Here is a 72,089-nt window from a genome sequence, read left to right as displayed (position 1 = left end):
ATAAGAGATAAATCTGGAAAATAATTTTATTTATGTTAGGAATTGGGACACAATAAATTTCTGTTGCTATTGTCTGAAATCTGTAATAGGCAATAAATGAATGGGAATGGACTCATTCCAAATCTGTTTATTACTGGAATAGTGGCAGGGTGATTGCCTACTATGAGTGTGCAAGAAAGTCCCTGAGATTGATGCCTAGCAGCTATAAAATAACAAAAAATAGTCGAGAAGATGCCTTTATTTACACATATGACCATGCTGTGGATTGTTCTACAGGCATGAATTTGATGATCTTCATGCAATATCCAACTTTTTGCTAATGTAGCAAATCACTTTAAAGGTACTTTATGTAACTCTCTTGCTCCTTTGTAAGAATATCTCAACTTGTGTCGCACAATATTTTTTATGTTACTATGTAAAATTTTCAAAAATTCAGATTTCTAAATGACATTACTTAAAATTTTTCTCCTCTTTTATTTCTGTTTTTGAATTCAATTAATCCATATGACCAATTTGTATATTTGAATAGTACAAAATATCCTGGAATAAGCTAATTTGTGTCTACAAAGAAATATTATCTTTGAAATATTTATTCTTCATGGAGCTTTTATGTGCACATATGAACAAAATGTTAAAATTAGCTTTTATAATATATTACTAAGAAATATTCAAGGGGTCTTTTAGTTAATTTATATCTGTTTGAATTTATTATTAACTACCTTGGTCTAATGTGGTTTCTGGGCCACATGCATGTAATGTTAAAAAAAATAGTGACTGGGTTTAACGGTGCAGGCCTGAAATCCCAGTAATGAGAGAATAAATCAGGAGGATCACAAAATCAAAGCCAGCCTCAGCAACTCATTAAGAACATCAGAAACTTAGACCCTGTTTCAAAATAAGAATAAATAAATAGACTGGGGGTACAGCTCAGAAGTAATGCAATCTTGGGTTCAGTCCCTAGTAGCACCCAGAAAAAATGCTATATATACACTACACTATAATTGTTATAATTGAAACATATAATCAAACAATAACAAAATGAGATCTGTCCTCATTATGACATTTTGCTATGTATTTAAAAGAAAGCCTTGTTGTCAATCTTTAGCAGTGAAAACAAATATAATATGACTCATCAATAATATGCTGAAGAGACTATAAAATGGGTACATTATATTTAATGAATAATAAAATAATGTATATTTTATGAGCTAGTTAATATAGGGGTGGGCTTAAGCAAGCAGGAAATCACTCAATAAAAGAGAGAAAAAAACCAAAAAGGAATATTTCTGAGTATTGCCTGAGTATTAAAACATAAAAAATAAATGTGAAATGGTATTATTTTATTTATATATTTATCTACTTATTTATTTCTTACATACATGACAATAGTGGAATTCATTACATTCATATTTATCCATTCACAGAACAATTTTTCATAACTCTGTATATAAAGTATATTCATGCCAAATTATGCCATTATACATGAACTCTCTTTTTTTTGCATTACAATTCTTAATACATCTTTATAACACAAATCATCATATCTCTGTTTATATATAAGATATGTTGACACCAAATTCACATCTTCATACATGTATTTTGTATAATGATGTCTGTCTCTTCCACCATCCATGTTATTCTCCTTCTTGGCAGCTGGAATAAGAACATTAATACTAATATTTGAGAATACAGAGGTTTCTTAGACCTGGAAAGGAAAAGAAGGCAAGGTGAGGCTTCCTTCTGACAGCCCAGGGAAGTGAAAGCAAAGCAGCATGGGTCAAGGGGAGCTCAGCTTCCCCTCTACAGACAAGTCTTTAAAAGACAAAGCAGCAAGGATGGCAAAGGCTTGGCTTCCTCTTCATAGCAAAGCTAAGGGCAAGGACAGGAACAGTGAGACAAATTTAGCTTCCCAATGACAGCCATCTCAAGGCAATGCATGACAAAATGCAGAAAGGCCAGGCTTGTTTCCCCCTCAGTAGCCAAGCCATAGCAATGCAAGAAAAGAAAGGTAAGGTGAGGAAGAAAAGCAAACAAGAGTTGGCTTTCCTGATACAGAAGGCAAGGTCAGGCCAGGCAAAGCCTGGCTTCCCTCATGACCAAGATTTGGCTTTTCTTAGATAGCTCAATCACAGCAAGGGACATCAAAGGAAAAAAAAATAATAAGGCAAGGCAAGTCTGGTTTTCCCCTTCATTGCTAAACCATGGTCGGTCAATGAAGCAAGCCATCAATTCAAGTTAGGGCAAGCTTTGACTTCCCCTGATGAACAAGCCATGACAAGGCTGGAAGGACAAGTCAAGGTCATGCTAGGCAAGGCCAAGCAAGTCTTAACTTCTCAGCAGTCATGCCACGAAGAGGCAAGGCAAGGCCAGATAAGGCAAGGCCAGGCAAGAGTTAGCTTCCCCCAATAATCAAATCATGGCAAGAAAGTCAAGACCAGACAATACAAGTGTCAAAGTTAAAAAAAAAAAAAAAAAACATCAGACTGTGTCTCACAACTGATTCCTCAGCTGGGTCTATCAGTGAGATCACCTAATATGACTCATTAATATGGTCTCAGCTACCTTCAGCATGTGGTATTTGGGTAGCCAGACTTTTTTATGATGGCTTGGGGTATCTCAGGATAGAAGGCAGAGGTGTGTCTATTGTCTCATTTGATTTATTCTTGGAAGTCACAAAGCTTCTTTAACACTGATGCAATTGGTCATGGTCCTGCCCATATTCAATACAGAAAACACACTACCTAATTTTTAGTGGGCAGGTAAGAAGTGGTCAAACAGACTGCTCACTCTGCTCAAAGTTGTTTTACCAGGACAAAAAGCCCTGTGACTCCACTCTTCATTACACTTTGATGTCTTCAACTATTACTATAATGTTTAAGTTTCCTGTGTATTCAAAAAGAATGAAGTTATGCATGATCCACTAATGGTCTTAAAATATCTTGGAATAAGATGTAAAATTTGTACTTTATGTATCTGCCAGAATACTTAGTTGCAGGAATTAAACATTTATTGAAGGGCAGTAGGTAGCTTACAGATTTTCTAAAGGGGTCTGAGAATCTGGGTTGGAAATTATATGGTTGGGAGAAACCATAAAGTTATACTGCATATTGCTTAGGGAAGTTTCTGATGCCACTGATACTGGGCAGACATTGCCTCTCACCCAGCACAATGTTCCAGAACCTCTGGCCATTGCCATCTCTGAAATCTCATGTCCCATGCCTTTATTCTAGCCAAGGTGGATCTGTGCAGAACCTACTTCTGAATGTTATTTGCATCCCAAGAGGTGTCTTATGCATATGTACTCAAAAGGCTGATGTTAGCCGTTTTTCTTTGTGTGAGATGCAGCCATGGGAAGAGAAACTGTGTCCCATCGTCCCAGATGTGGAACACGTATGAAAGCCTAAATACAGTATATGACATATAATTCTGTGATATGTAATGGTTATAAGACTATAAGTACATTAAAATAAATATAATATTGATTAATAGCAACATGATAATATATAAGTTCTCGATGATAAGTTCAAACCTATTTTAATGCACCTGTATTGATTTCATTGAAATAGTCATAGAATTGAGTTCTTGGGAATTTAATAGGTTAAGCCTGAAAATCTACTCCAGGTCTACAAGGGATGCATAAGGTTTTACTAGACAGAACAGAGCAGTAGGGCATTCATTTAAAAGTCATTACAGAGAAGTAGGAGGCCAAGAGAGGTCAAGAGCAAGTATTGCAGCATATAATAAAGGCCTTTGCACTGAAATTATGCAGAACATGTGTATAGTGATGGTCAAGATAGGAGGTTAGTATTGTTTTTTCATTCACTAGTGTACTTTTCACCCTTTACAATTTGTATTTTCCTTTTAACTATTTGAAGGTAGTGTATGCCATGGCAAATAAACATGCATTACTGATTTTGTTACAAGAAACAATTCCAGGTACTCAAGAGACACTAGCATAAAGGTTCAGATAAACAGGCCTTAGTTCTAAGGAAGTCTTTATAGATTTTTAGTTTCAGTTTTTGTTGCAGGACCTGACCTTGGAACTACATGAAGGAATGCTTATCTTACTCATTGTTCAACAGGGAAGTCCTAACATAGAACACTATATTTGGGGACAAAGTTCTGTCAGAACACTGCCAAGTGCAATTTCCTTGCACCTTTGACAAGGAGTCATTCCCCTGTTGGGGCAAGGTCAGCCTACATGTCAGTTTCTGGACTCTTGATGTCTGCACACCCATATGTTGTGAATCACCTCTGGCATATCATGACTGTCATATGTAAATTGGCACATACTCACTGTTAAAGCTATTTTTGCTGTGAAATAAAACATATGCTGTTCTATGAAACAATCTCTGGAGAGGTTTCTCCATGCCCTCAAGCTTCAACAGTAGATGTTGGAAGGGCAGGCCCTTCAGCATTCTGGTGCTCAAACATTGGATAATCAGGTGATTTTGCTTGAGGGATCCCTGGCATTAAGGAAACCTCAAAGCTCAAAACATAAGCAGTCAGGGCAATGGGTAATTTACCTGGTTCACATAAACATACTCATCTACTAATTACAAAACAGGTTTTAAACCTCCAGGGTATAAAAGTGAACTATGAGGAATTAGAGACTTTTTGGCAAGAATTTTTAGCTACAAATCTATGGTTTCCTTTTGAAAGAATATTCAATACCATATCTGGCAACCAGCTGGCTCTGAAAAATGCTCTTCAGCAGGAGTGGCAAATACATACACAAGCCTCAAACTTCTTTTATGCTATTTTGCTAGCTGTTATTGGCTCACTCCTGGGTGGAGAAGAGATTGCCCACTGCTGTTTTGGAGAGACAGCTATCGCAAGGGAAGATCAGAAGGAAAATGGGGGAAGCTAACAAGAAGAAAAGATAGTGAGCAAGAGGAGGGTAACACAGATATAGAAGAAAATGGGTATATTATGTGAGTTGTTGAGATTTAAGTAGAAATGGAGAAAGAAGAGGAGAAAGAATGTAGAAAGAGCAAGGAGTCTCCTCTTTGTCTATTAGCTCCTATATCCTTCTTTTTCACAGATGTTGCAACAGTGCCATCTAGAGGAGTCAACTCCTTCTGCATACATTAAATCAAGCTGTACCATGTCAGAGATGGCAATGTTAGGCTTAACATAAGGCATGAAAACCAGTTCTATTATTTGTCAATATTATATATTCCAAGCCTTGGAGCCTTTATTCAAGGTACCAGACCTCATGATTATACATTATATGGATGACATTATTTTAGCCCACCCCTCTGCCCAAGACCTTATTAACACTTAAAGAAATTGATTTAAATAGAGCTCCAGGAAATGTTCAAAAATTAGCCCATTTTCACTTTTTGTGAATCATTTATTAACTCTTGCAGAGATCTTAATACAGGCTCCCAACATTTACATAAAATCTCCCATTACATTAAATGAGTTACAAAAGATTTTAGGAAACAGAAATTGGCTTACATCATTTCAACAGGTTCTTTGAAGGGCTCTACCTCCCCTGTTCCAATGTTTGGAGAATGATCCATACGCTTTGTCTTTAAGAAGATTACCTCCTGAAGCTTACAAAGACTTATAAGAGGTTAATAATCAGCTTGCTGATTTGCATCGTACCCAATGGGATCCTGACAAGGACATTATTACTATAGTTTAGACACCTCACCTATTTCCACTGGTCTTCTTTTCCAGGAATAAAGTAGAATTTAGAATCAGTGCATCTTTCTGCAGCTTTTTCTTCCAAAATTACTCACAAATTAGTATGTTTTGTCCAATGGTATTACAACTACAAACTAGGACTCTTCAATTATTTGGGTTAAAACCTGATAAATTTGTCATGCCATTAATTAAACAGGAAGTAAACCTCAATTTGATAATAATATCCTGTTTCAGGATTCAATTATGACTTTTCCATTGGTTAATCATTTACCTCATTGTAAATCAATCCAAGATTTAATTGATAAAACAGTTTATTTTTAAAGATAATTTGTGATGAACAAATTCCTGGAGCTGACCTTATCTTTACTGATGCCAGGTATTCTGGTGGCCTATTAATTTTTGTTTATCATCTTACCAGGGATGAATATAAAAGCTGAACTTACAAGGAGCTACCTGCCTCACCCTAATTATTAGAGTTACAGGCCACAACTTGGGCCACTGAAGGTAAGTCACAATCTATATGTATCTTTACTGATAGTGTTTATCGTGCCCAACTTATAGCCAGGTTTCTCTGTTCCTTTATTAAAGGAAAAGCAAAATCAGCTTTAGATATACTCCTTTATTCTTCTCCAAGAGTGCTCCAAAAATTTACTAACTCACTGTTCATCACTCATATCAGAGCTCATATGATGAACCTAGAATGAAAAGCAAAGACCACTGACTTCAATTTTAAACCAAATTAAAGCAAGCTTATATTGTGTTCACAAGAGAGCTGATCAGTGAACTGCCTCACCCAAGGGTAGGATCAGAGTACAGTGCCTGGTCTAAGATCAGGGAAGTTTTTATAACATAAAAAGTTACAAAGGTAAATGTATTGGCAGCTTACAGCTGACAGCATCCTGGGAAGCATAATACAAAGGCAGATAGCAGGTTAATGATCTACATGTTTTAACATCTCAAGGTAAGGTGTAAACTCAGATTCCACCATCATAATTAATGAGAAGCAGCTGAGATTTTTAGGAAGGGTTGTTATCTGGTCAGGGAGAGCCAGGCATAAGTAAGTTCAAAGCTTTGGCAGGAGTTTCAAGCAAGTTTAAAACACCAAAGTGTGATCAGGCCAAATAGAAATATTAGTATTTTACATTAAAACATTAATGAAATTTTCATGACCTTGTGACAAATGGCTGCCAATCTTAAGATGGAATTAGGCTGGATTCATCACATACTGTTCTTCCTGGATTTCTCTCAAAGTTTAATAATTTAACAGATCAAGCTATGTGAAATGCATATGGCACTGATTGGGAATCTGCAAGAGTTACATGCTCAATTCCATCATTCAGTTCACTCCCTCAAACAGTTGTTTTCTACACTCAGTATCCTACAAACTAAACAGATAGTGAAAACTTGTAAAAGTTATGCTTCTTTTTTTTGGGGGGGGACCCTTACAACTTCAAAGAGTCATTTTATGGGATTTAAAGGCATACCCTTGTTTGGTAAATTAAACACAATTGACACATATTCTGGAATACTTACAGCTACTCTTATTGCTGGAGAAAAAACTAACAATGTCATTCAACATATGCTCAAATGCATTGTGAAAAAATATTTTCCACATAATGTCACAACACAGAATGGTTCAGCTTATACTTTCAAAATGTTTGCTCTATTCTTTGTACAATGGAACATCAAATATTTTCCTGGAATTCCTTATAACCCCCAAGGACAAGCCATTGTTGAGACAGCCCATCAAAATTTTATGGCTCAAATCACAAAAATTAGAGATGGAATCCCTTGCTAACTGATGCAATTCCTCATGTGTTAACCAATATAAGTTTATTTACCTTATTTTTTTGAAATTTAATGATGATATCCATAACCCAATACAGAAATATTAGCCATTAACAAGCCCCTCAAGTTTCAATAAGTGGTCTTGAAATATCCTCACAAACAACAATGGCAACCATCAGCCCCTTTATTAACCCTAGTGAAAGCTTTTGCTTGTGTTTTTCCAGAATATGTAGACAAATCTGGATCCCAGCAAGACTTGTGCAACACTTGATGGCTGATTCCATGGAATGCAGCAACTGACTCTCAAGATGAGAAAGCATCATCAATGACAATGAACCACAACATCCAAAACCCTGTGGTCGTGTCAAAGGGTTGGTCAAACAATCTGAACAGATGGGAGAAATTCACATCAAAATGTCTCCCAGGCTTTTATATTCTTAATATGTTCTTTAACTACTTTAATCATTAATAGCACACAGACTATTTCTTTGTGGACCTTCATGGCTCATGCTCCTTTCCTTATAGGTATAGAAAGGGATGGACAATTTCCTCAAATTTTTAGCAATAGTTCTCAACTGTTTGAAGATATTGCTCATCTAATAGTTTTCTCCAAAGTACCCTTGAACTTCTCCATTCCCTTACCATAAAGAGCTCCTTTTGTTGCTGTTTTTGTTGTTGTTGTTTGTTTGTTTAAATTGCTTTAAAATAAAAGATGACAGCAGAATGCATTACAATTCTTATTACACATACATACCACAATTTTTCATATCTCTGTTCTTACATATAGTATGGTGAAAACAAATTTGTGTCTTCATACATGTATTTTGGATAATGATGTCTATCACATTCCATCATCCTTGCTAATTCCCTGTCCTCTCCCCTTCCCTCTCACCCGCCTGCCCTATTTAGAATTCATCTGTTCCTCCCATGCTCCCCCTCCCTACCCCACTATGAGTCAGCCTCCTTATATCAGAGAAAACACTCACCATTTGTTTTTTGGAAATTGGCTAAATTCACTTAGCATTATCTTCTCAAATGCCATCCATTTACCTGCCAATGCCATGATTTTATTGACTTTTATTGCTGAATAAAATTCCATTGTGTATATATGCCACGTTGTTTTTAACCATTCATCCACTGATGGACATCTAGGTTGGCTCCACAGTTTAGCTATTGTGAATTGTGCTGCTATAAACATCAATGTGGCTGTGTCCCTGTAGTATACTGATTTTAAGTCCTTTGGATATAGACTGAGGAGAGGGAGAGGTGGGTAAAATGGTGGTTTCATTCCCACCTTCCCAAGGAATCTCCATACTCTTTGCCATATTGGCTGCACTGATTTGCAGTCCTACCAGGAATGGATGAGTGTACCTTTTCCACCCACATTCTCATCAACACTTATTGTTGTTTGTCTTCATAATAGTTGCCATCTGACTAAAGTGAGATGATATCTTAGAGTAGTTTTGATTTGCATTTCTTGAATTGCTAGAGATGATGAGCATTTTTTCATATATTTGTTGATTGATTGTATATCCTCTTCTTATATGTACCTGTTCCAGGCCTTAGCCCATGTGTTGATTGGGTTATTTGATTTTTGGTGCTCAGCATTTTGATTTCTTTATAAACCCTAGAGATTAGTGCTCTATCTGATGTGTGAGGGGTAAAAAGGTGTAGGCTTTCTGTTCACTTCACAGATTATTTCTTTTGCTGAGAAGAAATTTTTTAGTTTGATTTCATCCCATTTATTAATTCTTGGTTTAAATTCTTGAGCTATAAGAAAGTTGTGGACTAATCCCACATGAAGAAGATCAGAACCTACTTTTTCTTTAATTAGACACAGAGTCTCTGGTTTAATTCCTGGGTCCTTGTTACATTTTGAGTTAAGTTCGGCCCATGGTGAGAGATAGCTCTTTATTTTTATTTACTTTTTGCTGATAACAACATAACACAACAAATAAGAACTGATTTTGAAATTCAAAAAGAATCAATAAAAAATTACATGCTGCTATCTTGGTTCTCCTGCAACAAAATAACCTTCAAGAAGAACAAATCAACACTGGCCTGGTGGTTCCAGGCTCACAGCAGTCCCATTCCACCCTACCCTGGTGGGGCATACACCCAGCAGAGCCTAGCTTCTGGTGCAGGACCACCCCTTCTGCCCAGCAGAGTACTGTGGAAGCCAAATTTCAGCCCAGACCACCCACAGCCACCTGACTGCAAAGAGAGGTCAAGCCCAGTGACCCAGATTCACCTGTCATGTTTCTCATGATAAACACACTAAGGGTAACTCCAGAACAACCAGGCTGCATGAAATAAAAACACAAGAGACAGAGATACCTTTTTTGGGGGGCAGGGGGGGTTTCCTGTGATGCCTCCTTTGACTTTAAGTGTCTTCAGAGAGAGAGAGTGAGTGCATACTGAACCTTTTTGTTGAGAAGAAGACATTCAAATGAGGTAAGAGATCTGGTTTCAGGGATTGAGACTATCTTTCTGAACTCTGCTGTCAGCAGGTTGGCTGACATCTAAGAAGGCCACACCCAAAACCAGGGCAAGAGAAATGGACACACAAAGGGCATTTCCATGGAACTTCTATCCCAAATAGAGCAAAGGGGTAATATCACAAAAGAACAGGTGAGCATAGCTCAATCCATGGGGCAACATGCCTACCTCTGAAGATGCATCCTCAACCCCCAGGACTGGGGCAATGTCCAGGTCACATCATAATGTAGTGATGGTGAGAACCTCTCTGTTCCAGGGAGAAGAATGTGAAACATTCAAACTGGCTGCTCACATTTACCCATTCCAACTTATGCAGGACCCAGATTCAGTATGCAGAAGCATTCATTGAAGGACACCAGTAGAGTCTGGGAGCCCAACATCGAGTCAAGGTACAGACAATATGCACAGGTACTCAAGAATATAGGGAAAAAATGTAATATCTCAGATCCAGACTGCAATAAAGGAAGACACAAACACAACTTGAAAAAAATAATGGAAAAAAGTGTCCCAAACAAATAAGGATGCTATAATAGCAGAACCCATGGACAGTGAAGTTGATGAAATCTCAGAGAAGTAGTTCAAAATGTTATAATTAAAATGATCTGTAAATTTATAAATTACCTGAAGGAGCAAACACAGGCAGAAATTGATCACTTCAACAATAAGATAAGAGAGAAAATACAGGTAGCACAAGATTACTTTAAGAGAGAGATAGAGACTCTAGAAAAAAAAGTCAGAAATCCTTGAAAGGAAGGATACAATAAAGCAAATAAAAATTTCAACAGAGAGCATAACCAATAGACTATATCACTTGGAAGAAAGAATGTCAGATAATGAGGACAAAGTATACAATCTAGAGAATAAATTTGATCACACAGTGAAGATAGTTAGACATCATGAACAGAACATCCAAGAATAATGGGACAGCATCAAACGACCAGATTAAAGAGTTATAGGAATAGAGGAAGGCACAGAGTTTCAAACCAATGGAATGCACAATCTCTTCAATGAGACAATATTAGGTAATTTTTCAAGCATGAAGAATGAATTGGAAAACCAAATATGAGAGGCTTCCAGGATACCAAATGTACAAAATTACAACAGATCTACACCAAGGCACATTATAATAAAAATGCCCAGCATACCAAATAAAAATATAATTTTTAAAGTCACAAAAGAGAGAAATCAGATCACATATAGGGGGAGATCAATTCATATCTCAGCAGATTTTCCAACCCAAGCCCTCAAAACTAGGAAACTGTAGATCAACATATACCAAACTCTGAAAGAAAATGAATGCCAATGAAGAATCTTACATCCACCAAAACTAAGCTTTAGGTTTGATGATGAAATAAAAACCTTCCATGCAAACAAAAGGTAAAAGAATTTACAGTTAGAAAGCCTGTACTACACAACATCCTCAGAAAAATATTCTAAGAAGAGAAAATGAAAAACAATGATGAAAATCATCAGAGGGAGGGATTACACCAAAGAAAAATCTAATCAGAGGAGAAACCAAGTCACATTAAATATCAAAAGTAAACAAAAATGCCTGGAAACACAAATCATGTCTCAATAATAATCCTGAATGTTAATGGCCTAAACTCACCAATCAAAAGACATAGACTAGCAGATTGGATTAAGAAAAAAGACCAACAATCAGCAGCCTCCAAAAGACTCATCTCCTAGAAAAAGATATCCACAGACTGAAGGTGAAGAGTGGGGGGAAATTGTACCCTTCACGTGGACTGTGGAAGCAAGCAGAAGTTTCCATCTTCATATCAAATAAACTAGACTTCAAACTAAAGTCAATCAAAAAGGATAAAGAAGGACACTACCTTCTACTCAAGGGAACCATAGACCAATAATTAAGACTAAACAATTATAAATATATATATATACCCAAAACAATGAAGCATCTACATTCATCAAACAAACTCTTCTCAAGTTCAAGAGTCAAATAGACCACAACACAATAATTTTGGGTTACTTTGACACACCTCTTTCTTCACTAGACAGACCTTCCAAACAGAAGCCAAGCAAAGAAACTATAGAACTCAATAATATAATAAATAACTTACACTTAACTGACACATATAGAATAATTTATCCTTCAATGATAGAATATACTTTCTTCTCAACAGCATATGGATCCTTCCTAAAATAGACCATATACTATGCCACAAAGCAATCCTTAGCAAATATAAAAAAGTAGAGATATTACCCTGCATTATATCATATCATAATGGAATGAAATTAGAAATCAATGATAAAATTACAAAAAAAAAAATCCATTCCAACCCCTGGAGACTAAATAACACTCTAATAAATGTACAAAGGGTTGCCAAAGACATCAAGGAGATAATTTTTAAAAAATAGAGGTAAATTAGAATATGGACACAATATATCTAAATTTTTGGGGCACTATGAAAGCAATCCTAAGAGGAAAGTTCATTGCATGGAGGAGTTTAATCTTTAAAAGAAAAAAAAAAGTCAAGAATTAAATGACTTAACATTACATCTCAAAGCCCTAGGAAAACAAGAGCAAATTAACACCAAGAGCTGCAGAAGGCAGAAAATATTTAAAATTAAAGCTGAAATTAATAAATTTGAAACAAAAGAAATAATTGAAAAAATTGACAAAACAAAAAATTAGTTGTTTGAAAAAATAAATAAAATTGGCAGACCTTTAGTCATGCTCATGAAGAGAAGAAAAGAGAATACCCAAATCACTAACATAAGTGATGAAAATAAAAATATCACAACAGACATTATGGAAATACAGAAGATAATAAAAAAATATTTTAAAAACTTCAATTCCAAAAAATAGAAAATATTGAAGGCATCAAAAATTTTCTAGAATCATATAATTTGCCCAAACTGAATCAGGATGATATAAACAATTTAAACATATCAGTTTTGAGTGAAAAAATAGCAGATGCCTTCAAAAGTCTACTAACCAAGAAAAGTCCAGGACCAAATGGATACACAGCCAACTTCTAAAAGACCTTTAAATAAGAACTAGTCTCAATACCCTTCGGTCCATCTCAGGAAATACAAAAAGAGGCAGAACTTTCAAACTCATTCTATGAGGCCAATATCATCCTTATTTTAAAACTAGGCCAAGATGCATTAAAAAAAGAAAAAAAGAAAAAAAAAACTTCAGACCAATATCTCTTAATGAACATAGATGCAAAAATTCTCAATAAATTCTGGCAAATCAAATAAAAAACATATCAAAAAGATTGTGCATCATGATCAAGTGGGATTTATCCCAGATATGCAAAGATGATTTAACATATACAAATCAATATATGTAATTCATTACATCAATAAGCTTAAAGATAAAAATCATATGAACATCTCAATAGATGCAGAAAGGGCATTTGACAAAATACAGTGCTTCTTTATATTCAAAACACTAGAACAAATAGGGATAACAGAAATATATCTCAAAATCATAAAGACTATCTATGCTAAGCCCCAGGCCAATATCATTCTAAATGGAAAAAAAAAATTGAAGGCATTCCCTCTAAAAACTGGAACAGGTCAGGGATGCCCTTTTTCACCACTTCTATTTAACATAGTTCTTAAAACACTGGCCAGAGCAATCAGACAGATGAAATGCACATAGTAAAGAAGAAATCCAATTGGCACTATTTGCTGATGATATGATTCTATACTTAGAAGACCCTCAAAGTTCTTCCAGAAAATTTCTAGAACTAGCAAATAAATTCAGCAAAGTAGCATGATATAAAATCAACACCCATATATCAAAGGTATTTTTGAATAACAGTGATAAATACTCAGAAATCTGAAACGAGGAAAACTACCCCATTTACATTAGGCTCATAAAACATAAAATACTTGAGAATAAACTTAAAAGAAGGTGAGAAATCTATGTAATGAAAATTACAGAACCCCACAGAAGGAAGTCAAAGAAGACCTTAGAAAATTGAAAGTTCTATCTTGCTCTTGGATGGGCAGAATTAATATTATCAAAATGGCCATACTTCCAAAAGCAATATACATATTTGATGCAATTACAGTCAAAATTCCAATAGTATTTCTCATAGAAATATAAAAAGCAATCATTAAATTCATCTGGAAAAATAAGAGACCCAGAATAACTAAATAAATCCTTAGCAGAAAAAGGTGAAGCAGGTGGCATCACTATACCAGACCTTCAACTATATTATAGAGCAATAGTAACAAAAACAACATGGTATTGGCACCAAAGCAGACTGGTAGACCAATGGTACAGAATAGAGGACACAGAGTCTAGCCCACAAAATTACAATTATCTTATATTAGACAAAGGTGCCAAAAACATGCATTGGAGAAAAGATAGCCTTTTTAACAAATGATGCTGGGAAAACTGGAAATCCATATGCAACAAAATAAAATTAAATCCCTATCTTCACTATGCACAGAACTCAACTCAAAATGGATCAAGAACTTAGGAATAAAACCAGAGGTCCTGCAACTAATAGAAGAAAAAGTAGGCCCTAATCTTCATATGTGGGATTAGGCCTCAACTTCCTTAATAAAACTCCTGTGGCACAAGAAATAAAATCACGAATCAATAAATAGGATGAACTCAAATTTAAAAAAAAATTCTTCTCCACAAAAGAAACAATCTGTGAGGTGAATAGAGAGTCCACATCTTGGGAGAAAGTCTTTACTCCTCTCATATCAGATATAGCACCCTTCTCTAGAGTAAATAAAGAACTCAAAAAGCTAAACACCAAAAAAAAAAAAAAAACACAAGTAATACAATCAATAAATGGGTGAAGGACCTGGAGAGACACTTCTCAGAAGATTATGTACAATCAATCAATCCATAAAAAATGTTCATCATCACTAGCAATTAGAGAAATGCAAATGAAAACCATTCTAAGATTTCATCTCACTTCAGTCAGAATGGCAGCTATTATAAAGACAAACAACAATAAGTGTTGGCGTGAATATGGGGGGAAAAGGTACATTCATATACTGCTGGTGGGACTTAAAATTGATGTAGCCGATCTGGAAGTCAGAATGGAAAGCAGTATGGAGATTTCTTGAAAAATTGGGAAGGGATCCACCATTTGATCCAGCTATATTCTCCTTGATATATACCCAAAGGACTTAAACACAGCATACTACAGGGACACAACCACATCAATGTTTATAGCAACACAATTCAAAATAGCTAAATTTTGGAACCAACCTAGATGTCCTTCAATAGATGAATGGATAAAAAAAAATGGCATATATACACAATGGAATTTTACTCAGCAATAAAAGAGAATAAAATCAGCATTTGCAGGTAAATGGATGGAGTGAAAGAAGATAATGCTAAATGACGTTAGTCAATCCAAAATAAGCAAATGCTGAAGGTTTTCTTTGATATAAGGAGGCTGATTCATAGTGGGGTAGGGACAGGAAGCATGAGAGGAATAGTTGGACTCTAGATAGGGCAGAGGGGTTGGAGGATAATGAAGGGGGCATGGGACTATAAATGATGGTGGAATGTGATGATCATTAATATCCAAAGCACATGTATGAAGACAAAAATTGGTGTGAATATACTTTGTATACAACCAGAGATATGAAAAATTGTGCTATATATGTGTAGTAAGAATTATAATGCTTTCTGCTGTCATATATAAATAAAAAAATCAAAGCTCTACATCAAACTTAAAGACTGCTTTGTGATGTGTATTGTGTTCACATTTATTGAACTCAATTTTCCTGAAATGATTCTCTATAAAATTATACTATTTTGTCAAATTATATTCATGGACCTTGGGACAATCAATTCCAACAAAATCTCTTTAAACTAACTGCCCAAATTGTAAAAACTAATTCTATTCAAATAAACATGCCTATGGTTTTCACTTTCTTTTAAGGGTGGGCTACACACTTACTTGACCAATGACAAAAGTTAATTTCATGGTTTAATCACTACAGTCTGTTAACATATGGCATATTAGATATACTTCTCTTGTTAACCTTGTTTGTTTTCAAAAGTCTTATTAATTGTATACCTGAAGCTGAACAAAAAAAAAATTGTCTTAATAACTCAGATTGTTCAAGACTTAGAGTTGGGAACTGTTTCAGGCCCTGATCTTGGACCTACCTGGGGAGTCTTGCTTATTGTGCAGCAGGGAAATCCTAAAATAGAATGCTATGTTTTGGGACAAAATGTTGTCACAATATTGGCAAGTCCAATTTTGTTGCCTCATTGACAAGGAGTATTTTCTCTGTAGGTGTAAGTTCATCAATTTCTAGACTCTTGGTGTCTGGATTCCCATAAGATGGTATGTTATGTATCACCTCTGGTCTATTGTGACTGTTTTATGTAAATTGGCATATATCCACTATAAAAGCTATTTTTACTGTACAATAAAGCAGATGTTATTCTCTGAAACCTTCTTTGAAGGAGTTTCTCCATGCCCTCAAGTATCCACAGTCGATGCTGGACAATGGCAGGTCCCTCAGCAATTTTTTTTTTTGAATTTTTTGTTATTTTTTTATGTTTGTTTTTACTCTGTCAGACTCTCTGTATAGGTCTCTGTTTTCAAAGCCTGCCTAATCTTTAGGGAGACTACCAAGAGTTTAGCAAGATAGCTTCAAGTAGAAGTAGCACTTTCTATTTTTATGACAAACCAAGAAGCAAGTTTTATCCTAGCCATGTACTAGTATGTGATTTTGAAAATAATGTTTAACTCTCTTTGTTATGTATGGCCTCGTCCAAAAAGGAGGTCCACAGGAAAGGGTCGAGGAGAATGTGGCTTCAGAGTCACTAATCAAGACCTCCAGAGACCAAACAGAAAACAGGTCTGATTTTATTGCAGAGTTACCATGTATTTATACTCAGGCAGAGCTAAGCAGATTACAGGCAGCCACCAATGCAATGTCTGCTAACTTTTCTTGCAGCAACCAATCAATAAGTGGGCCATGGAGCAAGCACACAAACTGCAGTGTATGGCCCGGGGCTGTGCCTCTCACAAGCCAAGCCTAGCATGAGGGGAGTGGCCTGCCACTCAGAGGCTGTTAACATATGCCATGTATGCAGTAATCCATGCACTTTTTCCCACAACTCCCCACTCTGACTCTGCTGCAAAGATTTCAGCCAGCATTGCTGTTTTTCATTGGGTGGTCTTCACATGGTTACATAACCATCTCACAACAAAAGAAAATATTATCACTGTTATGAACAGTAGGGCCAGGGTAATAGCTTTATAAGGATTATTTAATTCAGCTATCAGGTTTTCCAATGTTCTGTGAATTCATGGAATCAAAAAAAGGTTTTCAAGATAGACACCTTTGTCTCATTGATTTTGACAATTGCCTTGGTAAAGTTATGCATAGTCATAAAATATTTAGCATCCCAAGCATCCTTAATATACTAAGAAAAATTGGAGAAGTGAAAGGTTACATTTGCATATTGGGTGACACAAATACTCTAAAATTTAGGGTCACAAGTGAGCCTTTGCAACATAAACAGAATATCTAGTTTTTCCTGATAGAGGTCTAGTTCTTGCTGAATGACTAAGATAGCAGCTTGGGACAGTATATTTAGTCATTTAGAATGGCATAGTCTTTTGCAATTGTAGTAGACAAATTGTTTACAGTCTGAGCAGTCTAGATGCTCTGAGTGAGTAAAGCAGCAGCAGTGGTTGTGGCATCAATGGTGGCTACCAGAGCAATAATCCCAGTGATGAAAAGGCTAATTGCCTACCTTGTCCAGTGTAGTATCTCATTCAGAAGATTCTTCATCTCCATGTCCCATGAACTCCTCCACTGGAAGGTTCACTGGAAGCCAGACTCCTGGGGACAGTTTGTTCTGAGAATAAATATACATTTAGCTTTTATAGCATGGGTTAGACAATTTGTTAGCCAATAGGATATATTGACTGCATAAGGGATCTCTGTCTTAGTGATATTTAGGCCATCAGTATCATTGATTATTAGCATGGCAAAGGGTGGTGTAGCACAAGCTTTTGCATAGTGGGTATAAGCATAATTTGGCACAAAGACAAATCCATGTACATATAATATATATAGTATATTAAGGGTGCTTGGGATGCTAACTATTTTATGACTATACATAACTTTACCAAGGCAATTGTCAAAATCCATGGTCAGTGTATGGACTCAATAGAGCTGGATGCTGCCCATTTTATGAGTCTAGCAGCTAGCAATATTGGTTTGATATCCATCATGCCACACTGATTTCCTGCATACCCATTGGTAATGGCTTGTTCTGTATAGCAGTTACTGCAGTAGCTCATGTGGTTTTTGGGCACATTAGTTACATTCCAGGGGGCTGCACCTGCCCAGGCACATAGATGTTGTTTTTCCCTAGAGAAGGTATGGCAGTAACACATTAATTCCATGGGATGTTATCATTATCAGAGAGGGACATTCCAAAAAGCATTGTTGGGTACATTGGTAGCAAGGGTTTTTTGCATTTTCCATGGGGCAGTCTATGGTTATAGGTAGAATTAACTGTAACTCTAATGTCAGTGAGAGATAACCCAGCATATGACTTCTTATAGTTATCTACAAGAGTTTCATTTGCAAGAGCAAAACAGAGAAGACTGCCTGGAATGTTGTAGGAACAGATAAAGCAAGGCCCTGAAGATATTAGGAAGCAGTTTTATTTGGCTGCAGCCAAGTTCAGAGAGCACAGCTTTTCTGTAATCAATCAATTCCGTGAACCCTGAGTTCAGGTAGTTTCAAAGTTTTATACCCAGCATGTAAGGGGAGAGGCTTACAAATTTACAGTCTACAGAAGTTCACATAAAAGCAGCATTTTCTCTCAGTGTTTTGGGCAAGTTATCCCTTCAAGTACAACACCTGAACAGTGGAGAGATTCTTTATCTCCCCTTTCTTTCCTCCCCCTGCCAGGTGAAACTATAGAGCCCAATTGGTAATTTCTCTTATCTTAAAAATGTAGAAATATCTGTGAAGCCCAGCTCAAGGACAGAGGCTTTCTTTACACATTTTTACAAACTACTATATTGGATATGTTTGTGAAAAACTAGTAAGGGGGTGTCCAGCACTTGAAGTGCTGGTATCTTCTTGGTCAGTGGCCAAGTAAACAGGGTGACACAAAAATAGAAAGTTTATCTACATTGAACTCTTTTGCTGGCAGTCCTAAAAATAGCCATGGTAAAGATTTCTGGAGAAGACCAGTTAAGGATTTTCTTTGGAGAAAGGGGGTGCAACTTCATAATCAAGGTCATAAACTTTTGGTTGTGGGGATGCACCACCTTGTTGGCAATGTGGCTTCTTTGTTTGGCCTTTATATTAAACACAAATATGGAAATGCCCCTGGGGGCTTGTTAGGGGCTATTGCCACCTCTGAATAAAGAATGACCAATATTCCCAGTGCCTTGCATCTTCTTTCAACTGATGGATTCATAAATTTTTATTCTTGGGCCTGACTCCTGCCCTCAGTCTGACACTGCAGAAAGGCCCAGTGCTGACTATGCATGAGGCACCTTGGAACATTCAAAGATTAGACTTAGCTCTTGTACTCAGTCCTTAAAAGGAAAGTCTGTAAAAAGGCATCCTTCTGTTAAATGATGCAGGTAACAGTGATATTGGAATTGGACAGCTTAAACCTAGTAGATACTAAGCCTTCTGCTTACCAACTGAACAACAAAGGATGGCAAGTGCAACCTGTGATGTAGGGAAGAAGGGTGTACCTGGGATTTGCTCATTCTTTACTCACATTCATTTCTCCTTAGTGTTCTTTGTGTGGCGCCACTTCACCTTTTTTGGGGTGTAGGCCCTCTTGTCAAGTCTGTCTTTGAGTTTCATAATTTCCTCTCTTTCTTTAGAGACAAGAGGTTGTTCTGGCCTTACCTGTAGCATCTGTGCTAATTGCAGGTACCCTCACCTGGATCAGCTCATGTCTCCTCTTGCCTACAGATTACATCAAGGTGGAAACATGGACCCATGAGATCCCAACCACAGCTCATTTCCTGTAGATTCCCCATCTCCTCTAGTGCTCAAGCTTCCAGAAATGCCAAGTAGGAGTTCCCCAAAACTGAAGAATGGAAGCAATGTAAGTATCCATTGATGAGGAATGGATAAACATGTTGTACATCCACACAATGGGACATAATTCATCCCACATTATGTTAAGTGTAGTCACACAATCACAAAAGGACACTTACTATGTAGTTCTGCTTAGATGATGTATATAGAGACATCAAACTCACAGAAACAGAAAGCAGGGGACTGGATGATGGGCAATGGTTTGTCAATATTTCATGAGTGCAGAGTTTCTGTTATGAAGATGAATTCTAGCAATAGATGGTGGTGATTGTGAATGAACTGAGCACTTCTGAATTCTATGTGCACTTAAAAATGGTAAATATGGGCTGGGATCATGGCTTAGTAATGCAGCCAATGTTTATAGCAGCTCAATTTACAATGGCTAAGCTGTGGAAGCATCGTATATGCCCTTCAATAGATGAATTGATAATGAAACTTTGGTATATATACACAATGGAATATTACTCAGCCTTAAAAGAGAATAAAATTATGGCATTTGTAGGTAAATGAATGGATCTGGAGAATATCATGCTAAGTGAAGTAAGCCAATTCAAACAACAACAACAACTACAAAGGCTGAGTGTTCTCTCTAATAACAGAATGCTGATTGATAATAGGGGAGTGGAAAAAATGGAGGAACTTTGATGGGGAAAAGGGAAGGAAGGGATGAAAGGAAGCATGTGGAGAGAAAAGATGGTGGAAAGAGATGGACATCATTAACCTAGGTACATATATGAATTCACATATAGTGCATTGTTACACCAGGTACAACCAGAGAAATGAAAATTTGTGCTGAAATTGTATAGAAGAAACCAATATGCTTTCTCCTCTCTAGTCCAGGACTACAGACTTCTTGCTATGTCTCTAGCCATAAATAACTGCTGCTTTAAAGGAGACCTGACTGCATCCATCACAACCCCTCTGTCAAGGTGTTCTAGAAGAAAACATGAAGGTGATTCCTATCACTACAGCCTCTCAGAACAAAGACGTCTCTTTACAGAATGCAGAGTGGCTTCACCCACTCCTACAGAACTAGCCTTTAAAGCCTCCTAGGTCTTCTGGGCCTTGGGCAATGGGCTGTGTGAGAGAAAGCTGATTCTGATACCAGTGGGGAAAGGAAGTGAGAAAAGTGAGTGTCTGGCACCTAGATAACCTTCATCCTCCATCAAAGACTAAGTACTATCTCAGGGAGAAAGATCCTGGGAACAAGGGAGAAATGCCTTTCTGGCAACAATTGCTAAAACTCAACCCCATAAGTAATAGCCCAAATGTGGTCTACTGGGTAGCCCTAAGGGGACTGCCTTATGTAGGTTCAAGGTCACGACAGCCTGCTAGGATGGCTGAACCTCCTGCCTGGAGAAACTCCTTCCCAATTTCAGGTACTGCAATCAAAGCCCTCAGTGAACTGGAGGCAATAGAGGTGGAAGGAATTGAAATCCTCCAAAACCCGGGCATTGAGGTGTTTGAGAAATCAACCAAGGAATGTGGAGTGAGGTGAGGGTCAGGATCAGGTCTCAAAGATTCAGATTTGGAGGCCATTCAACTTCTCTGCATCTTAGATACTGGAGATACTGACAGAAAGTTGATTAGAATAGCCAAAGAAGAAGGGAATCACCCAAGAATTCAAGTTTTCTCCCCCTTCAGACTTTTCTCCCCACTAGGAAATGGCCTACAAAGTGTTCAGCTGCCAGGCAGGAACTTAGGAACACTTGTGATTGCAGGCAGAGAGTTGCTCACGGCTAACTTCACTTGAAGTTGTTTCTTTGTTTCAGAAACTGCTCTTTAGAAAAGGCCTTAAACCAGTCAAAGATACACAGCTGCTCTTCTAAGTGTCCTAGGGTAAACTTTGCTCACTATAACTCACTATAATGCTAAATTCTCTGTCCTAAATGAAGTGCATCTGCCATTTATTTGGTTTGCTTTGGTTTGGTACTGGGAATAGAAGCCAGGGATTCTTTACCACTGAGCTACATTTTATGGTAGAGATATCTCAGAAGAAAAAGAACAAGATGCCATCTGTATCATTGTGAGCCCTCCAGAAATCAATCTTGAACATTCTTGCTATTTTGTAGTATAGAAATAGAATGTCCATCAGGAATGTGTATTACCTCATATGAAGAAAAAGACTAGTATGTAAAAGGAAACTAACTAGAATATATAAGAGATCACTTTCTACACTAAATGTTCAGCCTTCAGATAAGAATGCACTGAGGCTAGATGCACACAAATAAACACTGCTTCCTGATGAATACCCTGGTGTCTCCTGTCTGTGTGAGAATCCCATGCAACATTTAATTTTGTTTTTTCCTTCTCTTATCTTATCCTTCTATTTGCTGTATATATATAATGACCAGCTTGCTTAGAAGTGTTTATATCCTATGAGAAGTGAAAAAAACATCTGCAAAAAGATTTCAAAGAACTCTTAAATAAATAGTTGTCTACAAAAACTGACATGAAAACCAACTCAACTTCTTTTTAGAAACATTACATATCGTATACTATTTAAAAATAACTTATCAAAACTGATTTATGCCCATGTTCGCAACTCTTCTCAAATTACTTTTTAAATGTCTAACACAAGAGGTTTTCTATGGAAATAATTCAGATGACTTCTATAGAAAGTGTCAACCTGGCTGAAGATGTAGCTCAGTGGTAGAGAGCTTGCCCAGTATGTACAAGGCTCTGAAGTTTAACCCCCAACACTGAAAGAAAAGGAAAGGGAGAAAGAAGAAAGGAAGGAAGGAAAAAGAGAGGGGAGAGGAGGGGAGGGAAAGGAATGAGTCATTAAAACAAAAGGGGAAGTGGTACAAATATAAATATATGGTGTACTAGCTCTTTGAAAATTTACAGAGCTGTAGAATTTTAGTTACATCTAACTGGGTGATATTATGACTGTATAGAATGGCACATAATAAGTTCTGCCTTAGCCTGGCCTAAACCAAATCAATTGGTGGGTGACCTGGAGAGGACTTCTCTCTGGTTTGATTGAGACAGTCTTGAACCTTTCCTGGTTCAGAATTTATAGCATAGTGAAGGGACCAAGACTTCCCTGGCAGGCAGTGTAGTGTGCTAGGCCCCTGAGATACCACAACCAGGGCTGCCCATGCCCATTCCCACAGCTCCTCTCCACCACTCACTGGTTCAAAATGGTCTGCTCCATTGCCTGGTGCAGGTTTTTTTCTGACCAAAGGCCTGAGTGTTCACACCCTGTTTTTTCATTGCTGGGCATGGTATGGTTGTGGATGGAATAGCCAAAGTAGCCTTAGCATGATGGAGGGGCAAGAGCTGTATCTCAGACATACTTGGGGGTGGTCCTGGAAGAAGTAAGTAGGGTTGTGGTCTACCTTGCCTGAAGACGTGGAAACACACCCTAGTCCTTATGGCTGTCCATGGTAATTGGTGTTATGTACAGCTATTAGATTTTTGTTGTACTCTTATTTTTGTGGAGAAGTTATCAGTCTGTGAGAAGCAGGCATTACCTTAGAGGAGAGAAAAAAAACTTGCTCTAAAACTTTTTGGACTAATTCAAGAAAAATGTCAACTACTTGAAAATGTTAGTTTTATTCAAAAAGAGTATGAAGGCTTAGAGTCACCTTTAAAGGATGTCATTTTGGTGAAGGAGTAAGGAAAAGCAGAAAACTTGGAGGCAATATATGAAATACTGGAGAGGTTCATGTCTAAACTTGAGGATGAAATACTCTTTCTAGGAAAAAAGCTAAAAGAAGGGAAAACTAAATATTCTCAACAGGATGAATTGATGCTGGGTATATCAAAAAGGATTAAGTCTCTAGAAGATGAATCAAAATCCCTTAAATCACAAATACCTGAAGCTAAAACAACCTTGAGAATATTTCAAATGAATAAAGAAAGAATTACAGTAGCAATAAAAGAGGCTTTGAATGACTTCAGGAAAGTCATAAAAAGCTTTTACAAGAAGTTGAAGTATGGAAAGAAAAGGTAAATGGCCTTACTAAACAGAAAATTACATTTGAACACTCTAAAGTACATGCAGAACAAGTTCTAAGAGACAAAAAAAATCTCATTATGTCTCTGACTGAACACTTACTACCGATAAAAGATTGGGCTCCTGTGCTTGAAAAAGTCCTAAGAGATGATGGTTACTTGGAATTGGAATTGAAAAGTGAATCAGAAATTGGTGCTCACTTAGAATATCAGCCAAAAGGGTCTTGGAAGAAACTAGTTTATGATGCTAAGTTAAAGGCCTCTTTAAAAATCTTAGAAAGAGATAAAAATCAAATTTATACTTTATTATCTGAAGTAATTGAAACAAAGGAAGACCTGATAGAACATATTAAAATCTTAAGACAGAACAAGCATCTTTGCAAGCAGAAAATACACAGTTTGAAAGTGAGAATCAGAATCTTCAGCAGAAACTTAAATTCATGACGGAATTATATCAAGAAAATGTAATGAAACTCCAAAGAAAATTAATAGGAGAGGAAAATTACCAGGTAGAGAAATAAGAAAAACTTTGCAAAGAGGAAGAAAAGATCAGCCGTACAACTAAACTACTGGAGACCAATAGAAAGTGAGCCAAAGATCTTTTTTTCTAAAGAGAGAGAGAGAGGGGAGAGAGAGAGAGAGAGAGAGAGAGAGAGAGAGAGAGAGAGAGAGAGAATTTTTAATATTTATTTTTTAGTTATCGGCGGATACAACATCCTTGCTTGTATGTGGTGCTGAGGATCGAACCCGGGTCGCACGCACGCCAAGTGAGGGCACTACCGCTTAAGCCACATCCCCAGCCCCTGAGCCAAAGATCTTGAAGAAGAATTGGAGAGAACCATTTGTTTTTTATCAGGGGCACATAATTTACTAGGAGAAAAATGCTCATGGTAATGAGTTGGCAGTTTGGAATGCTGAAAGATACCTCAATAATTTAAGGAAAAAAATGCTCACACTAGACAAAAAAATTAACTGAAATAGAGTCACAATTTAAGCTTGTAGAAAAAGATCCTTCTGTGCTTGATGCTTCAAATACAGCCTTTGGCAAAGAGAATTCCCCAAATGGTCCCTCACCATTGGGTCAACCTTCATGTGGAATAAGACCTTCTCATTTGGAAAAAGGGTACATTTATACTCTCACCTTTGGTGCAAGTAGGAGGAGAAAGAGGTTTAAGGGGCCCAGAGAATCCTCTGGACCATCCAACTAGCAATGAAAGAAGAGAATCAAACTGTGATAGGTCAACTTATCTACAGAGAGCACCTTCTGACATAGGGCATCTGGAACATCCATGGGAACAGGCCCATAGGATAATGATCCCTTCACCAGGCCAACCATATTCTGACCCACATCTTCCTCTACAAAGGCAAGATGGATGTAATTCTAAATTTGGTAGATTGAATCAGCAGAACTCAGAAATTTAACTATGCTGTCTTTAGATAAAATGGATGGGCCTACATATTCAGAAATGGAATCTAGTAGAAATGATACCAAAATTGATCAAGGTGATTCCAATGTACCTGATTCATCTCTCCCTGCTGAAAATCAAACAACTGGCTCTGGCTTTTCTTATCCTTCAATCAGAGGTCCATTGTTTTCTATGGATCCACGGAGTCCGTTCATGAGAAGAGGACCTTTTCTTCCTCCACGTCCTCCAGGAAACACTTATGGAGCATCTCAAAAATATATACAATACATACTTATATGTACTCTACCTAAATAATTGGGCTGTTATTATAAAAATCAAAATTCCCACAACTAAGAAGAATCCTCTTCTTGATATTTGATCTGTCATAATTAAAGAAATAGTCTTTTTTATATGACTTATGTGGAAAAATATAGTGCAAGGGAATGAAACTGATGGGTATATGATTAAGTGTTTTATTTATAAACTTTTTTTAGTTGTTTATAGACCTGTACTTTATTCACTTATGTATATGTAGTACAGAGAATCAAACCCTGTGCCTCACACATGCTAGGCAGGAGTTCTGCCACTGAGCCACAACCTCAGCTCATGATTATGTTTTAATAACCACTAACAATAATATAAAAGAAAATGAGAATATCTCCATCATTAAACAAATACAAACCAAAAATATATAACCAATAACAATTAGATCTGAATTATTTTCTAATTTTCTATTCTTTTTTTAAAAAGAGAGAGAGAGAGAGAGAGAGAGAGAGAGAGAGAGAGAGAGTTTTTAATATTTATTTTTTAGTTTTCGGCAGACACAACATCTTTGTTTGTATGTGGTGCTGAGGATCGAAACTGAGCTGCATGCATGCCAGGCAAGCCTGCTACTGATTGAGCCACATCCCCAGCCCAAATATTCTATTCATTACAGGGATTCTTTGATTCTATAGTGGTTTTACCAAAGGCCTTAAATATTTCCTAGCACTTGGCCAGCATCTATTCTTCTACAATAGAGGAAATGGGTATGGTAGAATTTTGTTGAAATGAATTAAATTTATACACTCAGGGATATAAATATTCCTCAAATATGTTATGGATTTGAGAGTATTCATATTGGGTAAAATGATTGTATTTTTAAAAAATGAGGGCTGGGTTTGTAATTCAGTGATAGAGCACTCACTAGAACATATGAGGTCTTGGGTTCAAGCCTCAGCACCACATATAAAAAAAAAGGTATTGTGTCTATCTACAGCTAAAAAAAATCTTAAAACATGGTTAACATGGCAAATTTTATGTCATATATATATTAACCACAATCAAACATTTAAAATGGAAAATAAAAAACTCAGGGGTGCCAGTGAGGGAGCTGTGGGTCTAAAGGATAACAGGTGGGTTCTCAGTGAGGATGGCAGGTGGCCTAATTTCAATAGGTGTTTTAGATGGTTACACATCCCTGGATATGCAGCCTGGTGAGGTGTCCATTTGAGGATTCATTTGGGAAGGCTTGGTTGGTGATGGCATGCTGTTCATAAATCCTTGCCTGAATTTTTGGTTGAATGGGTCATTATTGCATTGGTATATTAATATTGGGTCAAAGGACAACATACAACTTTTTTTTTCAACATACAACTTTTTTTTCAACATATGACTTTATGAAGATAAAAATATGACAAACGTGGCCTCTTATTGTTAGAGTTTTAAAGTGACGAATTCCTGGAAATAAGAAATGACAATTTCCTTTGGAACATGTAAACCTCTGTTCAAAATATGAATATATTTTACATACCCATAGGAAAATTCTGTTATATAAATTACATGATGCACTTTTTCCTGAGTCCCCTTTCTTTCATGCCTCTAGGGAGAGCATCTTCTGAGGCTGCAGGGCCTGCTCCCTGAGAGTAGTGCACTCTGCCCTGAGGAACCTTGAAAGTGGCTCTCTGGTGAGGTGAAGAGGAAGGCAGGAATGGAGAAGTCTGGGCAGGGTAATGGCATAGCATGATAAGGAATATTCCAGGAGATGCTGCCTTCTGTCTGGAGGTCCTAGTAGATAAACAAGTGTTGAAAGGAATTGTGGCATCAAGGAACTTGGGACAGAATCCATGCAAAGCATGCTGTGAAACCTGGCTTCTCCTAGGAACATTTCAGTAAGCAAGTTTCTAACTGTGCCTGAAGAGGTGTGTGGCTGTCTGCATGGGAGACACAGTGCCAAGTGACCCTTCCTTCATCAAGGATAAAATCAGTTCCTTAAGCAACTTAGTGAGACCCTGTCTTTTGTGACTGGCTTCTTTGAGTTGGCATAATATTTTCAAGGTTCATTCATGTCATAGTATGTCATCAGTACTTCATTGCTTTCTATTGCAGAACAACATTCCATTATATGAATATGTCTTATTTATTAAACTATTTTGTTAGTTGACTTAGTCACTTGTACTTTTTGGCTATTTGAATAATGCTGCTGTGAACACTCATATAACTTTAGTTCTCTTGGATGTACATCTAGGAGTGGTATTGCTGGGTCATTTAGTAAGTCTATGTCTAACATGGAATGAGTTGCCAGACTGTGCTAGAAAGCAGGCACATCGTTTACATTTCTTCACCAGGTCACAGTATATCCTTGTCCCTGAGAACGTATGCTATTGTCCATGTCATTGATTGTAGCCATCTTTCTACTCATAAAGTGGTCTCTTGTTATGACTTTGATTTGCAATTCCTTAATGATAAATGATAAATGATGACTGCTTTTCAAACATAATGATCTTTACAGAAGTGCATATTCAAGATTTTGGATACTTTTTTATTGGATTTTCTTTGTTGTTTAGTTTTAACAGTTCTTTCTATATTTGGGATAACAATCACTTCTGAGTTAAAATCTGTGATTTGCAAATATTTTCTTCCATTCTGTGAGATGTCAATTCAATTTTTTAGTGCATTCTTTGTTGCTCAAAAGCTATAATTTTCAATAAATTTAATTTACTTATTACTTCTTTTGTTGCTTAACTGGTGCCTTAAATAAGTAACCACTTCTAAATGTAAGGCCAAACTAATGTATTCCTATTTTTTAGGAGTCTGTAATTTTAATTTTGTATTGAGTTCTGTGAAATATTTTGAAGGTGTGTGTGTGTGTGTGTGTGTGTGTGTGTGTGTGTGTGTATGAAGTAATGTAGGGAGTCTGACTCCATTCTTTTCTGTTCTCACATGCCCATTCATTCTTGGTCATGCCTCAGCACATGATAATATTGACCATACACATAAGGGTTTTCTGCAAAAATTCATACATTTTCATGGATAAGGATCCATGAAAGCCCCTCAGTGACAGGTTTGCTCTTTCCATCCTTCCTGGCTCACTGTACAGTGCCCACCTGAAGCTATAGGTTCAGCCTGTGCTTCCAGAGGCTGGGCTGTCTCTGGGCCTCATTCCCTGAGGACTCCACTTTCAGTGAGCCCTCATGCCCATTCCTCTGAGTCCACGTGAATAAATGGTGCTGGGAAAACTGGATGTGCATATGTAGAAGAATTAAACTAGACCCCTGTCTCTTACCCTGGACAAAATTCAAGTCTAAATAAACCAAAACTTGGGAATTAGAATAGAAACCTTGCAACTTCTAGAAGAAAACAGAGGGTTAACACTCCATCATGAAGATGCAAGCACCAACTTCCTCTATTTCCATTGGTTGCATTGGTACCACTCCTTTGGGAGATGAGAGGCACATTCCATTTTCACCCAATGGAGGAGGAAGTCCAGCTTTCTCATTGTAAGCTCATCACTGATAGACTTGGGTGTAATTCAAGCTGCGCACTGCATTTCCACTAGAAACACCCTCAACTGAGGGGCCGAAGTGCCTCATTTTAGCTTCACAAGTCCCCAGTGGTGCTGTGCTGTGGGATGGTATTGTCATTTCTGAGTGGGGATATATTGTTCCTGCCCCACTAGCTGTGTCTGGCAGCAACTCACTGGGAAGAGAAAAGTGCCTTGTTACCTCCAGACAGGGGGAAAGTCCAGACACCCAGGTGGTCTCTGTTGACACTGGGATTTCAGGGTCTTGTTACCACTAAATAGGATGAAAGCCCTAGTTTCCCTCCTGGTCTTCTCTGACTTAGCCATGGACAACACAATTGGGCTACTTCACCATGGAATCATGAGAGCAGAAGTCTAGGCTCCCTGCTCATATTTTTCTGGTAGGGCCACAGTTTACTGTATAGTGACCAGAGTTGAAAAGTTTTGTCTTGTTAATCCTCCTCTTCCTGTTATTTGGTGGGATGGAGTGGGCTATAGGGAGTTTTCTTTCTTTATATCTGTTAGTATTTCCATGCTGCTAGTTTCTCCAGCACGCCATTAAACATACAGAAGGCAAAGAGAAAACCCAGAAACTCACCTCATGCTATTCCTTGGTCTCCCAATCCTTAGCTTATCTCCATTATCTTCTGTTTTCTTCTCTTTGTGTTTTTCTACATTCACTTTTCTAACTTTCCAGGATGTTTAAGTAAGAGCAATAAGGAAGTACATCTATTCTATCACTCTCAAGTGGAAGTTGTCTATCTCCTTTTAATGTACTCACTCTTTATAGTAATAAGTGACTAAAATAATTTTAATTATAACTCAAACCTCTAATTCATAAATTAGAGAAAGGCAGAAGTTGTAAATAATAGACCTCAGCAAAAACAAAGGAAGGAAAGAAGGAAGGAAAAGAAGGAAGAAAGTGATTGCAAATGGAATTACAAAGGGGTCTTCCCATCTGGGGATGGAGATTTGAGAGTCTTCATTCAATGGAACAATTGAGCTACTGGTTAAAATGCTATCTTCTGCCTTTGAGAACATGGTACACAAGCCCTCGGTGGTTAAGCTTGAAGGGCATGATATTTAACCATCAGCATATTAGCATTCTCATTCCCTCTTGCAGCTTTAACAATGGGCCACACATTACAGACATGGGCATGGCTCAAGGTTCTTGTCTGGGCACAGGAGGTGTGTAAATGTCTATAAGTAACTCTGGAAGTCACATTGAGCTGCACCTGGAATGTGGGCCACCTGGAGTCTTCTGTCACCATGCCCCAAGCCACTGTAGTGGCTTAATTCACCCCGTTACATCAACTTCTAAAATCCATGGCTATCAAGGAAAGTAGACATCCTGAGCTGATGTAATAGAAGTACTTGGGATGAACAAAGTGATGTAGGGAGCTGGCCCCAACTCTCTGAGACTCTCCCTCACTTCTCACTTCATGCCTCTAGCCACATAAATGGGAAAATGCTTCTTCTCATTTTCCAGCCAGCATAGCTAGAACATGAGACAGTTTTCTGCAACAGATTAGAGCTCAAGTCCTCCTGTCTGTTATGTTTATTCCATGCTCAGTGCACTAGATTTGTTGGAGGTCTGGGTAGTTCGCAGAAATAATGAAATTACAGAGACCCCTGGTGACTCATCCCAGCTGTAACATTTAGCAATCCAAAGGATTTATATAGCAGGGCTCCACAATTTTGTAGGCTCTGAGGACTTGCCAGAATGGGTCACAGCAGCAACAGAAAGGATATATATTTGGCAATTGAAGGGTCTGGGTATTTTGGGTTTATAAGCTGCTCTTTTTCCTCCCAGAGTTGCTAAGCATAGTGCACTTCTCAGGACCAGGAACACGTTGCTTTACTAGGATATATAAACAAGGGGGTCCAGCAATCTAAGGGCACCTACTATTTACCATTGTATCCCAAAAAACAACAACAGTGTGCACCACAGCAGGAGAACCTAGATGCTCAAAGACACACCAATTAACAAAATGGATCCCATTCCTGAGGGACAGGAACCAACAGCTCAAAAGTCCACCACCAGCCATGTATCCTGGACCATGTGCTCCAAGCCAGATCAACAGCAGGAGATGGTGTACAATTTAGGTGGAAAGAGGAACACAGAGAAAGAGAGAAGGTCAAAGAGAGAGATGGAGAGCTAGGGAAAATGGGAACTGAACACATCACTACAATACTTTATGTGATTATTAATTGGTATAATGAGTTATTATGCAATCAGGACAGCTCTATGGCCATAATTTAATTACTTTCTCATGTATCCTGATGGATAGAACACAACTTTCTCTGTCTATTGCTAGTAAAATTAGTGCTATCTTTGATTAGTCTGAATCTTGGTTTCTCATTCTATGAAGAACGAGATATATAACATGTCCTCATGAATTGTGAGTAAATCCATTTTCATTGGGTTGTGGTTATCTTGGATCAGATTACAGAAGGTGTCCTTTAGAGAATTCCAGGGTGACTTGACCTGCCCCAGATCTCTGGGGTATGTTTGAGAGTTTTGCTCTGTGAAAGGAAGGGAGCACTGTTGACCATTCTGCTCTGAACCAGGAACCAAAACCCAATTTCAAAGTGCCAGATCCATGGACAGTGCTGTCAACCCTGCTCTGCTGCCCCATGTCCACCCTCTCAGGGTCCTGGTAACCCCCAGCACCTGCCGCCTCTACACTTCACCTGAGAGCTGCCCACTTACATTGCTCTGTCTGTCTGTCTGGCAGGGCATGTTGGGGACCAAATGCTAGGGGAGTGATGAAAGGAAGCCACAGTCCATGGCTTCCAGACTTGTGGACTGTGGTCTCAGCTTCCTCATGTCTGATTTACAGTGGGTCTAAGCCCCAGGTCTGAGGTGGCCAGTGGTTTGTCTGCCTCCCTTTCTCTTCTTGTTCCATGAGTCTGCTCTCTGATGGGTCTATCCTTCACCCAGATTAACATGTGCACCCCAGTCCATGCCCTGCTTCTAGGGAGCCCCACTAAGACAGCCACATTCTGAGAACACTGGAGTTCTAGATTCAGTGTGGCCAGGAGGTGATGATTGCTGAACATGACATGAAGGAAGACAAGAGAAAAGGGACACTGGAGGAAGAGAGTCAGAGAAATCACAAATTTGTGCTCTTTAAAAAAAATTTAAATTATTGGGTTCATAAATGTTTGCAGCTTTGTCAAATTCAGGACTTGGTGTTTATTTTTCCTCAGCCCAACTCTCCCATATTCTCAAAGAACTTAGACTAAGCTCAGTCTCCTACTTCCCAGCAGTCTACTTGATACATATTCTTGGGTGTTGACCATGTAGTGGGCTTTTTTCAAATGCTGGGTGTATGTTGGAGGTATGACAGTCTTTCCCTGTGGGTCTTGTGTCAGTGTGAGGAGTAGGACAATGACTTTTTAAAGCTATAAAAGAGAATCATTGGCTGGAATTCTGTAGGAATTCTGGAGCTTGGATCTAGGTCCTTAGATCAGGTCAGTAGGACATACCATCATCTCCCTGTGTTGGTGAGTCCATGAAACCTCCAAGACAAGCTTCCCTACAATATTACACATTTCAGAGTGAGACATCCTGGGCCACCCACCCACTGGTTCTGGCATCTTTGCTCATGCAGTGAATGACTTTGTGAAGATGATGTGTTTGTGTGTCCTCCCTTGTTTCCCCTCCTGACTTGTGTTCCCAGAGCCGTCATTTGTTCTCACTCCTGAGTTGTCAGTGATGCACTTTTCATTCATTTGTATGTCCTGACCATCACTTTTGGGAAACCCACTAGATCCCACATAGAAGAAACATCCTTGGGTAGTAAAGGGATGTTCTGCAACTATCACCACACATTTGACCATTCTGCTGGTGTGGATGTCACCCACACCAACATGGGGCTCAGGGTCTGCACCCATTGTTTTCTATACTTTCCATGTCCATCTTGTGAATAGATTGTCCCTATTAGACAAAGAGCAAGAGCTTATGGATCTTAATAAATTACCAGTGGTAACAAACCAGAAAGAGGTACCACTGAGAGGGGCATCAGCAGCCACCCAATACCCAAGCCTGTGCTTTTCTCTGCTTTCCTAGAACATGCTCTCTGCACACCCCTTTCATTCGTACTATTGTGTTTCTTATGAAAGCTCACATTGTAAAGTCAGTTTCAACTGAAAAATGAATTTAAAATGGAGCTATGAATCCCACAGTAACATGCATAATAGCTTAAATACTAAGAATTCAGAACTTCAAACTGCCCCTGAAATAGCCAAGTGAACAAGGAAGTAGATAAACAAACAACATAAAAGAGGATCCAGAGTCCTGGCTGTGGGTTCAGATGGATCTGGGATTGAACCCAGCTCTGCCCCTTGCTGGTTGTGTAACCAACAGCTTCTTATTTAACATCCCCAAGCCTCACTTTCCCCAGAGGATCAGGGGAGCATGGAGGCCTTGATTTTGTGGGGCCAAGGAGGACTATGATGTGATGTGAGTCACAGAGTGAGTGGTGGGTGACAAAGGATTAATAAGACAGAGCTACTCCCAGAATTATTGTGCCAGAATCAAGAAATCCAGAGAATTAAACTAAACTCCACCATGAGCCAAAGACCTCCCTTCAACAGATTCTGAAAGGTCTAAGAATACATGCAGAGCAACCAGTGGCCCCAGGGTTCCCAGAGATAAAGGACAAAGTGGAAGCACTCAGGGAAGGTGATAATGAAGCACCACAGGACCACAGGTGGTGTCAGAGAAGTCAGAGGGTCTTGGGCCCTCGTCCTCAGAGGCCAGTGGGCCAGCATTGAGCTACAGTCACCAGTGTGCACTGCCCAGATAGGGTTCCTGATGGTGGCACTGGATTTGGATTCACCTCCAGGGGTGAATCCAAACACAGAGCACATCCTGGACTCCCTTCCATGGTCACAGTGGCCCTGAAATGTGCTCCAGCAGGACTAAGTCTGGTTAGTCACTGTGAGCTTCTGAGTCTGGGGGTGACCATGATAGATTCTCCCTCCCATGCTTGTGAGGTTTCTAGAAATAAAGACTGTACCACACTTAACCCAGCTCTGGCCCAGGTGATCGCTCCATCAGGCTAGCCATCACAGCTAGATCTGCTATAAGTACTACAAAAAGCACATGCAGTGCTTTGCGAATTGGCAAAATAGGGCATTAATTAAATCAAAGCCACACATAAAAAGTAAATATTTTGCATGCATTAGATGATGTTTAAGAAGAATTTGGACTAATATGTTAAATATTTATGTTTATAGTTGGGTGAAAAAACAGAATACAAAATAGTACATAAAATATATTCAAGAGAAAATATAAGAATGTACAGAAAAAAAGAGAAAAAATACTAGTCTCACATATTCATAAGCTTCACTTTTATTTTGATATTTTCCTTTATTTTGCTGTTTGTTGTTTTCTGCACTTTGGGTAAAGTTCCTATGATTAGTATCATTTTATATTGATGAAGGTAATATATATTTTGAAAAGGAAAAAAATAGTGTAGTTTCTAGCCATATCTACATGATGAAGAGTACAGATACATGGGGGGGAGCATTGTGGCCTTTTAGAATTTTCCCAAGAGTGTGAGAAAGTCATTAGTGCAAAGGGGCCATATGCAGAACCCTAGCCTCAGGCTAAAGAATAAGCATTTCAGGTGCAAGCCCAATGTCACCCTAAGGTCACTCTGAAGAACCAAGGACAAGATATCTACATAAATGTACCTTGATAACACCATTATAAAAATAACAGGGCTTTAGGTAGAAGCCATTGCAAAAATCATTTGCAGGAAGCATTTTTAAACAGAAAAAGAAAATGAGTATTATGCATCTACTGAGAAATATATATAAAGAATTACCCCTCATCCTCTTTGGCACTGAAGAGGCCTGACTTATGTCTTGGCTTCAATCAGCAAGATTAATGGAGAAAGAGCAGAGGACAGAGCCCCAGCCCTCAGTTTAGAGAAGCAAACTAGGAGTGTCTCTTGACCCTTAGCAGAAACAGAGGCCACGAGTCCTCAGACCACAGTAGTAATTTCAAATTGAGTTACAAACAAGGAGAGCCCTGTAAACCTGTAGGAAACACCTTCCTTCAGGGAATGGAGAAGCAATGTTGATCGCACATACATGAAAACCCAGACCAGTTGGATTTGTGACTACTTAATGCTGGAGTTTACACTTCTGAGAAAAGAATGAGATCATGTTCACCAAGAGTAGATGTATTGGCAGTGCTATCTCAGATAAACAAAGGCCATCCCTGGGACATAGGAAAGACACATGGGTGGTGGAAACATTAAAATGGGGAATTATTTAATCCACCTGGCCCACCCTGCTGACCTCCACATGCTTTCACTGTTGAAAAGCAATTTACCTGCCTGCCGAAGTCCACACACTGTGTCCCATTCCTCAGCAAACTACCTGTTATCTGCAGAATAAATGTAGGCTCTGAAATGCTAATATGGAGAATACTAGTCCCTGAAAGGCAGCAACTTTTGGGACCCTTATACCACTCAGATCCTGGAACTCGGGAAGATAAGGATAATTTCCTGTTATAGCAGTGGAGACTTGAAAATCGGATGTCATCCTGCTGTTAGTCAAAAGTCAAGAGCTAAACCTGAGTAAGACCCTCTGCAAATTTCCCTGGCCCCCAGTAAAGCTAGAGGGCAGGAGAAGCATGATGTCCCTCTTCTCTTGGAGGGGACTCATTGTCCCCCTTGAGAGTGTCCCTTTTTCCTTTTCCTGTTCCATCTAATGAACTCTTGAGTTTTACTCTGAGAAACATATCTGAAATCTTTCTGACTTGATAATGAGAATCAGGGTTTGAAGGGGGGCCATCATGCTGCTTCTGTCTCCCAGAAGGCCCTGTAATCTCTGGAGCTGGAAGGCAAGCTCTGGCTGATGCTGTGGAACAGGAGAATCAGAGCTGTTGGTTTCAAGCTCCTGGGTGTGGCAGGTGAATGCAGTGCTTGGGATTGGACTTGTACCAGGGATGCAGCCATATGAGTTGGAAATGACCACCCAGTTTCACAGACAGAAAATCTGAACCTTAATATAGTCATTTAATAATGGTACAGCAATCAAAATCAGGTTATAATTAAGGTCATCTAAATCTAAAGCTCTTAAAAGACATGTTTAGACCTTTTGTGAAATATGGCTTTTATGTCAAAATCTAATAATAACCATTCTGCATGGGCTGGCCCAATTAGAAGCTACATTTCAAAAATTAGTTCTCTGTGTTTGAACTGATAGAGCTGAGCAGACTTATCAGGGAGATCTAGTCCCTTTTCTTACAGACTAAGTTCTGTGGGGTGAAGTTGTAGCAGGCCCAAGTTCCCCCTCTGCCCACAGGGCCAGCAGGAGGGGAAGCTCCCAGACACTTGCCAGCCATGGGAGCTTCCCAGTCCCTGGGCATTGTAGCTGGAGTCCTCCACACTGCCATATGTAGAGCATGAGAGGCCAACCTGAAAGACCCCACAGGATTCTGGGAGCTATGTTATTAACCAACCTCCATCCAAGAATCAAGATGGGAAACTGCACTACAGGTAATGGTGCCTTCTATCAATCACTACTAAACCCTCCATTGGCACCAGGAACTGGGCTCAAAGCTTTTTTTTCCAACACAGGGCTTAGGATAATCCCACTCACCAGTGAGGAATAACACTGGTATTATTTCCACATCCCAGGAAAGAAAAATCTATGTTTATTCACTATATTTCTGTTATCTATAAGCTTTGTCTATATTGTCACTTAATACAGTATTTTATTTAGCACAAGCAATGAACTTGGCTATTGTTTTGTTCTTGTTTCCATTTAGTGCAGGCTAATTAGTTAGCACTGTGTAACAACCACCAAGATTCCAGGAAGCTTGTTACCTGGACTGGTTTGAGGACTGGCAAATCCAGCCATAAAGAAAACACCATCAAGCAAAATGCAGGACAGTGAAGGATGCAGCCTCTTGGATGAGAGAGACCCAATGCCACATGGTGAGGAACCGATGCTCATCGGCCCTGACTTCCACAGTGGACTTTCAGAAGACCCATCTTTAACCAGCATGTTTAATAGCAATGCAGGTAAGAGGGTTGTCCAGGGTCAGTGGCTCCAGTTTGATTGACAAGGAGGTAGGAACCTGGCAGCAGGAAGGTGGGAATATGCACAACATTCCTGAACAGGTAGCAAAAAAGTCATGCATTTTATCCCCCCCCCACCCCACCTCAGTCTGCACTTGTGTGCTCTCTCTCTCTCTCTCTCTCTCTCTCTCTCTCTCTCTCTCTCTCTCCTAGTTTGCTCACACCCAACAGCCCCTGGCAAACATACCTTCTCCATGAAGGAAGATTTATCCACAGGTGAAGCACTCCATTCACTCCTCACCCTGTGCCCAGCACTGAGCATTACATTTACTGCTCATCTAACTCTCCCAACAAAACCACAGATCAAGGAATTCCATTACGCTGGGTGTCTTAGCTTCCTGAAGCCTCTAATATAAGAATTCCCTGCCTTCCAATCAGACAAAATGCACATGTTCAAATCAAAGATTTGGGAGACTTTGCACAATTCACACCTGCTTCTCTGGCTGGTGTGTCAATATCCTGGAGTACCACTCGGACTCATGCCCTGCTGCCTGCACCCCATCAAAACCACTTTTCATCACCAGTCACACTCCTGGTCATCTCCACAGGCAAATAGACACACACACACAAAGGGGGCCTCTATCATAGAAGCAGATGAGCTTGCTAATAAAGGAGATGAAAACTAGAGCCACAATGAGCTACTTATCATAAATGAGTACAAATTACATTGCTGCCACTCAGCTGGTTTAGATAGTTGCTGCAAAGCCACATCATGGGGTCCTGCTGGCACATGACAAGCTGGTCAGCACTCTGTTGGGTGACCCTGGGTGCCTCTATTCTTGAAGCCAGCCACACTCAGTCCTGACTCAGGGCCCCCTCTTGGCATCTGCCTGGCTGGGCTCCCAGGCATCTTTACTCCTCAGAGGAAAGTGTGCCCACGCCCTCCCAGGGGGGCTGCCCTGCCCCTACTGTCTCAGGCAGCCCTGTCACCCACCACATCTCTCCATCTCATTACTCCATCTATTACCTTCACTGTACTTCATCCCACTGTCACCAAGGGCCACTCACATCACTGCACGGGGCACAGGTGTCATTCTCCCCAGGTACATACAGACACATCCTCTGTACCATGTGTGGAGACAGAGTTCGTAACCTGCCCCTGCTCTAAGGAGGTGTTATGCCCAGCACTCAGCCCTGAATCCAGCTCCCTGTCCTGGCAGAGCTGACCCAGAGCCAGGACATGACCAGAAAGAGAGCTGGATTTCACTGGCTGCAGAGATGTGCCTGTGGCCACTAATTTACCTGGAGGTCCTGTGACACTGGTGTGACAGCACCTGGTACACCATCCTCTCCTCCTGGGCTCCTCTGCACCTGCAGGATCTAGGCTGGTGCTGCAGCAGAAGCAGCCACCTTCAGCCACCTTGGGTGGAAATGACTGACCACAGGACCCGAGATGCCGAGTCTCCTGGGAACCCAGGGCCTCTGTTGCCAGAGATCAATCCTGGTCTGATAAACAAGGTCACAGATGCTTTGAAGCAGTCTTACATGTGTAAGATGATCCCAGCCCCAAAGGCTTGGTTGTTCTGGCCTTGACTCACTGTTTGAGGCCAGGTTGAGATGAGCACTGCCCCACTCTACACGAGCCTCCACCCAGCACAGATGCTAATGCATGAATTAATAAACTTTGCATTGATCACACTGATTAATCCCCAGCATATGCTCATTACATGAAAATCAGGGGCTGAGTTTCCGCTTCAGGGAATACAAGAGTCTCTTAAACCCGAGTGCACATTGGCACTCTGTTTGTGCCCAATGATGAAACCACTTGAGATTTCCCTTGTGTGTTTTCTTCATGGAAGCAGCATCTCCGAGGTTTGTGGGCCTGACAGGAGCTTTATTTAATCAGGCACACCTGCAGCCACAGCAAGATTCAAACCTCATTCTGAGAATGTCGCACCCAACTTAATAGGAGACATTAACCAAGGACAGACAGTGGAAATCACATTACCTGAAAAGCCAGAGATAAAAGGCTGTGTGTGTGTGTGTGTGTGTGTGTGTGTGTGTGTGTTTGTGATGGCCTTACTAGGCATCATCTATGGTAATTATTAAATATCTCTGCAGAGAAAACAGCTAATTAGTATCTATGAGTATCTGTAACACACTTCATTCAGAAGTTTGCAATTATTTTAAGGGCAAAATTTTAGGTTTTCTATAGAAAACTCACTACTCTAGGAGCTAACACCACCCTCTTTCACAGAGCAGAAAACTGAGGCACAGAGGGCTGGGGGCTGCTGACACCCCATTCTAGTGAGGGCCAGCACTTGGGGCTCAGACCCGATCTCTGGCTGTGGAGCTGAGCTCATCCTGAGCTCTGCTTAGGGTCCTGATTGTTGTCTAGTTCCCAGGTGACTGGGGGAGTCAACTTTATTCTGGACATCGTGGTGCTCCTACATTAAGTAAGACAACTTGTGGGCATCCAGATCAGTCTATAAGGGTGAAGCCATGCATTCCCAGAGGCCAGCCATTGGCTCACGTCTCCCTGTCTCTGCCCATACCTGCCACTCCAGCTGTCTGTGCCTCTCTCTCTCCACAGAGATGTGCCTGTCAGAGCATCTGTAACACACTCCATCTGTAACTCACTGCCAAGTCAGAGGTGCCTCCTCCACTGCCCCTCCACCATCACCCTGTGCAGGCAACTCCTCATCCTGCTGTCCTTCCACCTGCAGTGCCCTTTTCCATAAGGCCAGCAGATTCCACCATGCCTGTGCACCCACTGGCTCGAAGCTACACTGGCACAGTGGATGACTGCACAGTGGATGGCATGCCTTGTGTCCTGTCTGCACCTTCTGCAAGTGAAGTCTTATCTTCTCAACCAACCTGCAGATTCTCCAGAGGGCCATTAGTGGATTTTCCAAGATTGCTTTCCTGATATCCAACACACCTGCCCCAGAGCTGTGTACATGGTGAAGCCACAGAGTGTGGGTCAGACATGCTCATTATGGCTGTCACTCCTGGGTGCCCCACCAACCTGGACACATTATTTGTTCCTGTGCTAGTATAGATCTGTTGTCCCCCATGCTGCTCCTAATTTCAGTTCTTTAGGTTGTCCCCAAGGCTGGTCTGTTAGACTTAACAATGAAACCGGGGGATTAACCCACTTCTCAGCTACAGGTTGAGAGTGTGGGGCAAGACAGAGTCACAGGTACCCACTGGGCTCTTTAAGCTTTGTATACAGGAAAGGGGCTCCCTGAACACCCCTAACCATGTGCCAACTTCAAGCTGCATGGCAGGGTGGGGAATGTTTAGCTCCAGGAGGCCGAAAGTTGGGAAAGGGAACAGAGTGTTGTTTCAATGAAAATTAAGCATTTTAAAATCAATTCAATACTCAGAAAAACAGATGTGAGATTAAAGCTTTGAACTGCCCTGGGCCCTGAAACTGGAAGCATGCAGTCTCCATTCCCCAGCTGTGAAGGCAGCCAGGCACCCTCTCAAGCATTCTCTCTGCCCCCACACTTAGGATCCACTTCCCATCAGCAGATGAGATTGATGGGCCCAGCAGCCCTATCACAGAGATCAAGGGTTGGGAGCCATGGATATCAAACCCCTTTCTTCCTCTCTGAGTTCTCCACAGCTTTGTGAGGAACAGGATCCTCATCTTTCACAGTACTGTGCTTGTGACGGAGTAAATAATAAGCAGTTCTCAGGAAAAAAAAAATGGAAGTAGGTGTTAAATTCCAAATCCCCAAAACCCAGTTATTTAACATATCTAACAAACTGTGTCTATGGAAAGATTAGAAGGAGACATGAGCTTTTAATGAAGATGATGTTCATCATAAAATTATTCATTTCCTGAAAATAGAAAAGACAAGCATCCATCATAGAAAGGAGTTTTGTTCAATTTGGAACTTTTTAAAGAAAAAATCACCCAAGAAAAACTCACCAATTATAAATTCATGGTCATAACAACTTATTTGTCCCAAACGGAAACTTGTCTGAGTATCTTGCAACAGGTGGATGGTTAAACAGATGGTAATATTTTCATATCATTTAACGCACCTGGGGATTAAAAAGACCTGGAATGTTGATGCATACAGCTTGGAATCTCCAAGAAATTATATGGAGTAAAAACTCCATACACAAGTAACCATATATTTATTTTGTGATATATATATATATATATATATATATATATATATATATATATATATATATATATATAATGTTTCTTTACTTAAATTAGACAATGAATGGCTGAGAGAAACTGGGGAAGGCAAGAACAATGGGGATGGTCGAAGATGGGTGGTAAACAGACAAACGACACACATGGAGCTTGACATGGCACCAGGAGCCTACCTGGATGAGAACACTGTGACACACACACACATATATACACACAGAGAAAATTATTCCTGGCTAGCCCTAAAAAACAACAACAAACAGACCCAAATCAGAGAGGATTCTGTAAAATATCTGACTAGTATTCCTCAGAACTGTCAGAATCAGGAGTTCAATAATGGATATAGCTTGATAGAAAACTTGAGAGTCAGTCCCAGGTAAGAAGTGTGTCAAGAGACAGGGCAAACACATGCAGTGTGGTTTCCTGAGCCTCTGGACAGAAAAGGGACCTTGGATAAAGCCAAGGAAGTCTGAGTAAAGCATGGACAACAGTAAGTACTACACATCTATCTTGTGGTGGTGTAGAATAAGTCTTAATATTATAATAAAACATTAGTCAAGTTTTGCATTTTATCATTTCTCTGAATTTAATTCAATACAGTCCTGAAATATTAGCAATAATTCATTAGTGAGAACAATGTACCATAGAAATAGTAGCTGCGGATAAAAGGAGATGAAGTCTGGGGTCCAGGAAAATTCTGAATCACCTCAGCAACTTTTCTGTAAATTCTAAACTACTGTAAAATAAATAAACACATTTTTAAGATCAATCATTTTTTAGTTCATTATGAACTAAAACATTTCTCCATCCAGGGGTTATGACAAGGGGCAGGAGCAAACAGTGTTCTCACAAAGCTCCCTGAACCTCCTGAACAGAGTACCTGAAAGATTTGCAGTTTCTTCCATGGAGATGAAAGTCGGTTCCTTTAGCAAATGAGCATCACCCAGGAAGGTTTCCAGTGATGCCACTAAGCAGCACTGTGAATTTGGGTTTCAGGACAGTTGGGATCAGCTCTTCCAAAATGGCATGTGGAAGGTGCTTGGGGGTTCTTGTGTGAGCCCTAAGTTAGCAATGAGGAGCTGTAGGCTAAAGCCTTCCCTCACAGAGTCTGTGTGCTCTATTTAGCTAACATTGCCCTCAATAGCCACCCTCTGGCACTGTGTAACTTTTGCTGGGGAAGAAAATGCTCTTTTCCTTCCATTCCTAGTGACTCAGGACCTGGAAAGTGGGGAAAGACAAACAAAGGGAAGACAGAAAGGTGGTGTCAGCCCAGCTGACTTCACTCAAAGAGGAGGAGAAAGTCACAGGGTATAATTTTAAATTACCACCACAACAAATCCCAAACATGTCAGGCCCTTGGTAAATGAGCGTCCTTGGAGGATGCAGGTAACCACATTTAGATGGAGTGAGAAAGCCGTCTGAAATTTTCTGAAAACACAGAATAAAATGTAATTCATTTCTCAAGTCCTGCTCATTTCTTTGATATATTTGCTTGTTTCATCCACAATAAAATAGGACAGTTTTTAACATGCCATGAATTTTCTTTGGGAATCTATCAGCCCATGGTGAATATCTAAAATGCTATGAGTAGGAAATAGGCATAAGAACCAACTACATGTAATACTGACCTATTGATCTCTAAAACCTTTCTTCTAAAAATGTTTCTAAAACATTTCTTCATGTTTGTTCTCATATTTATCAGCCAAGGGTCAATTTATTGTGGACAAATGCAGAATCTCATGTTTGTGCTGTTAATATCCCCAAATAGGACAGCCACACTCTCTATTGTTGAAATAAATTGATGAGTCATGTTGCCACTTTTACTTCTCTGTGTCCATTTCCAAGACAAATATATTGAATCAATTAAATTAAGAAATTATCAGGGATTAGGCCAGGGCTTAACGTTCAAAGAGAAAAGAGAATGTAAATTAAACCATACCCTATTTCTTGTTTTCAGAGAATTTTTATTGTAGTTTGAAATAGAGACTACCTCCAAATAATTATATTTGATTTAACACTCTCTTTTGTTGAGTGCAAACACATGTACCCAAAACAATAAGTACTATGCATCTATCCTATGGTGGTGTAGTATAAATCTTAACATTATAATAAAATATTAGTCAAGTTTTACATTTTATGATTTCTCTTAATTTAATTCAATGCAGTCCTGAAATATCAACAATAATATTATCAATAAAGAAAATCAATAAAGATTACTAAACAAACCAGCAAGGTAATAGGTAACAGAGCACATTCATTCTGGTCAGAGACTGGACCTGGGTAAACACTCATCACGGTGTCCTGTGGAATGTGACAGAAATCACAGAAATATTTTCTCTTGCATTCTCTGCTGTCTGACACTATTTGCTCCTGGTTTTGACCCTCAGGAATACCTGGGTAATTAACTACCCTGTGATTTTAAAATACAAATACTTTTTCTCTGCTGGTTGCTTCTATCCTGGATCTCCTTTGAGTTTCATATGATGCAGTGATTGGAAGCAATAGTTTCAGGTGTGATTTCCAGTGAAGTGTAATTTCTCTGGAGCAGGATGCTGACTTCATATTAGCAGGACAGCATTTTGGAGAGCTGCAATTTAAGAAATGTCAAAGTACCTAGGAAGAAGTGAACACCATCCTCCTGGGCTGTGGGGCAGGAGCAGTGGTACAGAGCACCTCAGAGCCATAGCTTAATAGCTCAGCTTAATCCCTAAAGCCACACCACACAACACAAACCTCCCAGGATTTCTGAAAAGTAATATTTTTAAATGGATGGGTTCAAAGTCCTAATTAATGTTGGTTGCAAAAATAAAATAAAAATTACTTTATCTTTTAGCACAGAAATTACAATTATATTAACTCCTATGTCTTAATTTGCTAATGACAATAGCTATGTCTATTCTTGTTTGATTTAATTGATGGATGATTAATTGTTTCATGCAAGTCTCAGGAGACCTGTTTTTTTGCATAGCTAATCGTTCCTAATTGGATGTGAGGCACTGTGAATTTCACCTTGTTAACTGGTAGAACTTTGTGTATTCTAAAAATACTCAAGCTTTGTTCCTGGATTCAATTAAGTTGCTTAGATGCAGTTGCATCCCTGTATTTTGGGTTGCTCTTTGTGGTTTTATTTTTGGTACCAGGAATTGAACCCAGGGGCACGTAGCCACTGAGCTGCATCCTCAGCACTTTTATATATCTGTATATATCTTACAGACAGGGTCTCACTGAGTTGCTTAGGGTTTTGATAACTTGCTGAGACCAGATTTGAACCCTAGATCCTACTGCCTCAGCCTCCAGAGCTGCTGGGATTCCAGGTGTGCGCCACTCTGCCTGGCTGCAGTTGGACCTTTTGAAATGATGCTTTTAAGATTTGTTAGGCTGCACAGGAACAGCACTCAGATTAGAATTCATTATTCCCTGCTGACAAAGAGCGGCATTTCTGAGGATCTTGCCTGGTGCCCCACGCCTCTCACGGTAACAGATGCGGATGACAGAAGCAGGCGCTATTACCAGTCTGTGTGTGCACCTAGCTGTCCTGCTTCATGCTTTGTGGGGTTCTTCTCCAGGTCTGGGTAGTTTTCTCACAGTGTGAATTAATGGATACTCAGCTGAACACTGAGTATCCTTGGCCCACCCTGGAGCTCTGTCTGCACAGTTCTCTCTGACTGATCCCTGGACCCCCACACTTCCATTGCTCTGATCTTTTTCACTCTCAGCTCTGTCTCCCCAAAGCAGGCATCCACCAGGCCCCTGCTAGACTCTACAGTTGGGAATCTTCAGGTGGTGAGCCAGAGTGGGTGTGGGACTACCCTCACTATCCTACCTTTTCATCCTTTGTTGATTGTGTGTGTGTGTGTGTGTGTGTGTGTGTGTGTGTGTGTCTTACAAGTGGTCATTTTATATATTTTCATTTACTTCAGGATGTTTTTGTCATTATTATTGTTTCAGGAAGGAGGCTAAAACTGACCTCTGTAACTCCATCTTTTTCTAAAAGCAAGACATTTACTATATATGTTTTTTGAGAATCCCCTCATGTGTTGCAGAGATTTTCACTTGCAAAGAACTTCAAATGCAACACTCCCACAGAAGCCTCATTGAAAACATGCATCAAAATGAAACTCAATCACTCAATCATACATTGTAAATTCAACCACCAAGATGGAAGTGTGATTAGAAACTCATTATGGACTTCACCAAATTAGCAAATATTGTTAACAAGTACTGGCATGTAGTAGTCTATTTTTGATGCAAGTATGAGACTGTACTCTTTCAGTTATAGATGGACATAATACCTTTATTTTATTTATTTTTTTAATGTGGTGCTGAGGATCAAACTCAATGCCTCAAATGTGCTAGGCAAGCACTCTACCACTGAGCCACAACTCCAGCCCCTCAGAAAGTATTCTTGATGGAAACTCTCATGGATAACTTCTTCATATGGAAGTGCCATCTGCCTCAAAACACAAGCAAAGTATCCCTACACCAGAGCCCTTGGTACCAACAAATGCAATAATTAACATTATCAATAGTGTGTATAAAAATAGGCCAGTCATCATTGCTATGAGCTTTCAAAGCCCTTGAGAAACCTTAAAAAATGGCTTATACAGACATTTTCCCACTCACATATGGCAAAACTGGGTTCTGAAGGGGTTACCCAAGTTGTCCGTGGTCACTCAAATGTCCAGTAGCAGTGGTGGGATTTGAACGCAGATCTTTCTGGCTGCAAAGTCCACATGAGTAATCTCTCCTGCATTCCACCCCCTGCATAAAGCAAGCCTGTTAGTCTATAAAAGTGCACTTCATTCGGATTCTCTCTTAACACCAGTGTTATTCTTTGCAAATGGATGAAATAACTCCTACCTGTTTCTTTGTTGCTCTTCAAACTGCCAATGAAAATCTGTGCTAAGGATGTATAAAAAAAGCCATAGCACGATGCCAAAATTAATATTTGCTATAGATTATGCAGCATAAACACCATATAGCCTATTAGGATAAAATGTGAGCTGGCATAATCCTCATACTATGGAAAAATTATTATGGCAAAGTTGACTCCATAAATGTTTACAATGGCAACACTCAGAGCAGTGTCCATTCTATCTCAATAGCATATTAGTCAAGGTTCTCCAGAGAAACAGAACCAAGAGGAGATAAATAAGAAGATAGATAAGGTATTTATTATGGGAATTGGCTCACATGGTGGCTAAGAAGTCCCACAGGATGCCATCTACAAGCTACATAACCAAGGAGGCCTGTGGTGTAATTCAGTCTGAGTCCAAAATTCTGAGAACAGGGTTGGAGCTGGGCAGATTCTAGGGGCAGATGGAAGGGTCACCCATGTTAGTCCTGGAGTTCAAAGATCCAAAAACTAGGAGCTCCCATGTACAAGGGCAGGATACTATGCACATCCCAGCTCAAGAAGGCGGGTGGACAGAGAGAAATGGAGAAAGGGAGAGAATTTACCCTTCTGTCTCCTTTTCGCTGTATTGGGGAAATCAATAAAGCAAAAACATTTTTATGAGGCCTACGGTCAAATGCTGGTCTCATCAGATACCCACCAGGGAGAGTGTTCCACCAGCCATTTGAGTATCACTGAACCTAAGCACACACAATTAGTATCACAACCATAGTCTCTACATTCTTTCAGCTCACGCCCATCAATACCAAAGTGTGTGGCCCTTTTCCATCATATTAGAAATGCCAAGGGAAATAAGCAGGAGACTAAAGAGGAAGGAAAAGAATATTAACTTTAGATCCTTAGGAACTTTAATTCACCATACACTAGTAAGTGGGAGTAGATAATCCCTACCTCTTGTGTTCAAATTTTATGCTCTAAAGAAAAAAAAAAAAAACATCTTAAGTGTATTTTTCAAGAAAAAACTTGCTATTCACTCTTGTTATTCTCAAGATAGTATCTGGGCTCACTGCAGGCCTGGGAAGCCTCTCACCTCTTCATAGACTTCTCAGGAGACATTTCTCTGTGGTGCCCCTCCACCATCCCTGCACAGTACCTACTAAGTGTTCTAGGGCTGGCCTGCCTTTCACAATGCAAGTATTGCTCCCTGACCCAGACACACCACTTCAGCACCTCTCTAAGTCGATAGCAGCTGCTGTAGAGTAGGATTGACCATGAAAGATAGGGCCACAGTCATGTGAAATTGATGGACATACATAATAAAGTTCAATGTAGAATTCATCAATATGAAGGAATTGAGAAAATAGTTGAAGTAATGGGTCTGTTTCTTCAACAAATATTAGATCCACAAATGTTTATTTGGCACATAATGCATCCTGGTGCTATTCTGGGAACTGTGGACTCAGTGGTGACTGGAAGCAGCAGGTGCTCGCTCTCAGGGTCTCACAACCAGCAGCTACTGCTGGAAGATAGGGAACTTCTCAGGGACTGGGACAGGTCACAGGAAAGAGTGCACTATGACCATAGTGAGCTCATACAAAGTCCTCTGCCTTCTCGGCTCTGTGCTCCTTTCCCCAGCCCAACAACACACAAACATACACCTGAACACTAATACACTGTAGCTTCCACACACAGCTCACACATGATTCAAAGGATATAAAGATTATACAGGATCCACTGACGTTTCAGGTAGCTTTGTTTATGAGAAAGGTCATCATAAGTCAGTGTGAACCTCCCTTTCTGGATTGATCCCATTCTCTAAAATTTCTTATTCTTTTTAATATTCAATGGCCCTGTTCTTCATCTTCAAAATGTAAAACTACAGGCAGTTTTTTTGTAATGTCTCTGTTGCCTGGAAGATTTTTGTAGGTTGACAGGAGGGGGAAAGCAGATGCATATTGAAGACTTATTTAATCATCCACAAGCACTGGTTGAGAGGCCACCATGTGCCTGGGTATCCACTGTCCTGAGGGGCACAGGGGCTCCTCTGGAGGTTTCCTAGGAGATTAGACTGCACTAGAAGTATTCAACAGTGACATCCTGCACCCATGGGAGCATATACTGACATGTCTTTAACACAGAAGGTAAGTGTAAACAAGTGAAAATAAAAGTGGATTATTTCCATTTCTACTGTATTAGAGAGAGGTGTTGCCACAAGAATGACATTGAAGTCTAGGATTTACTTACAATGGCACTACCTGGTAAGTATTTGAGAGTACTACTAGTGCTCTCTCATGGATCCCCACCCCCGTGCTGAACATTGCATGTATTATTTTCTTTAATCCTCCCTGAGCTGGTGCAGTGGCTACTGAAACCATCACCTTTCCACAGGCAAAGACAGGAGCAAGTTCAGAGATGAAGTGCCCTGAGATCAGTCCCTGCCCTCTGCCCCAGGCACAGGCATCCTCCCACATCCCAAGACACTGGAGACAAGGCCTTGGGTTCCTCAGTATTCTTGATTAACAATGGGAAATACACATAATTGACTGTTTTTGCTGGAAACAAAGAGGAAAGAAGGCCCCTTTGTGTGCATCTTCACCCTCTTTAGATTTATTCCTATTATGTTTGAGGAAAGCCAGCCAGATTCATGGTAGGTTGTGACCCAGGAAGCCCTGTCCCCACTCTTCTCATGGGATTTTTCCCTGACTCAACAAAAGAACATTCCAGATACCTCTATTGCTGACTCTTTGACCAGTTAAGGGCTTAGCTTTTCTTAGAACAAATAGCCATTCACCATTCTATTTCTATCCATGCAGCAAAACAGGTTGGAGGCCAAAGGAGGGAGAATCATCCACAGCTGTAGGGATACATTTTCTCTTTGGTGTTCTGGGGCTTGAATTTCACAATGGAAAAAAGGTGATTCAGTCTTAATCAGCACCAGGAGCAGAGGGAGTGCCTGTCTCTCTCCCTGGCTCCCACGGATGGCATGATCTTTTGCAGAGAAATCCAAAGTGGCTGAAATGTTCATGCATCTTTCATTCAAATTGCTCTGCAGAGAGAGGACAGACCAGCTGAACTTTGGGAAGAAAATTTCAAAGTGCAATTCGATGCTTGGCACTTCCCCCACCCCCTGCCACCACCTTCTGATGACAGAGGTGGGAAATGGGGGTTTCCTGCTCATTCATTTTGCACCAGCCCTGCTGTGCCAGTCAGAAGGTCCAGCCTGAAGCACCTGGTCCAGGTAGTTTCTCTGAGGTTCCAAAATAAGGAAAGTGACTCAGAAAAAAAGGGGAGGAAAACCCAAAACTCACAAGCAATGCTGATGCTAGACCCTTTCCTTTGCAGACAATGGACAAGGGCCCCAGAAATGTGCTCACAGTGGAGTTGGTTGTTTAAAGCCATATCCAGTAAAAATGAGCTTCTCAAGGGTTCCAGAAACAAACATTAACAATACAATCTATCTACCACTCCAATGAATTTTAGCCTAAAAAACAAGAAGTAAATGACTTCATTTCAAAAGACTTCTGTGGGGTGCAATAAAACAGAATAATCTGCCATTTGTAGCCCTTGTTTCTGGATAAAGCAGATTCATCCCCAGGCTTGCCTAGCCAAACAACAACAAACCTACTCTCTGTACCTGTCCCTTTCAGAAGGAACAATCCATCCAGATAAGTCCCTGAATGCCAGGATGAAAATGAGGATATTCCTAAGGAAGAAATGTGACCAACTAATGACTTTTCCTTCATCTACCAGCCAAAAATTGTGGTTTTCAAAGCACCTCTTAATTTTACTTAATTTTACCTGCTGAGGAATGCCAGTAGGTAAACTGTACTGTGTTTAACTTAAATACTAGTGAAGTTAGCATCACTTTTATCCTCCACAATGTGGATATAAAATAGTAGAAAACAAACTGAAGATTATTTTTTCAAGTAGATGAAGTGGGGAAGAATTCCTGCTGCATAAACCCATAGAATCATCTTGTTTCAATCCATAAAGCTCTTTCATTGCCAACGCCAATACTTTCTTAAACAATAGCATACTTTTTAATGTTTTGCCCAAATAAAAGCAGTATATATTTACAGTAGAGGAAGGGGAAATAGAAAAATTATTTTCAGTCACCTTACCACCAACTGTGGCAAATGATTTTTTCCTGTTTATTTATTTATATATTTATTTATTTGTATTAATTCACTATCCATGAGAGCAGAATGGATTTGGATTCATAGTACACAAATGGAGCACAATTTTCTATTTCTCTGTTTGTACACAAAGTAGAGTCACACAATTCATGTCTTCATTCATGTACCTAGGGTAAGGATTCCATTTCATTCCACCATTTTTTCTACCCCATGTCCTGTCCTCAATTTTCCCTATCCATAATTCCTCCATTTCTCTCATGCCTCCCTCCATTATGGATAAGCATCCCCTTATCAGAGAAAACATTTAGCCTTTGGTTTTGGGGGTTGGTTTACTTCACTTATCATGATTTTCTCCAACACCGTCCATTTACCTGCAAATGCCATGATTTTTTTACCTTTTAATGCTGAGTAATATTCCATCATGTATATATACCACAATTTCTTTATCCATTTATCTTTTGAAAGACATCTAGGTTGGTTCCACAATTTAGCTATTGTGAATTGTGCTCCTATAAATAATGATGTGGCTATGTCCCCATAGTATGCTGTTTTTAAGTCCTTTGGGTATAGACTGAGGAGTATGATAACTGGATCAAATAATGGTTCCATTCCAAGTTTTCTAAGGAGTGTCCATACCGATTTCCAGAGTGGTTGCACCAATTTGCAATTCCAATAGCAATGTAAGGGTGTGCATTTTCCCCCACATTCTCGCCAACATTTATTGTTGCTTTTATTCTTAATAGCTGCCATTCTGACAAGAGTGAAATTAAATCTTAGAGTAGTTTTGATTCTCATTTCTCTAATTGCTAGAAATGAAAACTTTTTCATATATTTATGCTATAAACATTGATGTAGCTGTAGCACTATAGTATAGTTATTGTATTTCATGATTATATTTCTTATTCTTTGAAGTGTCTGTTCACTTCTTTAGCCCATTTATTGATTGGGTTATTTGTTTTTTGAGTGTTTAGCTTTATGAGTTCTTTATATATTCTGGAGATTAGTGCTCTGATGTGCATGGTAAAAATGTGGGTAACCATTTCTAAGAAAGATTTATTGATCGATTAATGTGTTTTTATTAGTGCATAATTCACTCTATTTCCCCAGGACTTTTTCTTCCCTCCCCTCCTTCTTCTCCAGACCTCCTTCCTCTAACCTACTGGTCTTCCTTCTCTTTATTCATTGTTTCTAATTGTGAACTATAGCTATACATAAAAGTAGAATTTATTGTGATATATCTGCTCATGAACATAGCATAATCAGACAGTCTCATTCTGCAGTTCCTCCTCTTTCCCATTCCTCCTTTCTTCCAATTCCCTCCATTTTCACTCCATTGTTCTCCCTTCTATTTTCATGAGATCTTTTTTATATTAATTCATTTTTGTCTTTAGCTTTTGCATATAAGATAAATCACTCAATCCTTGATTTTCTGGGTCTGGCTTGAAAATGTTAAGAAAATGTTCTCCAGTTTCATGCATTTCCGATCAAATGACACAATTTCATTCTTCTTTATGGCTGAGTAAAACTCTGTTGTGTATATCTACCGCATTTTCTTTATCCATTCGTCTGTTGACAAATATCTGGGCTAGTTCCATCACTTGGCTATTGTGAATTGCACTGCTATAAACATTGGTGTAGCTGTATCACTACAGTATAGTGATTTTAGTTCTTTAGATTAATAAGGAGGAGTGGGATAGCTGGGTCATATGGTGGTTCCATTCCTAGATCATTGAGCAATCTCCATATTGCTTTCCAGAGAGGTTATTAATTTGCAGTCCCAGCCACAATGGATGAGTGCACCTTTATTCCTACATCCTCTCCAACACTTAATGCTGTTTGTATTCTCAATGCTGGCAATCTAAGCAGAGTGAGATGAAATCTCAATGCAATTTTGATTTGATTGTCCTTGATTGCAAAGGACATTGAATATTTTCTTTGTGTATCTATAAGCCATTTGCATTTCTTCTTTTGAGAAATGTCTGTTTATCTCATTTGCCTACTTATTCATTGGGTTCCTTGTTTTTTCCCCTCTGGTGTTAAGTTTGAGTTCTTTATATAGTCTGGATATTAATCCCCTGTCAGAGGAGCAGGTGGCAGAGATCTCCCATTCTGTAGGCTCTCTCTTCACAGTTTTGTTTGCTTTGATGTGCAGAAGCTCTTTAATTTGATGCTGTCCTGCTTATTTATTATTGTTTTTTTCTCTTGAGTTTTAGGAGTCTTATGAAGGAAGCCAGTGTCTGCCTCAAGATGTTGGAGTGTTGAGTTTCTAGAACTTGTAAAGTTTCCAGCCTAATTCCCTGGTCTTTGATGCAATCTGAATTGACTTTTGGGCAGGGTGAGAGATAAAGAACTAGTTTCTTTCTTCTACAAATGGATACTCAGTTTTTCCAGCACCATTTGTTAAAAGGCTATTTTTCCCCATCCAGTGTATGTTTTTGGCATTTTTGTCAATGATAAGACGACTCCGTATGGGTTTGCCTCTGTGTCTTCTCTGCTATTCCATGTGTCTTTTGTCTGTTTTGGTGCCCAGTATGCAGGCCTTGTTTCTGTAGCTCTGTAATAAAATTTGAGATCAGGTATTGTGATGTTATCAGCATGGATATTATTGTTCAAGACTGCATATTTCAATGTATGTTGTTCTAGCTTCTCTCTTTCTCTCCCTCACCCTATCACTGAATGCAAATGCTGATGAAGGTGCTAAGAACCTGGATCATTCAAACATGGCAACTTCAAATGGTACAACCACTCTGGAAAAATGTTAGGTAGTTCCTTTAAAAACTAAAAATAAACTTATCATACAACATAGCCATTGCATTCTTGGGCATTAATTCCATATAAATGCAAGCTGATTTATCTGAAAAACCTTGTCCATTAATGTTGGCAGCTTTAGTCCTAATGGCCCTAAACTGAAAACTACCCACACAAATTTTATTGGGTGAATAGTTAAACTGTTTTGTAGCCACAGGCTAGAATACTAGTCAGTCATAAAAAGAAATAAATTCTTAACACATTCAACAGTTATTTAACTATCAAAAAAATTATCCTGAGTAGAAAAGCCAATCTTCAGATGTTCCAGACTGCATATGATACAGCATTTGTGAGGTAACATTGCAAAGATATGGAAAGGTAATAAAGATGAAGATGGCAACTATAGCTGGAAGAGGTCATGAATGGAGAGAGGAAGAGAGGGTGAGGAGATTTCGGCTAGGTACAGTTTCCTGCCTGGACTGTGCCTGTGGCTACTCCAAAGAACACACATGATAAGTGTGCAGACACCTGCAAACACACAGAGACACACATGGGACATGGCACAACATGCATATAAGATGCACAGTGTCATTTTCCTGATTTTGATGCTCTCTTGAGTTATGCAAGGTGTACTTATCAGGACAAATGGACTGAAGAATTATGGACCCCCTCCATGCTTCTTTGCAATTTTTAATGCACCTATAATGACTTTAAAATATATTTTAAAAAGAAAGTACCCTTGCTCTGCTAAGACACAGCACCTGCTTTTAGGAATCACTTTTTATAAAACCATCATGCTGCTCAAGTAGAACCTTAAGGTCAAGGTAAGAATGTGGTGTTTGAAGGGCCATCTCTATATTACTCAGAAACATGAATGTGGCTGTAGATTTTTAAGGCACACTGTGCAGCATGCCTTAATATTAGCTCTGCAACTGTCATTTTCCCATGTAACTACACACATTTCTGTGTTATTCCTTAAAGTACTCTCTGTTTTCCCCTATACTGGTACACTGACTTCTCTCCTACCCTGTCACTAGACATTCAGCTGTCTCATCTGCATTCCTGTCCATACTACTGGGATAAGCCTCCTTTGGGATATGAAGATTGATGACTTTTCTAATTATTGTTCAGGATAATTCCCTAGAAGCAGAATTTCTGGCTCAAAACTTTGCCCAATGCATATAATTTCTGGTGGATATTTACCATTTTCCTCGCCGGTGGCTGTAGGGTTTCCTCTCCAGGAGCATTTATTGGTCAGCTCCTCCTCTTGGTCCAGAACAGCCCCAACAGAAGTTTCCCTCCCCAGGTGCCTCCTGCTTGTAGCTGAACAGCAACTGAAAATCCACAGGCTGAAATCCCCAAATCAGGATGAACTTAGAGAAGGAGCCCCCCTGCTCCCCGTGGTCACTCACCAGAAGTGGGCCTCACCCCCAGCTGAAGCCTGGAGACCTGGTGTTCCTGCTGGGTGATGAGGCCCCTGGGACACCCTGAGCCAGACAGAACACAGGAGCAAATTCTCCATGTTTCACCCAGCAGGGGCCTTTCTTCCTGAAGTTCACTGTAATACAACCTTGGTGAGTGGTTACAAGATGATCATCTATCCCCAGAGCAAAATCCATATTTTAAGGAAGAATATGAGAAAATAAATTTAAACTACTACTTTTGATATCACTGAATTCTCAAAAAAGAAAACAGAAAAGTGAATAGTAAACTAACTTGAAGGCTACCATGGGCTCAGGACCAGGCAGAGATAAACATGATTGAACTGGGATTCGATCCTTTGTGTTCCAGCAGGGACCACTGAAATGAAAGAAGGGGTCATTAGCTCCTGAAGATTGGGTTTCAATCCATCTGTTTGTCCTCAGCTGAAACCCTGGTTACAAACAAAAGATTAACTGCACAAACAATGGGAAAATCAATAAAGTTTAGCATATTGTGGGAGCAGGGGTTTAATCTACAGTCAAGGTCATGGCTTTCCTGAGCTTGGCTTGCTGGACTCAGCCTGAGGAGTCCACACCCTGCCTCTCCCTCCTGTGGCTCAGAGTGGGCTCAGGATTGCAGGTCACACTCAAGGTCCGTTTCCTTCTAAACAACTTTGAAAATCAAAGGCTCTTACCCTTGATCAGGCCAGAATTCTGCTGTCTTCATTTAGTTTTAGAAACTAAAAACTAAAAACTAAACTTTATTTAGTTTTTAGGAAAAAAATAAAAAGAAAATGACAAACAAGACATTTAGTCTTACCAGATGTATTCCTAAGAAGCTTCTGTTTTGCCTTCCTCCTCTCCCGGCGGCGGCAGCGGCAGTGGCGGCGGCGGGGAGCAGGGCTCGGGAATCCGGCGGGCGGCGCAGCTACAGCGGGGAACCCGTGGGCCGCCAGGGCCGCTCGAGTGGGCGGACGCCGAATTCGGGGCCGAGGCCCAGCGCGCGGCGGAGGCCGAGGGGGCACCGGAGCTTGGGGCCCGCGGCTGCGAGGCGGGCGGGCGGCTGGCCGAGCGGGAGCCGTATGCTTGCATGGATCCGGGTGCCGCGCTGCAGAAGCGGGCGGGGGGGGGGGGGGGGTGGGGGGGGGGCGCGGCGGCGGCCTGGGCGCGGACTTCGCGGTGCTGACCCGCGGCCAAGCGCGTCGGAGGAAACAGGCCCCCAGGCCCACGGACTTCAAGCTGCAGGTCATCATCATCGGCTCCCGCGGGCTGGGAAAGACCAGCCTGATGGAGCGTTTCACCAACGACGCCTTCTGCGAGGCCTGCAAGTCCACCGTGGGTGTTGACTTTAAAATCAAAACTGTAGAACTAAGAGGAAAGAAAATTCGATTGCAAATCTGGTTACCCTCAGCTCTGACTGTCTGTCCACCATCTGTGTGTGTTTGCTTTCATCTTCGTTAATCGCTGCTTCATCTGTGGCATCGCCGGTCATCTAACACTTGAATGTTAGTGCCATGTCTCCATCCTTCATCCATGTCCCTGTCTGGGGCACTGCTGGAGTTGAGCCAGCACTGGTCGCCTTCCAAGTATCTGAGGGACACAGCAGGTCAGGAGAGATTCAACTGCATTACCTCAGCTTATTACAGAAGTGCCAAGGGGATCATATTAGTATATGATATCACTAAGAAGGAGACGTTTGATGATTTGCCAAAATGGATGAAGATGATTGATAAGTATGCTTCAGAAGATGCTGAACTTCTCTTAGTTGGAAATAAGATGGACTGTGAATTGGACAGAGAAATCACCAGACAGCAGATAACTGGGATGCGGTTCTGTGAAGCAAGTGCCAAGGACAACTTCAATGTGGACGAGATATTTCTGAAACTTGTTGACAATATTCTGAAAAAGATGCCTCTGGATATTTTAAGGAATGAATTGTCCAATAGCATTCTCTCATTACAACCAGAACCTGAAATCCCGCCAGAATTGCCTCCACCAAGACCGCATGTCCGATGTTGTTGATTTGCTACTTTGAAACAAGGTGGAAATGATTCCTGAAAAGGGGAAAAAACATTCTATTCTGCACTACAATCATTTTGACAATTTCCTTTCGCACTTTGTAATCCAAGTCAGAGCTATACACTAACTTGTAAATATGCAAATATGCAATCCTGGGTAAGTTTGGGTTATAAATTACATATTTCCCTCCAAATTATATGTCATTCATAGCCCCAGTGTACATAGTGTACATACACTGGGAAACATAGTACTTCTAATATGAAGAATGGGAGAGAAGAAAAGTTTAATGTTTCTTAAATAATATAATTGTCCTTGTTAATTATACTATGAGGACAGAAGATATTCTGATAAGAAGAGAGAATGTGGTGCTTTGCTTACTGTTTTAAAGAAAATTTGTAAAACTAAAGACTTTTGTGGAAAAAAAAAGCTACGTTAAGTGCTTTTTTCTTTATTTACAAGATGTTTCCCCAGCTGTAGCATCTTTGGAGTGTTTCTGCCACAAAGCAAAGCTCCACTCATAGCTGTTGAAGGTTATTTATTAGTGTTCTCTAATGATAGGATATTCCTAGCTAAAGGGTTGGATTTGACTTGGTCCTGAGGCCACAGAATCTCTCATGGTTTCCTGATAGATGTATCCTATGCTTTTAAGAAAGACAAAAATTCAATAAAGAAGTGTTTTGAAACTATAGAAAAAAAGATTTTAAAACAACACTGCTGTCCTAAACAAATCCTGTTTAAAGGAATTTTAAAGAGATTCATTTTATTATATCAAAGAACATACATGTATTAGGCTAAACATCCTGTATCTTTGTAATGATAAAACTTTTCCCCTTTATGGTGAAGCCTATTCCTATTAAGCATAGACTGTGTTCAATATTTGTTTTTTTGTTGTTGTTGTTGTTTGTTAGTTTTTTGGTTTTTTTCTTTGTCTGATAATGAATTTGTGAACTCTATCTTTGGTATATCTTTTATTAAACTGCACTGTTGTGTTTAGTCAAGGTAAATAAGTAAGTATGTATTTGAATAACTTGGCGTGTCCTGAGTATTGTGGTATGAGAAGCATTGTGGTCTTTCTACACTAATGAAGTGCAAATAAAATTTTGTATTTATGAAAAAAAAAAGAAGCTTCTGCTTTGAGGATGATTTATAAAGGTACTTTTTCCAAAAGTTGATTCTGCAGAATTATCCCAGGCAAAGCGGGTGTGCCTCACCTGCTGGGCCATTGTCTTCTGGGCCATTGTCTGCCTTGAGCTTGATGCACTCTGTTCAGGGTCTCCTGGTTTCAGCTGCCTTATGACCTCTACTGCCTGGGAATTTGTGCTCCTCACAGCTCCTCCTGCATATTTATTTCCTATTTTGCATTTTTGATTGCCTTGATCAACATGCTACATTTCAATGTCTGGCTTACTCTACAAGTACATCATTCTAATTTTTAATGTAAAGGGGATGCTTATTTTCTGAATTGGTTTCTGTCTGAATTAATACAGTAGTAATCTAGGGGGATAAGAAAAGGTACTTTGCTCTGTGGGGTGAGGGAAACCTGTGATGGATATCTATGGGCATCTTCTGTCACTCACACATTAGACTTGAGGGATGTGGTTCCATCTATACATGCCAAGTTGTTTGGATGCATAAGAACTGCCATTGTGGAAATTCCTCACCTGCTGACATCTGCAGCATGTATCAAGGCTTGAGGGCCTTTTCTCTTCTCCTTAGATGCCTAATGCTCACCTTTCCAGTGATTCAGTTATGCCTCTCATGCTCTAGACCATAGGCAAATCATCTCTAGCTGCCATATAGATTCTGGTCAATTGATTTATCTGCACAGGGTAAATTCTGAAACTTTATAGTCTCCATGTACATGTTATATGTGGCCAATCATGCATGCTCTCTGCTTCAGTGGAAAACCACAGGGGAATCTTCCAGAACTATAGGCAGAGGGAAGCACCCCCAGAGCTGGTTGGATGCAGTCTCTGCTCTCAGCATCAGTGTTACATAGCAGGAACAGGTCTTTTTTGTTGTTTGGTTAATAAGACCTAGAGTTATGGCTTCTTAACACATTTTCAGCCAAAATGGATTCATTTTGTCCTTTGTTCATTCATTCAATTCATATGTATGATGCCTATGTGGGTCCAAACACTGTCTTTGGCCATCAGTTTGCAGAAATTAATGATAAAGGCCCAAGCCAGCCCTCAGGGAACTTAGAATCAAGAGGAATGTATGAGTGTTTAGTAGGTGCTATAACAAATTAATGGAAGTGCAATGGCTTACAACATGGATTTATTATTTAGCTCTGGGAGTCAGCATTGAAACAGATCAGGGTGTAGACAGGCTATTTCCCTCTGGAGTGAGAATTAACTTCCTTGCTTTGTGCAGGTTTTGGGTGTAGCTTCATCCCTTGGCTGGTGGGCAAATCAGTCAACCTCTTTCTGGGTTATCCCAGTGTTCTCTCACCTGATCTCTCTTGACAGGAGTCTCTCTGTGGTTATGTTCCTACCTGTAAACTCTGGGGCCATCTCTTTCATCTCACAGCCCTTCACTTGCTATCACCTGTGAGCTCCCACATTGTCACAGGTTATGGGGGACAGAAGATGGACAACTCCAGGACAGCTACAAAGTGGAAGTGTGTAGCCACAGGGAAGAGCACAGAATCTGATGATCTATGGCCATGGGAAGTGCAGGGAATGAGGGGATCCAGGGGCCCTGAATCCACATGAAGGCTTATGCCAAACACCCCTTACAACATGGGTTTTGGTTTAGCTGATGCTCTAAGCCCATTTACTTCCTAGCCTTCAGTTTAATCTGACTTTTCCTGTTAATGTAATCTATTCCTCACCACTTTTGTTGAATTTATGATGCATTTTTATACTGGGTATGAATATGTAAAAGTACTGATAAACTTCATTAGGGAATTTTTAATGGCTATGATGTGATTCTTTCTGGCTAGGGACATGATGCCTCCCCATCTTCAATTGATGATGTTAATAATATCTTGACACAGTAAATCAAAGAAAACTCCTGTAAACAGCAAATATAAAGCTTAAATAAAAAACTGCCCTTTTGGTTTGTATATGGAAGGGGCCAGGGGTTTCCCTCAAGGCAAGGGAAGGCCATGGGGAAGTGGGGAGCCTCTCTATGGTACAGTGGATAAAACCCAGCCTCTGAGGCTGCATGTTTGGGGCCTCAAGGTTACTCCTTTCATTCTACCTAGCTCTATATTGATGCACCTGCATGAGCTTCCACCAGAAGCTGAAGTATCATGAAGGAATAGTACTGTCAGGGGCCACATCCAAGGCACAGGTATACATATGGTAACCATCCCAGAGGTGGCAGCAAGGTTGGGAAAGTTAGGGATGCAGGCCTTGGTCTCCCAGTTTTAATTTGCCCCTTACATGCTGTGAGAACCTGGGAAAGTTACTTAACCTCTCTGTGCTTATTTACTCAGAGCTACTGAGAGAACAAGGGTACTAACTATGTCAACCTCATGCACTGTTCTCCTGAGACATTATTTAGTCCCTGGAACAGAGTGGGTGCTGCACAATGGAGAATATTAATTCTCACGGGCAGAGTAATTCAAAGGATATTTTTGAATGTACTCACCAAAAATTTTAAAAAGTAGGGGGGGGGAATGACATGGGAGGCAGCGTATCCAAGAGGCTAATGGTGAGATTTTACTCTCTGAGCACCTCCAAATGACAAAGAAGTTCAGAGCCTGGAAATGGAGGCAGTGCTGCAGGTAGTCACACATGAGCCCAGCTCTGTAGCTGGAGGTCCTGGATTTAAATTTGCCTCCACCTGCAAAAATTACTTGTGACCTGCAAGTTGTTCCATCCTCTGTGTCTAAGTGACCTCTGAGAGGGGGATGAGAGCAACACACACAGGGATGCACGAAGGTCTCTTCATGTCTGCACGGGTCTCTAGATGTCTGCAAGATATGAATTACACATATTTCATTTGTATGGGAGTACACTACATTCATGTTACATGGGAAATACATCTACGTTTTTTAGTGTGTGTGTGTGTGTGTGTGTGTGTGTGTGTGTGTGTGCGTGCGCGCTGTACAAGTATGTCTGGAACATTGTATCTATTTTCTAAGATGTATCTATTACTGTTATCATTTTCCAACTTTTGGAAGAAGCAAAATTCAGTGAGTTCAGGGAGCCGTCTGTGGCCAGGTTGAATACTTTGCAAACTAACCCCTGGAGATCATGGGTCCTCCCAGTGGGAGCTCTGGCTCTGCCTGCATGCAACCCCAGGAATTTAGAAAGTCACTGAAAACTCTTGCATGTCCCTCCCTTGGGACATAAACCTACGCAATGGGCACAGTCAGAGATTTCCTGATGGAGCTTTAAGCCAGAGCCTGTGACTCCAAGGGGCCACACAAATCTGTTCTGGGATCTGGCAGCTATATTCAGAGGCTGCACCAGAGGTGGTATCATCCATGACACCAGGCGCCCTATCCAAGTTAGCACCCATCTCTGCCTCCCGCTAACTGCAAGGGGTTGGGGGCCAGTGGCTCTGCTTCTGCCTCAGTTCTCTCCCCTGTAAGTGGCATAATAACTGAGCCTCCTACTTAGAGCCCCAGGGTGATGGAGGGGTACCCTGGGAGGAAGGCAATCAGACAGTTTTTGGACTAGAACAAGCATGAGACCATGCTTTTATAGACCGGAAAGACCTGGCAGGAACCAAGGGAGACTGGAAGGGCACCGTGGGCTTGTTACTCACTCTGCACAATGTTTTGCAAGAGAGTTTGAGCCCTGAAGCTCTTTATCTTGTCTACAAATGACAGTGGGTTCTTCAAGCCACATCCTGGGGCTCCAGCACCAGGTCCTCCCTCCTCCACAGGTCCAGCTGGCTTTTGCTGCATGCAACCCCAGGAATCTAGAAAGTCACTGAAAACATCTATACACCTGAACTTGTCTAGAACCCAGATTATGTCAACACAGTTTGTACACAGCAAAAAAAATTAAAAATATATATATAAACACCAACACCTCCTTACCACATAGAAAAGCACTGGTGGAAAAAATTAGAGATGACTTGAACTGGTCCCTCCAAAATAAAACAAAGTACATTGTCTAAATTTCTCTCCAATAATCAGAAAATTTCCAAGTGAAAAAAAAGGACCTCTGAATTTCCTGTCTTGATACATTAATATATATATATGCAGTAGAAACCCAGCAGAGATAAAATGTTGCTATGTGTTTTTCAGGAGCTGCATTGATCTCATGTGAAGATCTCACCACCTCCAGTAGATCATTTCCAGGAACATCTGTGAGATCAGAAAACAAGTGGGTTGGGCAGTGGATAAGAGTAGTGCACTCACTTTAATTGTAGCACTTTCAGGCTAGTGATGAAATAAGAACCAGTCTCCTCACTCAGGGCTGATGTATGTGTCTAGAAGCCTTTGGTGTCACTCTTTAAGGATAGTAGCCTATTACAGTGTGTGATGGCTATCCTATTTCAAGTCTCATTCACTATGGTATTAAAAGCCAACAGTGTTACAGTGAAATCCAGCCCTATCAGAAGACTGTGCTGTAGCAAGGGTGGCCACAGCTTTGGGAACAAAGAGTCTTGCTATCTTCAAACATGAAGACTGGATGCAGTGGCTCACACTTGTAATCCCAGTGGCTCAGAAGGCTGAGACAGGAGAATCTCAGGCTTAAAGCCAGCCTCAGCAACAGAGAGGTGTTAAGCAACTCAGTGATACCCTGTCTCTAAAAACTACAAAATAGGCCTGGGGATGTGGTTCAGTGGCCATGTGTCCCTGAGTTGAACCCCCTATACCAAATAAATAAATACATAAAGAGTTTATATCTTTGCCATACTGAAACACTGAAACATGACTGTCATCCCGGCCTTGACCTTCACCTGCTGGACACCCAAGAATGGGAGCCAATTCTGCTGGCATCAGAAGACTGCATGAGCCCTACTCCCTGAGGGGTGGGCAACTTGCAGCTCAGGTCGCAGGGATCTGGCATTTGCACCATCCTGTCCACTTCATAATCTGGAAATCAGAGGAGTCCCAGCCATCCAGGCAAGGTTCTGAAGATGCTAGGTCAGGGCTCTCCAGGAGACCCCATTGCTATTTCAGGGAGTGATCAAGAGGATGCCAGTGGCCTCCACTTCAGTTTGGGAGGGAGTACGTCCCCTCTGGCCTCCGAGAAATGGATATCAGTCACCACCTGGCTGGGACAAGCTGTAGTGCTCCCACTGTGTGGCTGGGAAAAATGATGGCAGAGAGGTTTTGTGCCATTCCCAAGTCAGCACAGTTTTAGAGGGTGACATTCTGCCAGGTCTCTTCACTTCCAACCAAGGCTTTATCCACCAACCACAGAAATAATGAGGAGTAATTACTGGATAGAACTAACAGCAATAATGAGGCTGACTGATATTGATTATAAATGTCCCCACAACAGCCCTGTGGCAGCTGCATGCCAGGCTTACCTGACTGCTATTGGATCCCATGTGGTACAGCACAAGACAGGAGAAGCCCTTCAGATCCCTTGCAGGGGATAAGAAGAGACATTCTCAGTCACATGCATCACAACTAGCCAAAGTAAAATGAGCAAAATTAAGCTGATCATTGTGTTAATCTAATTCAAGTTCCATACCCAAGGCAGCACGCTAATTAAATGCATTTGGTGACAAACACAGAATTGGCCACTGAAGAAAGTAAGCTCTGAATTATGGAAGTAAAATGAGTGACAGGAAAAGGTTGAGCCTGAAAGATATAGAATCATGCCATTGTGCAGCCTTGATTGGTCACTCAAATGCCCTGAGCAAGCCTTTGCTCTCCATGGCAAAACAAAACAAAAAAAGGCTTCACATGCGGGGCCATGATGAGTGCATGATCTGCAAGTGACTGTCAGATGTTGGTGGGATAAATCCTGGGACACAGAAAGGCTCAGGTCTATGGGCTTACCCTGGGCACCCCTGATGTGGTGGAGGGAAGGATCTCTAATTTATGGAAATGCCCAACCTCTCCCAGGCTCTTCAACATCCCTTGGTTCCCAGAAACTGAATGTCAGGACACCTTCTATTTGTTGTGACAATTAGAAGTGTCCCCACACATTTACAAGTACTCCCTGGGATGCAGAGCCCTCTGTATTTGAGAATTACTGAGGTCTGTCTAGCATTCTGTGATAAACAGTCCTCCTGGGTGGCAGGAGGACACACAGGTGAGGGCAGACAATGGTGCAGGTGATCCATGGTGCTCCTGGAATGAAAAATGGCTGTCAGGTGCCAAGTAAGTTCCAGCTTTTTCTCCATCTAATGGTGGGTGGTCCCCATCTGGACAGAGCTTGGAGCACTCCCCAAAATAAAAGCTCATGCTCTCTGTAATGGCCCCACTCCCTCCCTCAGTCTATGAAAACTAACATTTTTTATCCAGTATGGGGAAGGGAGACTAAAATGACCCCAGATGCCACATCTTCTGGAATGTTCTATCTTGTTCTTTGACTAAGTAAAGCATTTGATATTTCAGTTGAGAGTTTGCTGTCTTGGTTTTCTGGATCCACAATGACTGACACCTTCAAACATTGTGCAGATTTGAGAGGGAAGTTCCCCAAGCTGCTCCCAGGAGAGGAAGGAGTGGGCAGAAGCCCCTCTGTGAACTCTGCTATTCCATCTTTCCAAGTCTTTCCTGTGTCCTAGGTTTTTAGGCCTTGAACATGAGGAAGTTAAGTAGATAAAATATCAGATAGAGCAGGATTTCTGCAGATATTTGAAATTATTGAGTAAAGACTGCCAACAGAATTTTCTAAGTAAATGCAGAAAGATGTATGGCCTTCTTGCCAAGGCTGATAAATGTTACCATGCTCTGCAAGGGACAATGTGGAGGCCAGTACTAGAGGGTAGAGGAATAGAGAGGGAGAGGTCAAAGCTTGCCAACAGAAAGAAATGATAAATTTTGAGGAGATGGATATGCTGAAAACCCTGATCTGACCATTATAAATTGGGCATATGGTATAGGTACATGAGCCTCACAGTATATGCAATTATTGTGGGTCAATTAAAAATGAAAACATGTTGAAGGAAAGATTGTCTCTTATGATAATGACATTTTCCACCCTGAAAAAATTCTAATATATACAATTGAATGTTATTCAACCTAAGAAAGAAAGAAATCCCTCCATAGGCAACACCATGAATGTATCTAGAGGTCACTATGCTGATAAGCCAGTCACAGAGGGGGCTAATACTGTCCTCTCACATGGGACATCTCAAGTGGTCAGGTTCCTAGATAAGTAAGGTATAACCAATGGTGCCAGTGGCCTCCACTTCAGTTTGGGAGGGAGAATGTCTCCTCTGGCCTGCCAGAAACAGATGTCAGTCACCACCTGACAGGGACAGCCTGCAGTGCTCCCACTGTGTGGCTGGGAAAATGAGGGTGGAGAGGCTTTGTGCCATTCCCAAATCAACAGGACTGGGGTGGGGTGGACAGACAGTTGCTGTCCAGCAGGTGTAAAGTTTCAGTTACACAAGATGAGCAAGCTGGGGACAAGTTTGACACTATGACTGCAGTTAGTGATATGTGTGGTGCCCTTAAAGTGGTGTTAGATGGGTAGATCAGGGGTGAAGTCATCTCACCACAATGAAAGAATAAGCTAATGAGCAAAGGTGCTTGTGTGAGACTTACCTTTCCAATTGGAATGCTTGGGATTTGGGTCTGTGAAGAAATTAAATGACTGCTAGATGAGAGCTTTGATTTACTTTAAGTTTTACTCTAAACTGAAAGAGCAATAGTGAATAGTAGTGAGTAAAAACAGGCTAAAATTTATAACAGTTGTCATCTGAGGTGACAAAGTCATTGCAGGAAATATATCACACACAATTTATATCCATACACAATACTTAGCCATGTGACATTGTCATCACACAGGAAGAATGAAAGGTCAGCAATCAATTGGGCCCTTCTATTAAGAGGCATTGAATCAGCCACACAGATCTCAACTAAGATCCTCATTAACTCATCTGCTGTAGACCATCTCCAAGTCAAATCCTAGCCCTCTTCATCTTCAGATACCCTCCTGGCACCTGCATTGGTGCAAGAGATGGGCCTCTCCAGATCCTCTGAACTGCCAGCTAACCCAGGGAATCCCTCCCATTCAATAACCTCATTTTCTCCATTAAGAAAATCTGAGGCTCTAGGAGATTTGTCAACAAGGTTAATTTAGAAGACTGCTTAGCTATTAGGTATTTTATTGTTTGGCAAGGCTGATATTACAGCAAGTCCCGGCAATTCCTGTAGGTAAGCCTTGAGCTCACATCATTCCACAGCGAACACAGCCAGCTGCAGGGCTCGACCCTTAGCCTCTTTCAAAATTATGCATTTTATGCTGGCTGCATTTGAACTATTTATGTAGGTGACAAGGTACACCTAGAAGGACACCTATAATGAAATACTAGCAGGAAATTGTAACATGAAATGTCAGGCAGGTTTAACACCAGAAGAGATGTAGGGTTGCAGTCTCTCTCTCTCTCTCTCTCTCTCTCTCTCTCTCTCTCTCTCTCTCTCTCTCTCTCTCTCTGTCTTTCCCTCTCTTCCTCTCCCTATCTCTCTCTTTCCCTCCCCCTCTTTTCTCCCTCCCTCCATCCCCCCGACCTACACATAAAGGCCAAGGGCTCATGTTTTTATCACCAAAAATCTCCAAAAGCTACCACATTAAAGTTAACAAGACCTGCACAGATCTGAAGAAGTTTATTTCACTTCTGCCCCCCTTCTGAAGCCCTGTCCATTTTCCTTGCATCTGTCAGCCACCCCTAATAGACTTTCACTGTTGGGATCCTGTTGTGCTTCAGGGGTTCCTCTGTACTGTCCTCACAAAGGCTCTGGCTGGTGCTATGTCCTATGTGGGAAGGTTGGTCATATGCCCATCTGCCCAGGGCAATCTTGACCTATCAATTCAACAGGGACACAATCAAAGTGTCCCTGTTGAAAAGTAAGCTACCTGGCTCCCCTGAGTCTGCCCACACCTGGTCACAGGGACACAAAGCTGCCTTATCTTCTATACACTATGGACATTTTGGACCCGGCTCACAGAGGACCCCATCAGCTCTGCCACCAGGGCAGGCAGCCAGGCCCCTCTGAGACCTGCACACCTCCTGAGTGAGTTCATGCCATCATGCAGGGACTGGTGATGAGCAGCTTGATGGGGACCTATTAGGATAAGACTTATGCTTTAAAATGTCACCCACATTTCCTCTAGAGAGAAGGGATAAGTGGCAGGAGACACACAGGAGTGAGCAGGGAGTACAGGAAGCTGGGAGATGAGGTGGGTGGGCAGGCTTTATCCAAGTTTCCTGGGTTCATAGATCATCTCCACTGCCCTTCAGAAGCCATCACAGCAGGCCCTGATATAGGTGGAGCCTCAATGAATCCAAGTGTGCCAGCTGACATAGTGGGGTGTGATATCTGGTCTCCACAGAAAGGATTCCAGGACACCCTTCCTGTTCTCCAGACTCTCACTCACAGCCAGTGAGTCTATTTTCTCAGAAACAAAGAAAGAAACCTGCCAGCTCATCCCCACACTCATGACTTGCATAAAAACATGTGTGAAAAGACTTTAATAGAATTGTGAAACACCCTGGTCCCATCCAACATCCTTTGGCTAGAAAGGGAGCCTACTTGAAACTGAAATCCAAAGACATATTTTACTATCATTATTCTCTTTACATAAACCAGTAAATGAAGATTCAGAATTCATGTGATTCTATGAAGAAAATATATAGAGTAGTCTCAATCTAGGGCATGGTGGCAATATTATTAAATTAGATATGGACATAAACCCCAAATATTCAGGAAACTCACTATCATAGTCATTTTGGGTGGCCAGGACAAAGTTTGGTAGACTATGTGTCTTAAAAAACAAAAGACATTAGTTTATCTCTCACAGTCCTGGAGGCTGAAGGTCTGAGATCAGGTGCCAGCATGGTTGGGGTCTGATGAGGGCCCTCTTCTGAGTCCCCACACTGTAGGAATAAGGTGAGAGAGTTCTCTGAGGACCCTTTCAGAAGGGTACCTATCCCACTTCTGTGGTTCTGGCACCTCCACAAAGGCCTCATCCCTGGGGTGGGGCCTTCAACATGGAAACCCAGGGTTGCAAACATCCAGCCCTCTGCACTCACAGAGTCTTGGGACCTCCCTACACACAGGCCTTTGTTTCCTCCTAGTCCCAAGTCAGATCCCAAGGTAAACTCATTGGTCTGAGCAGGTCTCATTAGTCAATTTACCAGCTTGCTGGAGAAATGGGAGAAATGTGAGCTTAAAACCAGGCAGGGCCCATAGGCAAAGGAAGGAAACTCAGCCAGGAAGGGAAGCCAACCTGAGTGGAGGGCAGTGACCACACCCTGACCTGTCAATCCTTCCCATCTCCCTGGTAGCCCCACCTGGGAAGCCCTGTTGGCCAGACCATGGCTGGGGAAGTGCAGAGAGAGAAGCCAAAGGTCAGAGTTAATGCTCCTGTGAGTACAAGTCTGACACAGCCTAAACCAACAGGGCTTTTTAATTTTGGCAGGACCCGGGGAGGCTTTGTTTCAGCAATCATGGGGTGGCAAGTACTGAGCTAGTAAAGTTGCAGCACATGGGAGACAGCAGGGCACCCCCTGAGTGCATTCTGACTGTATTCCCCAGATGTTCTCATGGAGTCCATTCCATGTGCTTTTTCCTCATACTTCTTCCTTTCAGAAGGGCTTTCTCTCTGAGTGAGAGCTGATTTGGCTCCGTGGAGGAAACAGAGTCTCTGTTGACTCACACCCTTATTTTACAGTTCAAAGTGGTTCCCAAATGCTCTCACTTATTATTTTTGATTTTTTTTCCTTTGAATACAAATATCCTCCTTGAGGCTGAACATGGGGAACCCTTTCCTGGAGATTTGTGGGGTGCATGGGAATGCCAGCTGTGCACTCCTTGCAAGTCTTCCCCAGCTCCAATCTCCAGCTCCCTTAAGTGTTTTCTTAAAGCATCTGGCTTGGAAGCCATGTGGGGCTGGAGGACAGCCCCTGAATGTCCTTTCTGTCTATCATTAGCTGTTGAGGGCTTCCCCCAGTGCATGCCCTAGGAGGGGTCAGAAAACCACTGGGGAGGCAGGAACTCTTCAGGAGGAGCCAGGGCTCAAAGGCTTCTGTCCACCCTCTTTGTCAAATCTGGCTTCGATGCTGCCCTGAAAACTGCCATCACTGAGTGTTAGAGTCTGTAAACAAGTCTGGATGGCGCCTGACAAAATGCCAGAGGGAGTGGTTTGTGAAGTAACAAAAGTGAGCCATTAAGTGTGGAGATTCCTTATTGGTTGACTGCTGTATCTATTTTATGCTAATTAGATAAGCTGTGTAAAATGTATAAATATCACTCAGATCCTACAATAAACGGCTTCCATTCCTGCTGCATCAAGATACACAAGTCACTCGTCACCCCCTGGTTATTTTGCCCAGCCAGCCAGGCTGCGGCAACTGAGGTGTTGATGGAACTCTGTGCCTTGTCTCAGAACCTCTCAGATGCAAGGGACAGAAACAAAGGAACAGCTCAGAACCTAAAGGAATCCTTGGGCACCTGTGTCTCAAGGGAATCCACTTGAAACAAGCCCCTAAGACAGAAATCATCTATGTCACATGGCTCTGCTAACCACCCTCTCCCAACGGCTCTGAGAAAGAGATTAACACTTGTTCGCTCTCAACTTGATTTTCAGCCTAGGAGATCATTTTTTTTCCTCAAATCTTGAATTTCCATTAGAATAAAGTATTCCTGTGGTTTATGGCTCATCCCTATGTTTGCTGGACATCCCATGTATAATCCAGGTGATTCTGGGCCATTGGTTCTCAGTGAGAAGCACCCACAGGTGGCCAGGCCTCAGGCCCTGCCAGAGAGCACTGCTTTAATTCACATGTGGATTTCAACAAGAATGTTCTCTGGGCATGTATGGAGAGCAAGGCCCGCTCTGAGCACTGTGCATCCCTGGCCCTGCTGGTCTGTGAATCAAACACAGTGTTCTTCCTTTCAGCAATGGATGAGTCCACTGCAGCCCTGAAAAGCTGTTGCTTGGCTCCTGTGTGGCTGCTACCTTCCACCCCTGATGTCAAGTGTCCTACTAGTGAGGCAAGCCTTCTACCCTTCCAAGGATCCTGCGGTGCCTTGGGCCTATCCAGACCCTTGATACTATAACTTCATCTCGAGATCTTCATTGGCATCTTGAAGTCACCTGCCATACAATATAATGCACTTGCAGGTTACAGAAATTAGAACCACCTGGGTAACCATTATGTGCCCACCACACCCACCCAACAGGAATCTCAGGCAGTGTCAGAAGACCCCCCCTTTTTACACATTTGGTAATTTTTAAAAATGTATATTCACGTTTGAAAATTGTTTTCCTAGTCAATATATGGAATCCTGGCCTCTGACCCAGCTTGGTTTCTGGGGTATTGCCTTTGGGTCCCTTGACATTTTTTCTGAGCCCAGATCTCAATTACAGTCATTAAATCCATCATACATAAACTAAAAACTCTGAGCTTCAAAAGGGAAGGGTCTCTCCCTAGTGGCCAGGGGTCTCAGGGTAGGGGCCTTGGTGAGCCCCTTGGCAGTGGAGGCCTGCATAAAAAATTCTGCCCTGAGACAAGTTCTTGGCTACAATGAATACTCCAAGAAGAACTACCCACTTGACTCACACAAAAAAAGGAAAAAGTGTTAATTCCTGCTTGACCAAGCCTGTTCCAAATCCTTTTCAATTAAATTTAATACCTATTTCCTGTCAGCATCAATGGCAAGCCCAGCACTGCCCACCTAGATTTCTACAGAACTGAGAAAGTTCCAGTCACCAAGTCCCTTATGAAAGAGTAGGTTGTCTTGGGATTTAAACACACACACACACACACACACACACACACACACACACCACACACACACAATTATAAACACATATGCATATCTATTTATTTCTCTAAGTATGCCTTTAAATGCATTGGCTTTGTCTGGGCATTGTTGCTCACAGATATTTAAATATAAAACAAACTGAAAGAAATGTGAGGAATCCTATGTGATTTACAGGTGTCTTCACAGCCAACAAGGAGGCTATTCTGTGCCACACTTGTGAGCATGGGTACTATGGATGTGTGTGTTATAATGTAGCGTGGTTTTTACATTATTTTGTGAACTACATTGGTAAATATTATATATATATATATATATATATATATATATATATATATATATATATATATATATATATATAATAACATGAACAATATTATTATAGTATAAAGGGAGCTAGGGATGTGCCTCTGTGACTGAGCACTTGCCTATCATGTGCAAGGTCCTGGGTTCAGTCCCAGCACCAAGAAGAAACAAAAAATAACTCATTTCCCTAAAAAATGTCTGAGTTTGACCTCACCAGCTGCATGACTCTGGTGTGGGCCCCCTGTGATGCTTGCTTTGGTCTCCAAAATCTCTATGGAGTCATTAATAAATGGCTGTATCCTCACCACCATTGTGACAGGTCAGGGCATGATGTAAGGCACAGAACTGACTCAGTTTTAGGACTCTGCTTTCTGTGTATTAAACTAAATTTGCCCTTTGGATACTTTCACACTCAAGTCTTTAAAGAACAAACTGCAACCTGACTTGGCAGGAAAACCAGCTGAAGCTTCCCTAGAGCTTTACTCTTCAAACACTGGCATCTCACCCAATTGTAACAGCAGGAGCTGGTGTGTTCCAGGAGCTGCTGGTCAGAGTGAGAGAGAGCACTAGCTGAGGCCAGTTAAACCATCCATGCTCTCTTCTGTTGTGTGTACATAATGCAGCCTGACAACCCTTGCTCAAATAAATTCTGCTAAATATAGCTTACATAAAGGTTTCTTCTAGTAGTTACTTCTCTAGAACAAAAGGTTCAAACATGGGGGAAAGTTTTCTGAGTGACTTCAGAACCATTTGGCCATGAGGCAAGGCTCAGCATCAGATTCATATTCCTTCCAGATGAACAGCCTGGAGTCAGGGTACCTAGCTTTTTTTCAGAGGGCTCAGATTCTGTTCACCTGCAAGCCATGATCACACCTCCAGAGTGTGGAGAGGACACACCCAATGGCAGCAATGCTCCTGGGAAGGAGGGTCAGCCATGTCTGTCCTTTTTAGCCAGCACAGCCTTTTCCTTCCGCTTGACTTAATGTGGGGAATCACATGCGTGGACATCTGGCATGATACTCGTGACTCCTCCTGAGTTCCTGAAATTAGTTTGTTCAGTTTCTCGAATATGAGGACAGCCAAAGACAGTATTTATGGCTTATCTGGAAAGCTGCTTCAGCAAGAATAATGATTATGCCTGTCCACCAGGACAGCCTCATATGTGGACACTGAGGAGGTGGCTGTCTGAAATTGATGTCTGTTTTTGTTGTTGTTGATTTTTTGTCAATGAAAGATGCTTCCCTCCATCTATCAAAGCTGGATCCTTCACAATTCATCAGATGGATTTCTATAAGCTACATTGTGTGCATGTCCATGTACAATGCCACACAATCTTGAAAAAGCAAGTAGTAAGACCATATATG

The 72,089-nt window shown here is 40.7% G+C and overlaps 2 pseudogenes; both read left to right on the top strand.

The window, feature by feature from the left end:
• The first annotated feature begins 21,337 nt into the window (after positions 1-21,337).
• On the top strand, positions 21,338-25,685 carry LOC143389509 (melanoma inhibitory activity protein 2-like; annotated as a pseudogene).
• Positions 25,686-37,060: 11,375 nt separating this feature from the next.
• LOC143389510 (ras-related protein Rab-12-like) lies at positions 37,061-56,747 on the top strand (annotated as a pseudogene).
• The last annotated feature ends 15,342 nt before the right edge of the window (positions 56,748-72,089 follow it).

The sequence above is a fragment of the Callospermophilus lateralis genome, unplaced genomic scaffold (assembly GCF_048772815.1).
Source record: "Callospermophilus lateralis isolate mCalLat2 unplaced genomic scaffold, mCalLat2.hap1 Scaffold_63, whole genome shotgun sequence".
In the NCBI taxonomy this organism is placed as follows: Eukaryota; Metazoa; Chordata; class Mammalia; order Rodentia; family Sciuridae; genus Callospermophilus; species Callospermophilus lateralis.
This window is presented reverse-complemented; position numbering and strand designations above follow the sequence as displayed.